The sequence below is a fragment of the Phascolarctos cinereus genome, unplaced genomic scaffold (genome assembly GCF_003287225.1).
Source record: "Phascolarctos cinereus isolate Bilbo 61053 unplaced genomic scaffold, phaCin_HiC Scaffold_2;HRSCAF=192, whole genome shotgun sequence".
NCBI lineage: Eukaryota > Metazoa > Chordata > Mammalia > Diprotodontia > Phascolarctidae > Phascolarctos > Phascolarctos cinereus.
In genome coordinates, this window is record NW_027555625.1 from 239546781 (window position 1) to 239618869 (window position 72089).

The window sequence follows — 72089 nt, forward strand, 5'->3', positions numbered from 1 at the left end:
AGGCCCTCAGTTTCCTCTTCTGTAAAATGAGGGCTTTGGACTGTATGACCTCTAAGATTCCTTCTAGCTCTGAATCTGTTATCTTGTGATCTCAAAGGTGCCTCCAGGCTCTAACATTCTATGATCCTTTGATTTGTGCAAAGAGATCTCTAGAAGCTCCGACATTCCTTGATCAAATAAGTCAAGTCCTGCCTATGTCACAATGTTGTTGTGAAGATCAGATGGGATAATGTGCTTTGTAGAACGTAAAGCATTATATACATGTCAGGTATTACCAATAAGTTTAAGGATTTATATCCAGAGCTCATAGAATTGTTGTGCTTACCTCTCTTGAGTGGAATGGTTTAAAAAAAAGAGCCAAGATTGGTCCGGTGACAATTCTACACTTTTTTCATTTCTGAAACTGGCAAGAGGGACTTAATCCAAATAAGGGCAGAGCCAGGAGGAAAAGGGTGTGTCTTCCTTTAAGAGACCTGTATAAAGAAATCCTATTCACTGCCTGAAAAGGCCAGTGTTTAAGGGAGCACAGACCTGCCAGGACAGGTCTGACATGTATGATGACCCCTTATGGTAGATTTTTGAACTTGTAATTTTCACCCCTGCCTTGTGGAGGAATCTTTCCAAAGCAAAGTCTGACTCATCAGTTGCAAGTTCTGCTTTGCTGCCCAGGAAGCTTGCCCCCTAACTGCTTTTTTATTCCTCAGAAGGGAACCATTCAGAGGTCAAATTGTCCACTCTGCTGCACCCAGCCAGGACATTGATAAATCGGCTCAAGAAGGAGATGCTGCATTGGGATCGTTATGAGTATCTATAGAAACATTCCTTTTCATTGAGACTTATCATCTTGTCAAGTGGTTTGTAATATTTGGTGATAATGCCAAGAATAAAAATGAAAAGAGGTTCAATGGGAAGACCGTCATGATTGCCCCTCTTTCCCTTCTGGTATGCAGATGCATCATTTAAGATTATGGGGTAGTTGAAGGACATGAAGAAGTTTTCAAAATAAGAACTGCTAGAATCATAGGAGGTCACTTAAAGTCACTAATAATAAGAGAAATGTGAATTAAGACAACTCTGAGATTTCATTTCACATCAGAAGAATGGTAAAGGTGACAAAAGCTGGAAGAAGTCAGTGTTAGAGGGGCTGTGGAGACAGGCACACTGGTGGTGGAGTAGTCAATCAATCCAACCATTCTGGAAAGTATTGTATGCTTTTTTTTTAAAAGGTGACAAATGTCCAAATCCTTTGAGATTGCTCAAATTTTATGGCTAGACACATGTCCTCCTTTGTGGGAGGGGAAGGTCAAAGACAGAGGGAAAGGCCCTATGAGTGCCCAAATATTTATAGCACTGTTTCTTGTAGCAGCAATGAACTGGAAACAAATTAGATGCTCATTAGTTGGAGAACAGCTAAACAAATTTCGGTACCTGAAAGTAATGATGGAATATTACTTTGTAGTTAGAAACAATAAAGATGAATTCAGAGAAACATGGGGAGACTCAACATAAACTGATACAAAGTGAAGAAAGCAGAACCAATGTAAGAATATACATCATTATCACCACGGAACACAATGGAAGGAACACTAAAATAAGCCTAAATACAAGGTAAAACAAGCAAACTCGGTCTGGGGGAAAACTGAAAAAAATGAACCTTTTTCCCTTTATTACCAAGGTGGATGACTGGACTGTATTTTTTCTTTAGTCTTTGTTGCCAGTGATGGCAGAGGAGTGGGAGGAATATATTTAGAAATGAATATGATTTTTTTTAAAGGGCATCAATAAAAGAAGAAAAGATTCTGGGGAATCTGTGTATAATGGAAAGAGTCCTGACCTGGGAGTCAGGAAATAGGGATTGTAATCCCAGTTCTTGCTCTGTTCACCTCCCAGGATTAAGAGAATCTAATGAGATAAAGATGTGAGGTTTTAAAAAGTTATTATTATCATTACTTTGGACAAGCCCCTATTAAGGCCTTAGTTTCTGTGATATCCCTCCCAAGAGTATTTGCATTTTAAAGAAGAATTTGGAGATAGTAATACAAGTCAAAAGACATTAACTGCTGGTGGTGATATGATGATTTGAGCTCCAGATCTACCAGGGGCACTCAGATCTTGTTACCCACCCTATCTTTTTTACCTATATATAAGACTGGCTCTGTCCCCACTCCCTGAAACAGATCTTCCTCGGTGCAGTTCTAAACATCATCTTGAGACTGCCCTAGGGAGGTGAGGCCAGAAGGCCCAGGGAAATAGGGAGGACTGAATGAATGATAGTTTTTAATCCTAATCCTCATGAAGCACACTAATGGGGAAAGGTATTGCCATCTATTGCCATCCCTCTGTCTAAGAAAAGTCGCCTCCAGCCCTTGATTTCTTAGCAACTGTTTGTTCTGGAAGCAAGAGCCCACAGGAATAGCTACCAATTAAAATAACAGAGTTTCAGGTGACAAAACTTGCAGACGCTGAAAACATTTATAATAAGGGACAGGTTTGGAATTGGGGGAGGGGCAGGGAGAAAACAGCCACCTTGTCTCTCTGAGAAGCAAGCAAATATAGGGTCTAGTTACTAAAAAAGGGAAAAATTACTGGCAGAATTTCAGGCACTTGCCTCTCACCCGTTGAAGTGTCTAGAGGCACTTTAAACACCTTTGAACACCCCACCCCCCACTCCCCACATCCTTCATTGCGGGAAGACTTCAGGACACTGTCTTTTACCAGGAGAGACTTGCACAGATATGCTCTGAACTGAGAGAGGTTTGAAATTGAGTACAAAGTTAGAAACGAGGAGAAAAAGACTGAACTCTTAAGGATTCTGACAACGTGAGAGGGAAATTGTTGTTTGTCCTTCACTTTTGAAGAGGACCAATGATAGCGCTGGGTGATGTCTTGGATTTAAATGAGGGTGAATTGGATTTAAGTGAGGCAGAGTTGCACAAAGTCATCATTCTCTCTCGTCCAGAGTCATCAAAGTCCTGTGGCAGGACAAAAGTCAGGATGACTGGCAAGGGCCAGGATGCAGTGGATGACTTTGGTGTCTTTGATGTCTGACCAAGTTCTGAGGGCTCTATAGTGCTTGCTTCAGTAACCTTCGTAGCCCTTGGAACAAATCCTTCTCATCTACCCATTCCAAAGGGGAAAGTCTTCACATCTTTGAGCCAGACATCCCCTAAACTCATCATGGGTTTGAGATCTGTTGGTTACCCTCAACCTGGTTTAGTGCTTAGGCTGAGAAGGTTCTACCTGGGTGTGGCTGCTGTGTATGCTACAGTTTCTGGGAGCCACAGGTAAGAGTGCTGTGGACTGGTAGGATGCCAAAGGCTGACGAGCAGCCCTTAAAGGGCTCAGCAAAGTGTCCCACCAGAGGTGCTAATCCTCCCTGAACACCCCATACACCCTGTGTGTTGCAGACAGAGTGCTGTTGGACTTGGTGTCTGGAAGACCTGGGTTTGAATCCTGCCTCAGACACTAGCTGTGTGACCCTGAACAAATCATAACCTCACTATGTTCTCTTCATCCCATAAAATGAAGGGGTTGGATTTGACAACCTCTAACATTCCTTTTAGTTTTAAATCTGTGACACAATGCTTCTCACTACATTAGGGAAAGCAGAAGGAGAAAGAGGAGATGAGAGGAAAGATACGTTTTGCATCTAATTTGTATCATTTAGTATTGAGAGCTCTGAATTCAGAGTCAGAAGACCTAGGCTGAAACACTGACACGGGTTTTTATTAACTGGCTGTGTGACTCTGGGAAAGTCTCAGTTAACTCAGTTTCCTCATTTGAAAAGTGGGGTTAATAATACAGAGTTATGATGAGACTAGAATGAGGTCATGTAAAGCATTTCCTAAATCTTAAAGCCCTATATAAATGTGAGCATGTAGAGGGTGCTTCAAATATATTTGTTGAATTAAATTTATTCCTAGGATCATATAATTTAGGGCTGGATGAGTTTATAGACATGATAGTGCAACCTTTTCCTTTTCCAAATGTGCAAACTGAGGCCTAAAGAGGTAAAATGATTAGCCATAGATCACAGGGAGTCAAATATTCTGTCTCTAGATCTGGCTCTCCCTCCCGTCCCACTGCTTCCCTCATCAATCAGTCAAAAAGCATTTATTAAGTGCCTCTATGTGTCAGGCACTGTGCTAAGTGCTGGGGATGCAAAAAAGGGCAAAAAGATGGTCCCTGACATCAATGATCTCACAATCCAGTGGAGCAGAATGAAAGTTAGCCAAAGAATACCTGGAGGGTGGTTTCATTCATTTATTTCAGGAACATTTATTCAGAGCCTACGTTGTATAAGCCACAATGTACTGGGAAAACAAAGGTAGATAGATATTACTCAGACCTTGCTCTCAAGGGGCTTACAATGTAATGATGGAAAGGCATAGAAACAAATGACTATGGTACAAAAGAGAGGGAGATAAGTGCAAAAGAGACATACAGGAAACTTGCTGGGGGAAATCTATAAAATGAAGATACTGGGCCAGATGACTGCTAAAGGCTCTTCCAGCTGCAATGGTCCATGTTTTGGGGGAGCAGCCCTACTGGGGTATCTTGGCCAGTTATTGTCATCAAAATGATGTAAGGCTTGTTGACATCCCAGAAATGACCACTACACAAAGATGGGCTGACCCAAGAAAACAGATTTTCCCAGGAGTCAAAGAAATTGCTTGGTTCTAAATCTCAGAGAGAGTCTATAGCTCACCTCATATACACCAATTAACAGGCACAGTGCCTGTAAACAGAAGGGTCAGGGGAGGAGGAGGGCCAGGGGCAGCCTGCTGGCAATAAACCCAGCACAACCATGGCCCAGCTATAGACCATGAGCCAGCAGGGAATGCAGATGAAAAGCCCTGAGTTCATGCCAAGCAGGCAGCCGGCCATGCCCCCAGATGTCTGGGCTGGCAGTTAAGACAGATTGGGTGGGGGCGAGGGCATGCTCTGACTTTTGGCATTATGGTCTCACAGCTGCCCAGGATTGGGAGCATCTTAAAGGGGAAAGGTCAAAAGGAAAAGTCATGAAATAGACAAAATATGGGGCATTTTTCTTGCTTCCTATGAGTAAATAAAGATCCAGGCCTGGCAGGGCAATTGTACATGTAGTGATTTCCTTTCCTGTCTGTTCAGGAGGCCTGGCTAGTCCCAGGATTTTTATCTTTGGTTTTTTCCTCTTTCAAAAATGCAGTGATTAGGAGTAGATGGTGAGAGGAGGTGATTGCTCTGGTGTAGATGCTGCATGTTTAGGATCCTCTCTTTCTGCAGAGGGCTTTGAGGGTGAAAGGTCAGGAATAATTCTTCTTTCCATTTATTGTTGCTTACTTACTTTTAGGAGCTTGAGAAACTCAGCACTATGCATTCCATACATGCGCCCAATGTACCTCTGAATGATGAGAGGACCTATCTGCTGAATAGGATGACCGTTTTCTCAAAGGAGATGGAACACTTACCTAGAAGTTTAGCCCACGGGTCAAGTTTGACCACTGGTCTTCCTCACCCACTTCTACCTTCCCAGATTTAAATTTAAAACGGACAAATTTCTGATTTGTGCTAGTCTTCTGTGGCTTATAGATTTAGAGCTATAGGGAACTTTAGAAATCTACCAGTTCAATCCTGTATTTTATTAATGTGGAGGCTAAGGTCCAGGCAGGGGTGGCAAGGCTGCAGGTTCCCCAACTCTAGGAAATCAAGCAACTTGGCCAAGCTCATACAACTAGTAAATAAGAGAAATGAACTTCAGATTCAAGTCCTCTGATTCAAAATCCAGAGCACTTTCTACCACATCATCCTGCCTGAATATGAGTCTGGCCTTGACCTGAATAGCTGGAAGGGACCTTAGGACCTAGAACAGGAATTGGAAAAGACCCTATAGAAGGGACCTTAGAAATCACTGAGTCTAACTCCCTCATCTTAAAAATAAGGAAACTGAGACCAAGAGGGGTAGAATGTGTTTTTTGGACTAAAACTCAAGTCTCCTGACTCCTGGTCTAATTTTTCTTTTACTATCCCGGAGACTGTGTTCCACACTTTTATCAATGACTTTGATAAGATTCCAGGTTTTCTTCATTTCCTTAGCTAGTACCTTCCTATTCTATTTTTGAAGGAAGCAGCCTAGTTTGCTCCCTTGGAGAAATGGAAATATATACTGCCCCTTTCTCTCCCAAGAGGCTCCCCCAAGGATGGTCATGGTGATGGTGGTGAAAGCAACTTCCTGGTCCCAGGTGCTGACTAAGCTCTGAGCTGGAGTAGGGGGTGGGGAGTCAAAGCTCTGGAATGAGTTGAATTGTGAAAACTCAGAAAAAGCTAACTGGGCTCCAGGACATGTTGCACAAGGCATTCACGCATTCAGATATGTTTCTAGCCTTTATGAATAAATTCTGTGGGCTAGCTGCTAGGGCCTTAGTCTTTCCCTGGTGATTGTTACAAAAGCCATGCAGACTCCAACCATTCTGAGGTAAGGGCTGGCCTTTCCCATCTCATGGCTTGGTGACTTCTTCATTCTGGCACAGTTCAGTCTTCTACTCTCACAGTTTTAATCTATCCTTCATGCAACTTGCAAAGTAATCTTCCTAAAGCATAGGTCTGACCTTGTCACTCTCCTTCAATGGAATCTTCAGCAGCTCCTTATTGTCTCTGGGATGAAATAGAAACTGTTTACCTTGGCATTCAAAATTCATAATAATTTGGTTCCCATGTACTTGCCAGGCTTATTTCATGGTACTCCCTTTCACACACTCTACCTTCTAAGCCAACCTGGCCTAGAAGTCATCAGAGTCATCCAGAGGAATAGCACTGGGCAGAGAACAGAGCTTTGGGCCATGTTTCTGGAGAACTGGCTTCTTATTCTAGTTCTAGTTCTAGCTTTTATAACAATCAGCTGTTTGATCTTGGTCAAGTTGCTTTTCCTCTCAATTTCCTCCTCTATGAAACTGCTGTTTGGATTAGATTACCTCTAAAATCCTTTTTTTTAGCCTTCAGATATTTAGATAACCACTCCATTCTTCCTGCCCCACCCCACTACCCACCTCCTACTTCCTAATAGTCACAGAAAAAAAGGAACTTGCAATCAGGATACCCAAGTTATGATGGGATCTCTGTTACTAGCTCACAAGGACAATCAACAAGCATTTAGTAAGAATTTGCTAGGTGCCAGGTGCTGTGCTAAGTAGTAAGAATACAAAAAGAAGCAGAAAGACAACTTTGACCTCAGAGGCCCCCATTTTAATGGTGAAGGCAACACATGAAAGGAAGTTGAAAATGGGTGTTTGGGAGGGGCAAGGATATGATGGAGAAGTCTGGAGTTTAGCCTAGTGGGAAATGAAGAGATGACTGGCCTGAGCATCATCCTTAAATGGAGGTTCTTGGGTTCATTTTATCATCACAGAATTCATGCCACCTCCCCGTGCCTCAGGTTTCCCCATCTGTAAAAAGAAAGGTTAGAGGCAGCAAGGTGGCTCAGGGGATAGAGCACCAGACCTGGCATCAGGAAGACCTCAGTTCAAATCTGACCTCAGACACTCACTAGCTGTGTGACCCTGGGCAAGACACTTAATCTTGTTCGCCTCAGTGTCCTCATCTGTAAAAATGAGCTAGAGAAGGAAGTGGCAAAACTACTCCAGTGTCTTTATCAAGAAAACCCCAAATGGCGTCATGAGGAGTCAGACAGTCAGACACAACTAAAACTACAGAAGAAGAAGAAGAAGGAGGAGGAGGAGGAGAAGAAGAAGAAGAAGAAGAAGAAGAAGAAGAAGAAGAAGAAGAAGAAGAGAAGAAGAAGAAGAAGAAGAAGAAGAAGAAGAAGAAGAAGACGAAGAAGAAGAAGAAGAAGAAGAAGAAGAAGAAGAAGAAGAAGAAGAAGAAGAAGAAGAAGCAGCAGCGCAGCATCACGATGTGTTAACAACCTGGAGTTGGAGGACCTGGCTTCTAAAACCATCTCTACACTTACCACCTGTGTGATTTCATTGCACATCTCTAAGTCTCAGTTTTATCAAATGTAAAATATCAGATATGAACTCAGTGGCCTCTCAGGTGCCTCTCCACTCTAAATCTATGATCTTCCCTGCCCATTTCACCTCTCTTATGCTAAAACAGTGCTTTATAATTCCCAGGATACATCTGATGATCACCCCTCACTGGATGGTTACAACAGTGCCATGAGGCAGAGGGATATTTTGCCCCTGTTTTACAGATGAAGAATCAAGGCTCAGGTGGATAAATGACTTGTCTTATGATCCACACTAAATACGTGAAACAAAACTAGATCTGTGTAACTGGACTCCTAGTTCTGAGTTGTTTCCACTACATCATGCTATCTCCCTAGGTTAGGTTAACTTTCACTAGTCTGGGCTACTAGAATCCTACAATGTCAGAGCTGGAGGAGGCCTTAGAGATTTTCTAGTTCAACTATCTCATGGTGGCTCTTAAAGGCACCATGGCATAGGGCGACATGTGAAGCATTTACAATCTGAAGAAAGCTGGGTTCAAATCTCACCTCTGATGTTTACCACTCAGGTGACTGAAGGGCAAATCACTCACTCTGAGCCTCAGTTTCCTCCTGTTTAAAAGGGCAGCAATGACCATAACATCACAGGGAGGTTGTAAAGGTCAAAAGAGATTGTGTTGATAAAGCACTTTGCCAGCAATAAAGAGCCATACAAATGTCAGTTATTATTATGGGTTGGGGCCTTATTTGCCAGGGCTCCTGCTCTGCTCTCACTGGGGACTTCTCTTGCTCTAGAGTCAGACTTCACTTTTATTGTTTTTCGGGGAACTAGGCTGTCCCCAGTCTTATTACATTGGGGATCCAGTATCCTCTTAACAAAACTCAGTCCCCCAAAGGCTTCAAATCCCAGCTAAAATTCCACCTTCGACAGGAAGACTTTCCCAACCCCTCTCAAGTCCCCTCCCACCCCCAACTGATTACTTCCCATTTATCCTGCATGTAGCTTATTTGAACATAGTTGCAAGTTCCTAGGGGGCAGGGACTGCCTTGCCTTACTTTGTTTCTCCAATATGTAGCACATAATGCCTGATACAATTAATAATTGGTTACTGACTAATCTGAGCATCTGACTGGTTATAGTATCATATATTTGGAGCTTGAATGGACCTTAGAGTACATTGAGTCCAACTCCCTCCATCTACAAATTAGGAAACTGAGGCACAGACAGGTTAAGCGACTTACTTGGAAAGACCCAGCTAGTAAGTGTCTGAGGCAGTATTTGAACCCATGTCTTCCCAACTCCAAGTCTAACATTCTGTCCCTGACTCCTCACAGCCTTGCTTAATGTTCTGACAAATGCTTCTAAAATCTAATTTCAATTTGTCTCTTCCCTTTTCACTGTTAGTGCTATTCCCTTTATTCACCAACATTTTATATCTCTCCTGTCATTTGGGCTGAAGCAGGTCTGATGAAAAAGCACCAGGCAATGTAATTGTTTTCTTTTTCAGCTAAGACTTTGACAGCCCTTAAGACAATCTGTTTTATTCTGCAACTGACATTCTAGGTCTGAAGACTGGACTTTTGAAGGCTTAAACAGAAATGTAGGACTCCAGAACACTTCCTCTCCCCTTTGAACTGGTCAGGCACTGTAGTTCTGGGTTTCTTCACTGCTAATTGTCTTGGCTAGTTCAGGGACTTTTGTCCTTGTGTAGTCACTGATGCTTAGTCAGAACATGAAGGAGAAAACACACTCCTGCCTCAACAGAGAAGAGGGGATTTTATTCAGCCTGCAAGGGGAGCTCAAATAACTCAAATAGCACTGAAATGCTCAAATAACATTGAAATCCTATGGTTTGTTTCTGCCATTGAATTTGGTGGAGACAGTTGAAAATCTTTGAAAGTTCACTTAGGGAGAACAGTAAGGCATTTCTGCTGTCAGCATCAGTTTCAGAAAGAAACGGGGATCATGCCATACAAAAATTTGAAGACTATGAGATCAGGTGCTTTTCATAACTATGGCTAAGAGCAGAGTTCTTAAGTAAAGAGAAGATCATAAAAGACAAATTGGCAATTTTGACTACATAGGGCTAAGGAGCTTTTTGTCCAATAAAATCAACCAGTAAAGATAGAATAGAAAAGATAGAGTAGGGAAAACATTTGCATCAAATATCACCAATAAAAAATTTGATATCCAAAATGTATGAGGATATGGCACAAATCTATAGCACAAAAATCCATTCCCTAATAACAAAGAATATAAAGTTTTCAGAAGAATTGCCTCTCATAAAGGACCATATAGAAACATACTCCAAATTATTCAAGGAATGCAAATTACAAAGTTTTATCTCATACCCAACAAATTGTCAAAGATGACCAAAACAATGGGAATAGTGAATGTTGGAAGTGCTATAGGAAGGTGGGCATAAAGATGCATTGTTGGTGGAGCAGTGAGTTGGACAGTCAGGCATTCTGCATATCAATTTGGAATTATGCCAGGAAAAAATCATTAAATGTCTACGCCCTTTGATCCAGCCACTGTACTACTGAACTTATTCTTCAAGGTAGTCAAAATGAAAACAAAAATTCAAGATATAACAAAATATTTGTAGTATCACTCTTGGTGGTGGCAAAAAAAAAATCTTGGTAGCAAAAAAAAAATGGAAATAAAATGAGTGTCTATTGATTTGGGAGATGGCTGAGGAAAAATGGTTTAAGAAAGTAATGGAATATTACTGTGTCAGAGGAAGTGATGAATATGGGGGATTCAGAGAAAATTGGGAAGGTTATTATGAACAGCTTCCCTGAAATAAGCAGAACCAAGAGAACAATAGACACAGTCACTTGTACCATGTAAATGAAAAGATCAGTAAAAGGCAATTAAACTCTGAGTAACTGAAAAGGCAACCACAGTTACAGAGAACAGACATTGAAATTTGTCCTCCCTCTTGGCAGAGAGATTGGGGTCTATCAGGACAGAATATATCCTCTGCAGTGTCAGATGTATTCGCTGTATTCATTGCTGGTTTTTGCTTACCTGCTTTTTTTTTTGGTCACAAATGAGGTTTCGATTTGGGGATGAAGGTGGGAAAAGCCTGTAATGTAAAGGAGGGTAAGAAAAAAGCATTTATTATGTGTCAGGCACTGTGCTAAGTGCTTTTACAAATATTATCACATTTGATCTTCACAATAGCCCTACAATATAGGCGCTGTTATGATCCTTATTTTACAGTTGAGGAAACTAAGGCAGACAGAGGTTAAGTGATTTGGCCAGGGTCATACAGCTAGTAAGCTTCTGAAGCCAGATTTGAACTTGGGAGATGAGTCTTCTTGACTCCAGGCCAGACACTCTATCTCCTGCACCACCTAGCTGCCCAGCGAATTTTGGTTAGTCACTTTAATCTCTCTGGGATTAAGTTTCCCCATATATAAAAAGAAATAGATTAGTTGATCTTCAGTTTGAAAATGATGGCACCATAGATTCAGAGCTGGAGGGGACCTTAGAGACCACTTTGAAAGGAATCTTTTAGAAAGAAAGTTACTACTTCAGATTTTGTACTGACTCAGAACTATAGAATTTAGAGCTCTGGTTCAATTGGTTCAATTGAACTGGTTCAATTCCAATGCTTTAGATGCAGACCCATAAAAGTGAAATGACTTGGCCATGATCACGCAACAAGTCAGAGGCAGGATTTGAAGTCAAGTTGTATAACTCCAAGGTTGATTTTGTTTTGTTTTGTTTTTTTCCCCTGTAGAATGCTGCCTTTCTCCTAGGATATTTATTTGACAAATATGGAATCCTATTATTCACCTATTGGTATGTTAGTAAATAAAGGGGAGGACTTAGGTGGCTTCCAGAGAGTATCCAGTTTTGCAAAGTGTTGCAGAGAATTAAGACTTCCTCGGGTTATTCGACCAGGATTGCTGGGTATGAATAGTTTTGCAACCTTTCTTTTGTGATTTCAAGTTGATTTGTTGAATGTGAGCTGAAACCACAAAGTTATCTTAGTTGGCAATTCTTTTAGTGATTTGGAGCATATTTTCATGTGGTCATTTATCATTCACAATTCTTCTCTTGAAAACTTCATATTCTTTGACTACTTATACATATACATACATACATGTATATACATACATACATATATATATGTGTGTGTGTGTATGTATATATATATATATATATATAATATATATATATATATATATATAATTATATATATATATATATATATATATATATATATATATATATATATATATATATATTATACTATTCTTATGGAGAAGCTAGAGAAATGGAGACTAGATGATAATATAATTAGAGGGATTCCAAACTGGTTGGATGGCTAGACTCAAAGAGTAGTTTTTTAGTGGTTCAGGGTCAACATGGCAGGAGATCTCTAGTGAATTACCCCAGGGATCTGTACTCAGCCCTGTGCTAGTTAACATTTTTAGCAATAACTTGGATCAAGATATAGTTGGCACGCTAATTAAATTTGTAGGTGACACAAAGCTGGGAGGGAGTCTCCCATAACACAGTGTATATGACAGAGTTAGGATCCAAAAGAAAGGTTAAAAAGGGTCCAGAATCTAAGCCCTGGTGCCAAATCCTGCCGGATTCCCTTATCCCCTTTTTTATACAGTCTGCTAAGAATGGTTTTAGTATTTTAAAATAAAGTTTTATTATCTCATGGCCCATACAAAAACAGGTAGGCTGGAGTTTGCTGAACCCTGAGGTAGAACTTTGGGCTGGATCTAATAAGATGAAAATTAATAGAGATAAATCTAAAGTCTTGCGCTTGAGTACTATAAAAATCAACTTTTAAGTACAACATGGGGAAGGCATAATTAGTAGTTATTCTAGAAAAGATTGGGGAGTTTTAGTGAATTGCTAGCTCATTATGAGTTAGCAGTGATGTGGCAGTCAAAAAAGCTAACATAATTTTGGATTTCATTATGAAAGGCATCATTTCTAGGAACAGGGTGGTTGTAGAATCACTGTACTCTGACCTCATCAGACCTCATGTGTTGTATTGTGTTCAGTTCTGGCCACCACAGTTTAAGAAGGGCACTGAGGAGTTGGTGAATGTGCAGAGGAGAGAAAACAGGGTAATGGTAATCTAAGAAACCTTGAATCCATGTCACATAAGCATTAGCTGAAGGAATTTGGCATGTTTAGCCTGGAGAAGAGAAAACTATGAGGGGAGGATGGGAAGATGATGGCTGTCTTCAAGTATCTGATGGGCTGTCATGCAGAGATAGGATTAGATTTGTTTTGTTTGACCCTAGAGAGTAGAACCAGAAGCAATGGGTGAAAATTGCGAAAAGCCTGGATGTCAAGAAAATTTTCTTAACAAATAGACCTGTCCAAAAGTAGAATGGGCTCCTTCAAGAGGTAGTAGGTTCCCTCTCCTTGAACTGGTCTTTCAAGCATGGAAGCACGAGCGTATGGAATGCTGAGTTTAGGGATTGGCAAGCAGGGCACTTCAGCTAGATTGTGGAAGGTAAGAAAGGCAGTAATAAGTCTGAAAAGACAGGCCAGAGACACATGTGAAGGTCTTTAAACACAAAAGTAAAGAATTTGTATTTTGTTTAGGAGGCAGAGAGCCTTTGAGGATTCTTGAGCTGGGCATTGGTGTGGGCAGATCCCTTACCCATTTTGTGCCTCACTTTCCTCATCTGAGGAAATGAGATAATTGTACTAGATGATGTCTGAAGTCTCTCCAAACTCTGAAAATCTGTGATTCTATTTTCTAAAGGTTTCTTGACTAACTGATCAATTGGCTATTGTCTTGCACCTGGAAACTCTATGTATTGGGGCCCTTGTAACATCACCTCCCTGGATTTCCTGTCCTTAGGTGACTTTATAACTTCCAGATCTCCTTGACTGTGGCCCATCCATGTCTTTGAATATGCCATTCATTTGGGATGTTTTCCTAAGATGTGCTTAGGACAAGATTTCCTCCTCATTAGCTAGCACATTGGTAAAGTGACTCAGCCAATTGTTGTTTTTCCTTCAAAGAGGACATTAAAATATTTGGAGACACCCTGTTTCCCAGAGCTAAGGCCCAGCAAGCAGGCTGTGCCCTTAGCTTGGCATAACAACAATCCTTTGCACTCTGGATGATCTCACCCACTGGCAAAGTATATTGCTTTGACCAGCACCAGGTGTTCACTGAAGGATTTATGATTTTTCAGCCTAAAGCCATCCATCAGGTCTCTTGACATGCTCACAATCCCTGTTTCTTATAACTGCTAAGTGAACCGAACCAGGAACTGCACTCTTGTTCCTGTCACACTAACTCTGGTTCTGTACTCCGCTAAATAATCACAAGGCTCAACAACTTTTAAGGCTTAAGACAATGAACTTAAGAGCTGTTCCCGTAGGACCTAGGAGCAGCTGCATTGTCCACGCATGAGCCTGCCGTGGGAACTGGTAAGAAGATTGTGTTATGGTCCAGCCCATTTGTGTTTTTTATGAATGTTAAGACCTACCTTTGCCCCAGCATGTTAAGCCCTCCTTCTCAGGAGAGGTGGGCTTCTGCTCCCAATCAGTTTCCTCACTTTGGAATTAATTAAACTTCTCTTTAATCCCTGTCACACCTGCCTCTGGCCTGCTGTGTTTGGCTCTGGCCAACCCCAGATTACAGGATGGTTCTGATACAATTGACAAGGACCAATGACATGTCTTGACTTGTTTGTGAACTGGATTTAAGTGAAGCAGAGTTGCACAAAATTGTCGGCCTCACTCTCTTTTCCTCAGTCATCAAAGTCCAGTGGCAAGACAAAAGTTAAGATGACTGGCAACAGCCTGGGATGTAGTAGATAGACTTGGTGTCTTAGATGTTTAAGGAAATTCTAAGCTCTCTGAAGTACCTGCTTCAACAGCTTTCATAGCCACTGGAATAAATTGTTCTCACCTACCCTTTTCACCAGGGGAAGTCTTCTCATGCTTGGGGTAGACATCCTCCTAACTCACCAATGGGTTTGAGGCTTGTCAGTTACCCTCAACCTGGTTTAGCCTATCTGCCTACTGGGGTGTGGCTGCTGCAAATGATAAAGCTTCTTGGAGTCACAGGTGAGGGTTGGATGAAAGATGGTCACCAAAGATGGATGAGCAGCCCTGAGAAGGGCACAGCAAGCCCTCACACCAGAGGTTGTAGTCCTCCCTGAATACTCCATACAAACTACTCAGGCAATTACAGAATTAGGATGATTTCCACTGGGTTTTTCCTGTTCATGCCAATTAGATAATCAAAGTGAATGGATGATGGAAAGAAGGAACTCCAGTAGGAGAAGCAGAGAAACTGGTAAAAGTGTATTCCAGAAGCTCTACAGAAACACTTGACTCATGTTGGGCTTGAGATCAGAAGCAAATGATTTAGTTTTTTTGTTTGTTTTTAATTTTTTAAATTATGAATTTAAATACCAAATAAAATAAGCATTTTCACATTTAAAATCAAATAGATAAAAAAGAGCGCATAAAGCTGTGAGTTTCTATTATATGAGGCATTTTTTCTTTTAAATATATGATAACTTTGACATATAATTTTCAAAACTGCCCTATTTTTCTGTTTCCTTCTGGCCTCTACTCTGTTCTTTTCTATAAATTAAAAAAATGCTTCGATGTCCATTTTTTTCTTTCTTTTTTTTTGGGGGGATCACCCTATCTTAAATCTCCCTTTGCCTTTCCACTTCCCTCTCCCATTTAAAAAAATTGTAACATATGCAGAGCCAAACAAAATGTATTCCCACACTGTTCATGTCCAAAAACATGTCTCATTCTCTACTTTGAGTTTATCATCTCTTTTTCAGAAGGTGGGCGGGATACTTCATCATCCATCTCCTAGAATTATGGTTGGTCATCGCATGGATCAAGGTTTTAAGTTCTTCAAAGTTATCTTCTTTTATACTGTTGTAGCACAATTTTTTCCCCCCAGTACTGTTCACTTCACTATGCAACAGTTTATACAAGTCTTCAAAGATTTCTCTGAACCCATTGCTTTTGCCATTTCTCATAGAACTCTAATACTATGACACCCATATGCAGCAACTTGTTTAGCCATTTCCTAATTGATAGGTACATCTTTAGTTTCCAGGTTTTTTTGGGGGGGGTTGGTTATTATAAAAAAAACTGCTATAAATGTTTTTGTGCATGTGAGACCTTTTCAATTTTGATCTCTTCTGAATATAAGCTTAGTAGCGGTATTACTGGGAAAAAAGTAATAGTTTGGTTTGATAGTTTGGTGACTTTAAGGGCATAGTTCCAAATTGCTTTCCAGAATTGCAGAACAAATTCACAGCTCTACCAGAAATGTATGCACATGCCTGTTTTCCTGTAAGCTTCTCAAACAATTGTCATTTTCCTATTTGGCGTAGTAGAGACAAATCATTTGTGACTCTGTAGTTTCTCCAGTTCTAGAAATATAGATTTTAGAGTTATAAGGGACCTTCAGTGTTATCCAGTCCAACTCCCTCAGTTTCTGAGAAATCTGAGGCAGTGAATCACCACAGATGTTTAAAAAGCACAGCTAAGATTTGAGTCCAGATTCCCTGACTCTAAATCTAGTGGTCTTTCCACTGTACCACAGTACCTTCTGTGGATCTCAGCTTCCTCTAGTACCGTGACTGCCTGGAGGTGAATGAGTTTTAGCACTGGGTATGACTTACTTCTCCATGTGGTGACTGTCTACATACCTGGTCTCCTTCACAATCCTCCAGCAGTGGGTATCGTGTCCACTCCCCACCTCTACTTCTGAGGTGCTATTGTAGTGATAATCCTATTCTGGGGACCTACCCTCCCTCAAACCCTCATAGAGCTGAGGGCTAGTCTCTCCCAAAGTTGGGTCACCTTCTCTCCTGAAGCAATGATACCCATGGTCATAGTGTACTTTGTACCACTTCCTTGCCCACCTCCCTATGACCCCCAAATGAATTTGCTGCAGGCTGGTTTTTTTAAGCTAACTAACCTCTGGCTTTCTCATCTATAATTTGGGGAAGTTGGGCATCCAACCCTTTCTAGCTCTGAATTTGTGGTAAAGGTTAGTTCATGAGGTCACTTGGATGACAAATGCTTCTTCTCTGGGTCCTCGTGATTTCAATTCAACAAATGCCCTAGGGATACACCAATTTAAAAAAGATAAAATTAAAATAAGTTGATCCATTTAATTTTTACAACCATCTTGAAATAGGGAAGGTAGGGATTATTAGCCCCATATTATAAATAAGGGAAAACAAGCTTGGTAGAGGTTTGTTCCGCTCTTCATCTGCTGCCCTGCCCGGATTTTTCAACTCCACTGAGCAAGATGCCCCTACCAGGTGAAACTCATCACCCCTTCTTTTATCACCATGCTGCTAACTCGGGTCTTGACTGACACCACCCCTCTTAGTCTTTGCTCCCTTCTGATTGGAGGGCTGGATGATAGAGAACCAAACTCCTCCCAATGCCTTCCTTTATAGGGGGCAGTAACTGGACTTTTGGATTTACTCCACTCTGTTGCTGCTGCCCTGCCTGGTTTTTCAACTCCATAAAATAAGGTGCTCCCCCTGGTGTCCCACCTCTCCTCTTTTGCTTCCTTTTGTGTGTTGTCTCCTCAGCTAGATTGTAAGCTCCTTGAGGGCAGGAAATGTTCTTTTAATTAATTATATCCCCAGGGCTTAGCAAAGTGCCTGGCACACAGTAGACACTTAATAAATGTTTAATATATTGAATTGGAAGTTAAGTGATTTGCCTGAGGTCACATAGCTAGCCAGTGTTAGTGTCAGAACTATGGCAGAATCCAAGAATTCTGATCTAAAACCAATGACACTCTTTCCATTGTACCTGGATTTCCTCTCATTTTTGCATGCAGTTTGTGATATTTATCACATTCTGCCTTACGTTGTTATTCATGTATTTATCTTATCTTTTCCTATTATAATGTTAGCTCTTTGAGGGAAGGGATTTTTTTTTCATTTTGGTCTTTATATATTAATTACCTCACACAGTGCCCTCAACACAGTTAATAAACATTTATTAAATTCTTACTATGTGCCAGGCATTGTGGCAAGCACTGGGGATACAAAGAAAGGTAAAAGACAGTCCTTGCTCTCAAGGAACTCACATTCTAATTAGGAAGACAACATGCAAACAACTATGTACATACAAGGTATGTACAGGATAAACTGGAAATCATCAATAGATTAAATAAGTGCCAGGCATTGTGCTTAGCTGGTTGGCTGATGTCCTTTGTGCTAGAAGAGGACCAAGATGACATCATTGTGTTGGAGTCAAGGTATAGTGCATTGGGTTGTGGCTGACCAGATAGAGTCTTCTGTGGAAGACTCTACCACAGATTGGGCACAAATAGTCCATATGAACACTTGGGTGGAAATGTCTCTAAGTTTGTTCGTGGAATGTTTCTTTTGAGCTACTGCAATTATGCTTTGTTTTTAGAGCACGGAACCTTCTCTGATGCTAAGTGGTCCTGTATCAGCATCTCCCATGTCTCACAATTGATTCCAAAATTCTTCAGAGAAACCTTGAGAGTGTCCTTGTATCACTTCTTCTGACCTCCATGTAAGCACTTGCCTTGTGTGAGTTCTCCATAAAATTGTCTATGGTAGGTGGAGTAGTGGATAGAACATTGGACTTGGAGTCTAGAAGACCTAAGTTCAAATCCTACCTCACACACTGACTGTGTGACATTTACTGACCCCTCTCAGCTGATGGTACTAAGCACTGAAGATACAAAGACACTGAAATGCATAGTCCCTGTCCTCAAGGAGCTCGCAATCTAATGGGTGAGACAACTATGTACATACAAGATGTATTGTAAATGTGAGATAATCTCAGAGGGAAGGCACTTTCAGTGGGGGAGGGAGGATCAAGTAAGGCTTCTTGCAGAAGGTAAGGTTTGAGCTAAGTCTTGAAGGAAGACAGGAAAAGGAAGTGAAGAGGGAAAGTTTAATAAATGCTTGTTGAATTGAGTTCTCTTATTTCCATCATTCCCCATTAGACTATAAATTCCTTGAGGCCAAGGACTGTGCATAGTACCCCATCACAGTCCTGCAAACAAAATAGATGCTCAATAAATGTTTGGGGAATGAATAAATAAATGAATGCCAAGGTAAATAATATTATCCTTTTAAATGTTTTCATTTACTTATTCATAAGCGTTTATTGAATGCCTATTCCAGTCAAGGCTCTGTCCTGGAACCTGGTGGAGAAATACAAAGGTGTGGTTCCTGCTTGTGTAGCTTACAACTTAGTATTCAAATAGAGAAGAGACTTGAATGGGGGTGGTGGACAGTAGGCCAGAGTGGAAATAGAGTGGTCTGGATTTTGCCCCAGATTTTTCTTTGCTTGCTCTACAAGCCTGGATCCATCATTAAACCTCCTTAGGTCTGTTATTTTATCTGGAAAATGGGTTAAATACTTTTCAGGTCATCTTATTTCCTACCTCAGAAAGGAACTAGAGAGAATGAATCAGAGCAAAGGGATTTATGACACTAGAAATGTTTTTACAAGAAAAAAGATTAAATGGATGGATTGTTGACATAATTTCTGCCTTTGACTGTCCTTGTGACAGAGCCTATTCATGAGTCACCTTCTGGCAAACTAGATGTTGGTCATAAAGAAATACAGGGGAGTGGGGGAAGGAGAGGGGGTTTGAAATGAAGGCATTTCCTACCATGGGATCAGTGATTCCAGCAGGTTTTTCTGCTCTCAAATATTCTGCCTTCTCAGGTACTATTGGAGATGCTAAGGCTATACTTTGGGCAATGAGCTTTGTCCATCAGGGGAAGGCCAATATAACACCACACTGCATTTGTTAAAATCTTATTTATTTGTTTATTTATTCACCCATTTATTTATTTATTTTTAGTTTTCAACATTCACGTTCGTAAGATTTTGAGTTCTAAATTTTCCTCTTCTCCCTTTCTGCCCCCCTTCCCAAGATGGTATGCAATCTGATACAGGCTATTATACATGTACAATCATATTAAACAAATTTCCATTTCGTATTGTGAAAGAAGAATAAGAACAAAAGGGAAAAACCAAGAAAAAGAAAAAAAAAGAGAAAATAGTGTGCTTCAATCTACATGCAGACTCCATAGTTCTTTTTCTGGATGTGGATAGCATTTTCCCTCATAAGACTATTGGAATTGGCTTAGATTATTGCGTTGCTGAGAAGAGATAAGTCTAACAAAGTTGGTCATTGCACAATGTTGCCGTTACTGTGTACTGTGTACTGTGATGTTCTGCTGGTTCTGCTCAGTTCACTTAGCATCAGTTTATGCAAGCCTTTCCAGGTTCTTCTGGAATCTCAGGATACATTTCCTTGTCCTTGCCAAGTTGGGTTCCAGACGAAATGGGCTTGAGTTGAAGGATGTTGCCTTGGATTAGAAATCAAGAACTTCCTGGCAATGAGTGTTTTAGAAACAGGAATGAGTTGCCAAGAAAGATCACAGAATCCCCTCCCCTGGGGTTGGGAGGTGATTGGCAGGGATAAAAATAAGGAAAAGCACCATAGTGATCACATCTTATGGCATTTTGGGATATCTGTGCAGTAAGTGTATAATCTTAGACTTGGAAGAGACTCTAGTTGCCTTATCTTGGATGATCTCTATGAATCAGAGAGTTTAAGAAAGTCGCCCAGGGTTAGACAGTGAGTTAAGTACCAATCCAGGACTAAAATCCAAATCTTTTGACTTTGAACACAGTGCTTCTTTAACTACGTCATGTGGCATTTAAATCAGTCACTCAAACAATGTGTAGAGTATTTAATAACTCTTCAAGGCAGAATTATTTATGAAGAGCAGTTGGAATAAATAAAATGATACATAGTTATGAGTTCTTAGAAATGGGGGAATCATTAGCATCTTTTGTCCAGTTGACATGATGTTTCTTCCTCCTGGGTTGGTCTAAGAAGACTGTAGTAATGACACTTTTTTAGTCTCTGAAATCTGTCCTTTGGTATGCAGGCCACTTTGATATCTTGACCCTTAATCATACTTGCTCTTCAATATTTTATGAAACCTATCATCTCATCCATGTGGGTTCTCTTTCCAGTGGTAGAGCCCTCCACCTGTCATTGCCTTTTCACCTTTTACAATTCTGGTCCATCCCCTTTTATAACATGTTCCCCCTCTTTCTTCTCCCCAAAGATCTGCCCATCACCTTGGAGACTGCTTAATTTCAGGGATATGGCACCCTTTTCAGTGTGCAAACACTTCCTCACATGAAAGGAAGTAAATTAAGTCCTTTACTGATAATGACCCATCTCATATTCAATCCAGCCAACAAACATTGATTGAACACCCACTGTGGCCAACACACTGGTGTCAAGGCAGTGGGAATAGAAGGGATAGATAGGGCAAGGACAGAACATTTTGAATAAAGTCAAAAGGTAATGAAATATGACTTAGATTGAGGAGAGCTAAGGAGAGCACCATGGGTTTGCATACCTGCTTATTAAATAAAGGTCTCAAGCAACAACAAAAAAACTTAATGAGAACCAACCAACTAGAATTCTCATTTCATTATTACCCTCCTTCTCATCTGATCCTCACAGTAAGTATGTAGGCAAGGTGATATTATTGGTCCCATGTGGTGATATTATGGGTCCATGATGGAGAGGTTGGGGCCCTAGAGGGTTGAATCAGTTACTCAGAGACATGTGGCTGGTTGGTGTAAGGACTTAGAGGGGAGCCCAGGTCTCAAGAACCAGATCGATATTCCTTTGTTCAGTGGCACGATGTAAGTATCTGGTTATCTACATACTCTATACCATTCAGAGAGGAACTAAGTGGTAAATAAGAGTGCCAATTACTTTTAAATGAATTCAAATCTTCAGGTACAGGTGAATTACACTCCTAGGCTGCTGATAAAGGGACTTTCTGATGCTATCTCAAAGGCACTGCTGAGAAGAAAAGAGGTCTAGATGAAAGACAGTCCAAAGTTGTGCAGAAAGGATTCCTATTCAAGGAAGGCTGAACAAGACAATTCTGAGATCCCCACTTACTTTAAGCTTCTGTGAGCTTATATTTTTATACAGTACTCTAAGGTTTACAATGTGCTTTCCTCAAAATAACCTATGGATAGATAGTGAGAGTATCATTTACCCCCTTTGAAAGGTAAGGAAACCGAGTCTCAGAGAGGTTAAGTGACTTGCTTAAAGTTATACTGCTAATAAGTGTTGAGGTCAAGATTTGTGCCCAGGACTCCAAGAGCAAAGCTTTGATGCTACCCTGAGTTGTTTGCTATGTGAATAGTCCTGGACAAGTCATTTAATCCTGTTTGCTGCAGTTTTCTCATGTGCAGAAGGAGCTGGAGAAGGAAATGGCAAACCATTCCAGTATCTAGGGTCACAAAGAATCAGAAAGACTGAAATGACTCAACACCAACAACAATCCTGTGCAAGTGATGGGTACAAGGTATAAGATGCAGGTTTGCCTTCAGAAAGCTCATAGTCTATTCTATCCAGGGAGGTACAACATAAAATAGAATAACGCAGGAGAGTAGATAAACAAGTTGCAGTGTGATGTAGTAGAAAGAGCACTAGCTTTGGCATCAGAGTCACTGGCTTCCAACCCTGGCTCTGCTATGTACTGTGAGTACTATTAAGCAAGTGGGGACCCCTGGGGGAGGCCATTTCCTTATCTGCAAAATTCAGAAATTGGACTCCAACTTACCTTTCCACACTTATTTTATATTATTCACCTTCATGAACTCTATATTCCAGGCAAGTGGTTCCTGGAAGTTGGCATTCCATTTCCTGTCTCCATGAATTAGCATTGGTAGCCAGTGTCTGGAACACATGCCCTCTTCACTTCCACTTTTCAGAATCCCTGTTCTTTTTTCAAATGAATGGTGAGCTTTTTTCAAAGCTCAACTCATGGGCCACTTCATCTGAGAAACCTTCTATTATCTCCCCTAGTCATTAATATTCTCCCACTCATCAAATTATGTTGTATTTATTGATTCGTATAGTTATTATATATCCTCAATAGCATATAAGCTCCTTGAGGGAATGGAGCTGTTTTATCTGTGCATATATTTGTTCTTCTAGCCCCTGGCAAAGCTGTCTACACATGTTAAGCATTTATTAAGAGTTTGTTGAATTGAGTGGAATTATTTTGGGTTGGAAGATCTCTGAAGTCTCTTCTAAATATAAGTCCTGCAATCCATGGCAAGTCATTGAAGGCCTAGGATATTCTTAAAAGTTTTCCTAAGAGTATTTGTTTGATATTTAAAGGTGCTTCACAACCCAGCCCCTTCCCACCTTTCCTATCTTCTTACATTTTACTTCCTTGCAGTCTATGATCCACTGATACAGGTCTGCTTCCCATGACTTGAAGAAGATAACTCCTTCTTCCTCTCCCATCTTTGTGCCTTTGCATTGGCCATTTCCTTATGCCTGAAATGCTCTGCCTTTTGATGTCTCTAGCTCAAATATTGACTCGCTTTAAATGTTGTCTTCTGTAGGAGACTTTCCTTTGTCCAACCAATCACTTGAGCCTTTCTTTCTAAAATTATGTTCCTTTTACTTGCTCTCTCTGTCTGTCATGTATGTATGTGTGAATATATGTATACATATGTATATATATAAATGAAATATATGTATATACATGCATATGTATATATACAAATATATGTGAATGTATACACATACATATACAAAGATATGTAAATCTATATCTATATGTATATGAGTATGTAGGAAAAAATTGATATCTTCTTATTTACCTATTTATTTACATGTTATCTCTCCTATTAGAATACACTTTCTTTGAGAGTAGGGACTATTTTTTTTTCTTTCATTGTATCCCCAGTACTCAGCCCAGGGCTTAGCACCTAGCAGGTCTTAACAAATATTTGTTCATTGATTGAGCCTTAAATGATGGGCGGATTTCAACAGGTAGAGAGGAATGGGCAGGGTATTCAGGGTAGGAACAGGATAAAGAAAGGAATAGATATGATGAACCTCATGTGTACAGAGGATCAATAATAAGGTTAGACTGGTGTGGAGCTTCCACAATGAAGAGGAGGAAGGCAGTAAATTAAGTTAAAGTCACATTCAATAAACATTTGCTAGGAATCTCTTATCTTCTACTCCTATGGTTGCGGCTGTTATCCTTAGTTCTCTAAGAGGCCCAAAATGACATCACTATTTCAGAGTCAAGTTACAGTGCGTCTGACTGTGAATGATCAGACCAATGTGAGCTTGGAATGCTCTACCACAGGTTGGGAACAAATAGTCCATGTGAATATTTGGAGTGGATTCTTTAAATCTGCACATCTCATGTTTCATTTGAGCTACTTCAATTCTGCTTTGCTCAAAGAGCACAGCACCTTCTGTGATGAGGGCACACCATGCTGGGCAGTCCTATGGCAGTGTCTCCCAGGTCATACAATCAATTCCAAAGTTCTTAAGAGAGACCTTGAGAGTGTCCTTGTATTGCTTCTTCTGACCACTCTGAGCACTTGCCCTGTGTAACTTCTCCATAAAACAGTCTTTTAGGCAAGCATACATTTGGCATTCGAACAATGTAGCCAGTCCATCATAGCTGAGCTCTCTGAAGCAGAGTTTGAATGCTTGGCAGTTTAGTTTGAGAAAGGACCTCAGTGTCTGGTATCTTATCCTGCCAGGTGATCTTCAGAGTCTTCCCAAGACAATTCAAATGGAAATGATTCAGTTTCCTGCCATGGTGCTGGTATACTGTCCAGGTTTCACAGGCATGCAACAAGGTCAGTACAATGACTCTGTAGACTTTCAGTTTGGTACTCAGTCTAATACCCCTTCTCTCCCATACTTTCCCTTGGATCCTCCCAAACACTGAGCTAGCTCTGGCAATGCGTGTGTCAACCTCATTATCAATGTGTACACCCATTGAAAGCAGACTGCCAAGGCAAGTGAACTTATCCACAGCATTTAAAATTCCATTTGCTGTAACCAGTGGTTCCACATGTGGGTGGTGTGGTGCTAGTTGATGCAGCACCATCATGGAGTTGATGGAACTAGTTAATGGTGTTTTCTTGGTGTTAATTGTTAGACCAAAATTAGCACAAGCGACAAAGAAGCAATCCATACTTTGTTGCATCTCATCTTCAGAGGCTGCATTGAGAGTACAATCTTCTGCAAACAGCAAATCATGTACCAACACTCTCTCCACTTTGGTCTTGGCTTATAGCCTTTTCAAATTGAAGAATTTACTATCAATGAGGTAGCTGAGCTATACTCAAATCTAGAGATAGAAAAATTAAGAACAATTAAAAAATATTATGCACAAGCCAGGGTCAGTTATGAATATTTATCAAAGTACTGTGAGGGCCATTGGGTTGGTGTGTTAGCTAGATAATCCATTTGTCATATTTAAGCAATTAGAGCTACCCCAAAATAGAATGAGTTTGCTTCTGGGAATGGAGTTGGGTTAGTGAATTTTCTAATAGTAGAGATATTTAACCAGAATCTAGCTGACTATTTGTTAGGGGTATTATAAAGGGGATTTATATTTCAAGTAAGGATTGAATTAGATGCTCTAAGATTATTTTATGTCTCATTTACCTGGATGTTAATCCCATTCATGCAAGTCTCTGCTTCTTTTAGGAACATATTTTTGATATTCTGAAGTATACTTGCCTCATCTTTTTCATTTACAAAATGGACATAACAGGGGTGCAGAGCAGTCACCACCAACAGAATAGAAAGGGGGATTGGAATCGATAGATGTAATCTATGTTGTTTATCTTTTAAACACCATTAACCACAAATTAGCTGATGCTTTTGTGGCTGCAAATTAATTGATTCCATTAGAGAACAGTCAATTAGAATATGATTACTTCTTCCCACTCTGCGTTAGCTGTCTGGCTAGGATTGGGCCTTTCCTCTCCTGCATCTTTTTTTTTTTCCATTCTTGGCTCATTGGTCTGGATCAGTAGAGCAGGCTGACTCCTAGGTTAAATGTGGGGAGGCTTGTCAAGTGCTGGTGACAAAGCAAAATGAACATACACTGAAAAACGGGCTCTTTTTTTGCAAGAAAAAAATAAGAAAACAAAATCTAGAAAATTTCCAAATTTCCCAAGAGTAGAAGAGATGCTGTCTGCCTTCTCTAGAGTCTCCACAGATCTGGAGTGGCAGTGGCCAACATCTAGGTACAATTCTCAGGGCCATTAGTCACTACCTATACCTATCCTGGGACCCTGAAGGAGCAAAGTGAGGTAAGGATGAATTGTAGAACCCGTTTCCTTCCCTTGCTCCTCCCCCAGTCCAGACTGCTCAAGGTGCCAAGGCTTCCACAGCTTCAGGTTTGAATCCTACTGAACATTTTCTGCAGGACCTTCTATCTTACCCTATCCCTCCTCCCTCCTTTCCCTCTGCTCAATAACCAGGCAAGGTGATCTGGTGAGAAAAGCTCTGGATTCAGAATTAGAGGATCTGAGATCAATTCCCAGCCCTGTTGCTTACTAGATTTGGGATAGAGGGCAAGTAACTTTCTCTCTCTGGACCTCAATAAAATCAGGAAATTGGATGGATGATCTCTAAAGTTCTTTTCCAGTGTTGATGAAACCTATGAAATAGGAAGCATGATCATGACCTCTTTCAAGGGAAGGGGCCATAATGGGATCATTTACAAATAAAAATATCATCAAACATGGAAAGAGACAGGGTCTGGGCTCTAAGCAATTTGACGGAACCTTGATAAGCATCCAGGAGTTATCAGGTCAGTGGTGTGTTGGTAAATGTTTAACAACCAGAAAAAAAGAAATACCCTCATGATACATGTTTAAGTTTTTTTGTTGTTGTCAATTGTTTTGGGTCATGTCCAACTCTTCATGACACCATTTGGGGTTTTCTTGGCAAAGATCTTGGAGTGGTTTGTCATTTCCTTCTCCACCTCATTTTACTGATGAGGATACTGAGGCAACGGGGTTCAGTGACTTGCCTAGGGTCACACAGCTAGTAAGTTTCCAAGGCTGAAATTGAACTCAAATCCTCCTAACTTCAGGTCTAGCACTCTGTCCACTACACCACCTTGCTGCCCACTTTCAGATTTAATCTGCATCATTCATGTTTTTCCCATTACTTTCTTAAGTCTAGATGATTAAAAAAAATGGATCATGATTGTAGCATTTGCTGATTTTGGAGGTGTAAATCTTCAAAGTGAAAATTTAACAATTCTATCTCATCAGTGGCTGGCTTTAGCAAACCCCTTGATCAGGCCCATTCACAACTCCTTTTAATCATAGATTGACAGAGAATGCAGAGGACCATATAGGATCATAGATGTAGAGCTGAAAAGTCCTTCAGAGGCTATCTAGTTCGACCTTTGCATTTTGCAGATGAGAAAACTGAGGACCAAGAGAGTTAAGTGGCCTGTCTAAAGCCATGCAGGTAGTAAGCATCAGAAGTGAGATTCAAAGACAGATCTTTTGACTCCAGAATTAGGGATCTTTCTACTGTGCCATACTGCTTAGAAAGCCAACTGGATAACCAATTATCAATGGGAAATCATTCTTTCCAGAAAACTGGAAAACTAAATTCATCATCATCATCATCATCATCATTATTATTATTATTATTATTATTATTTATTTTGGTATTCCTACTCTGTGTCAGGTACTGTTCTTGATGCAAAGATACAAATTCCTCTCTTTAAGTGGCATAAAACTTACTTGTGGAGACAGACCATAGAACCAGAACTATAGACTCTGAGAGCTGGAAGTACCTTAGAACATAGTACACAAATGTTAGAGGTAGAAGAGACCTTAAAATGTAGACTGTGGGATGTCAGAGCTTCAAGGAACCATAGACTATACAATGTCAAATGTCAGAACTGGAAGAGGCCTTACACCATGGGCCAAGTGATCTCCAAAGTGAAATGTACCATAGAATGTTAGAAATCAAGGGCATTTAGAACATAAATATAGAATGACAGAACTGGAAGAATCTTAAAAGATCATCTAAATCCAGCCTGCTCCCTTTAAAAATGAGGAAATTGAAGCCCAGAGAAGGTAGTTGATGACAGAACCAGGATACTTGATTGATTAACAAAAAAAATTGAAAAGTCTTCCCCTTGCTCCTCTAATTATAATTTTCTGGGAGAGAGGAAAGAATAGGATGTTGTTTCAGCTAAAGAAGTTAACCTTTTCAAGTAGAAAACCACTGGGAAGAGCATTCAGAATGCAAAGCAGGTTCTAGGATAGCAGGAGGTGACTTGGACAGACAAAATTTTCTCTTTTGTTGTTGTTAATGTTGAATTGTTTTAGTTGTATTGGACTCTTCAGGGCCCCATTTAGGGTTCTCTTGGCAAAGATACTGAAATGATTTGCCATTTCCTTCTCCAGCTCTTTTTATAGGTGAGGAAAGTGAGGCAAACAGGGGTAAGTGACTTGCACAGGGTCACACAGCTAGTAAGTCTCTTAGGCCATATTTTAATTTAGGAAAATGAACCTTCCTGACTCCAGGGCCAACACTCTATCCCCTGTACCACCTAGTTGCCCCTACCTTTCCTCTCCCCTCTTTTAATTTTAGGCAGTGGCCAAACAATCTTCCCCATTTCCTCACTGGAGGCTCTCTATCAACATTTTGAATTTCTTGTATTTTCACTCTCCCTTAAAGAGATCCCACCCTTGCCAGCAAAGGGACCTTTTAGACAGAAGGATGAAATGAGATGTTCTGTGATATTTTCCTGGGAACTTTAACTAAACATTGAAGGAAATGGGAGCTGGAGATTTTTACAGTGTGATTAGAAACACCATGGGGAGCATAAGCATAAACCTTTTTTTAATTCTCTCCTTTTCCAGCATTTAATAGCTTGACAGTAGCCTCTCCATAGCAGTTGCTCAGACCCAGTGTGCATGCTTCTCTAGTAAGACACAGCTCTCTGGAACTGGACTGTAAGATAGGTACTTGCTTTCCTATAGGTGATTAACTTTGTAAGGGGAGGAAGGCGGAATGAAGAATCATGTCCAAGATGCTGCGCTTTGCAATAAACCTGTCCCTGTTTCTGTTCCTGGTCCTTGGTAGGATCTCAGGCTCAAAGGGTCCCGGCTCTTATGTAGCCAAGGACTTAGGGAATAGCTGGGAAAATTGTGGCGTATCCATGTGATAGAATATTTTTGCTGTTGTTCAGTCATTTTCCATCATGTCTGACTCTTCATGACCCCCTGGGTTTTTGGGTTCTGTTTTCATTTTTTTGGCAAAGATACTGGAATGGTTTTGCCATTTCCTTCTTCAGCTTATTTTACAGATGAGAAAACTGAGGCAAATAAAGTTAAGTGACTTGCCCAGGGTCACACAGCTAGTAAGTATCTGAGGCCAGATTTGAATTCAGAAATGAGTTTTCCCGATTCTAGGCTCTGTCACTCTATCCATTGCACCAGTAAGCTACCCATTATTTAGTTAAATTCATATAATAAACATGTGTATGCTTTCAGCAAACTATTTCTTGTTTAATGTTTATGGTCTTATCTATGGCTTTATTGTCAATTTTGTTGATTTCAATGCTTATGTAAAGATCACTGAAGTTATCATTGAATTTTCAAAATTAAGAAACAATCTGTGATTCCATGGGAGACCTCCAACTAACTTGGATGATGACTTAGTAGATAAATACTAGGGAGCTCCCTGATGCACATAGAGGTACAGTGACTTGCTTAAGGTCAAAGAGCTAATAAGACTCAGATTTGGGAGTTGACCTGGGGCCAGCACTCTGTCCACCAATGACTCTATTATACATAAATATGCAGGGTGTCTCAAACATCTTAGTGCATACTAAGTGCATACTAAGATGTTTGAGACATCCTGTTTATACCTACATATATTTACATATATCTATTCTAGAATATATTTATAGAAACATATATCTTAAAAGAACCTGGTCTCCTTCTTTCCTCTACAGCTCTCCCCATCCACTTGTGTGTTTAGCATGTATTTAATAGTGGACATTTCAGATGCCACAGAAGATGAGGGCTTGTTAAATTACCACCCACAAGGAGTCACCCTTTCAATCCCCCATGCTTTGTGCCATTGGATAATTAATCCTTCCTTTGGAGTAAAGTAGTGTTTAAAGACTTTTTTTTAATGCAAAAAAGATTACATGAGAGAAATAAAATACACCAGTCCATCGGCACCCTCTAATACATGGATTTGTTTACCTGATAGCCTGGGACTGGAAGAATGGGACACAGGTCTGGTAAGATAAAATGAGATAATATTTGTAAAGCACTCAGCACAGTGCCTGGTGCTGTATAAATGCTTGTCCCTTTCTCCTCTCCCTTCCCTCTACCCCTCCTCCCAAGAAGACCCAAAACTCTGGATTACTAAAAGAGGAGACACCTAGGGCTATTGGGGATTCCATTGCCTAATCAGGGCAACCAAATATAGTGCAAAGAACATTGTACAGGGGGGAATCAAGATGCTTGAATCCCAGCTTTGCTACTCACTACCCTTGTGGCCTTGGGTGAATCTTTTTGGGGTCCTTACTCTCTGGCTCTATAACATGTGGGGATTAGGCTAGCTGCCCTCTAGATCCCTTCCAGTTCTGAAATTTTAGGATTCTCTTAGATTCTAAAAGTGAATGCTTTCCGATTTCCTTTTGGAGGTCCTATAATGACTCAACTTCCTTTATCCCTACTCATCTTAAACCCCAGGATCATAGGCTCCTAGGACCATTGAAGTCAGAACTAGAAGTGAAACCAGAGATCACCTAAACCAGTGGTGTCAAACTCAAAAAGAAACAGATCCCAGCTGGATACTGATGCATACTGATTTAGAAAACCACAAATTAACATCATCTATGTTTTACTGTATTTTTATTTTGTTTAAATTTTCCCAATTACATTTTAATCTGGCTCAAGTCTGCACTTTGGGAGCATGTTTGACACCCTTGATCTAGAACAAGGGAGGGGAACCTGCGGCCTAGAGGCCACAGGTTCTGCATCCCTGATTCTAGAATAACGTCATTTTATAGAAGAAATTAACCTTACTTCCTTAATATTCCAACTGGAATGCTACGCTAAATGAATCGTACAATCTCAGAGTTGGAAAAGACTTTGGCCATCATCCAGTCCAGTCCCAGCATTCTAAAGATGTGGAAACTGAGACCTAGTAGGGCTAAACTGCTCTTTCAAGATCATAGAGGCAGTAAGGCCAGAAACAGAATTCAAACCCAGGTCCTGTGACTAATAACCTAGAATTCTCGCTGCTGCATTAAGCTGAAGGGCACAGTTTCAAGTAGCTTCTCTATCCAGGTTACCTTATTTGCTCCTTGCCAACATCCCTTCCAAAATATGGATCCCAGAGCTGAAGACAATACTAACCAGAGCCAACAATGGCAAGGCTATCATCTTTTCATTTTGTGACCCTTTTTTTTCTTCCAAAAATGACAACCAAGAGTGAATCCATTCCCTTGTTAGGTCCTGGCAACAATCCTATGACAGAGGCAGGGAAGGCATTATTCCCATTTGACAAGCAAGCTGATTGAGGCTCAGCAAAGTAAAGTGATTTGCCCTTATTTCCAAGACTATTAAAAGTAGAGTCCAGGCTTGAGTTCAGGTCTGACTCACTACCCAGCGCTTTTTCTGCTTGGCACCTCTGGTTCAGTTGATAGGATTTTAGGATTATAACATCATAGTACTAGAGCTTGAAAGCCCCTCAGAGGTGATCTAGTCCTAGCCACTCATTTTGTGGATAAGAAACAGATTCAAAGAGGAGAGGTCATTTGGTCCATCAGAAATGGTTCGAACATTGGTCTAGGGCACCAGCTAAATACTGGCTAAGAGATGACACCCAATCAATTTCTTACAGAAACCAGTCCTGATCACTCAGGTCAACAGCATTTCTCAGGGGTAGTAGGTGGGGATATGCAGGATTTGCCCAGCTAAAATATTATCTCTCCTTTTTTTTTTGTCCTCATTTAATGTCCTCTCACAGTGAATGCAGAAAAAACCAACATTTGCTTTCCCCACTGATTTTCTGCTCAGCTGCCTTTTGTGGAATTTTAATAATGCCAAATGTTTTGCTGACCTTTTATGGAGAAGCATGGAAAATTTCCGTTTGGCTGTCAAGGTTTAGTGAACTGAAAACTGGCCCATGGAAATGCCCCTAAAGAAATCTCTTCTGCCCAGGGCTGGAAGCTTCAGAGTTGAATCATGTAGTCTGGTGACTAATACCTGCATGCATATTTCATTGTTTGATCATTTTGTCCTGCAAATGATTGCCCACTGGAACAGGGACATCCTTTCCTGATAGTTTTGCTCCTCAGCCTGATGCTAGTGAGAGGGAGAAAAGATGTTTCCACTCACCTTTTCAGCAGCAACCATCTTTCATTTCTTCAGAAAGAAATGAAAACATATATTGTCATGTAATAATATTTACCAAAAAAAAAAAATCTGGAGCTAAAACTAACAGACAACCTGAATAACACTAATCATTCAGCAGCTCTCCCAACTAACTAGACTCTATAATCCCTGCTATGAAGGAGTCTTTCTTTTTTAGTTCACTGGCATTTTATTTGTTTTACCTTCCAAAAGTGCACGAGATGGGGAGAGGAATTTTGATAGTAATGCAGGGTGAACGGCATGAAGACATTTTCTGAATAACACATCAGAGCATCCATCAGTAGGAGGGTTTTTTCCCTTCTGCCTTTAGTAACAACGATGAATCAAGCATTTAAATGTGATTTTTAGACTGAAATGTACACTGGGGATTTGTTTGACAAGAAAGGAAGCTCTGCCCAAATAGATAATAGAAATGGACCCTCCTTTGGGATTTCTTTCTTTCTTTCTTTCTTTCTTTCTTTCTTTCTTTCTTTCTTTCTTTCTTTCTTTCTTTCTTTCTTTCTTTCTTTCTTTCTTTCTTCTTTCTTCTTTCTATGGCATACAGAGGAGGGGGAATTAATTGAGTGGTAACATATCTTACTCTCAAACTGAGATTCTATGATACCGTAAATTTGGGTGAGAGAGTTCAGAGATGACTGACCTCAGAAGTCATTTAGTCCAGACTCCTACCCAATGTAGGAAGGCCCAGGACTACATCCTTGAAAGATGGTCATCTGGCTTTTTCATGAATACTTCTAGGGATAAAGAACTCACTACCTATTGAGACTGCCATTTTCAGATAACGAGGTTGTTTTCATGGGATTTAGAAATGGGAGAACCTTAAAAAGCACCTAGTTCAACCTTCTTCATTTTACTAATGAGGAAATTGGAGCCTAGAGAGGCTGAATGACTGGCCCGAGGTTTCATGGATGCTAAATAATGGAGCCAGGATTTAAAACTAAGTTTCCTAATTGCAAACCAATGCTCTTTCAACTGTACTTCACTGGGAAGTTCTTCCATATATCAACATGAAATCCACCTCCTTGTAACTCCCACCCATTGGTCCTCTGGTCACCCTTTGGCCCTGCCTCCTAACTTTGATGTCCACTTGCCAGTTCCATTTGTATTCACAGAATCCTCCCATCCCTCACCCCACGCCTCCCCACTCCTGCTTGGGAGTTCAGCCTAGACTACCTGTCCCTTTGCTCTGACAACACCTGACTTGAAGCTGATGATCTTTTGGGCAGCTTTTCTAGTTGAGCACTGACAAGTCCTATCTGCCAATGAGGGAGAAAAAAATCAAAAGCTATTCATCTACCTGTTCAGTGAAGTGAGAAACTCTACTGTCACAGCCTTCAAACCATGTTAGTGTTTCAGCACAGTAGAAGGGAATGGATGCCTAACCCAAGGAGACAATTTAGCCTGTTGGTTTTTGGGGGGGTAGTAACTGGACAGGAGAAAAGAAATAGAATACAAGGGAGTTTGATAAAGTTATGTAATTGGATTAATGGAAGACTAGAAAGAACACTTTATCAAAGCATCCTTTTATCATCCTAGTGTCTGTCAAGACTCGTGTTACTTTATCTAGGAAGCCATTTTAAATCTCCTTCCTTGCCCCCCCATCCCAAATTATCTTGTGTCCCTTTTGTGCATTTAATGTCACACACATATTTACATATGAATATATCTTGCTTTTTTGCATAATCTTGTATATACCTATGAAGATACATTATTTCCCCCAATAGAATGTAAATTTCTTAAGGGCAGGGACTGTTTCACTTTTTTATTTGTATTTTTAATGCCTGGGATATAGTAATTACTTAGTACTTGCTTGTTGATTGTCATGATAAACTAATTCCTGATGTACAATGAGCTAGCAAAGCTCAGCTCAGAATCTTAAGTAGAAATTCTGGTGACTGGTTAATCATGAAACACAACTTCAAATCATTTTTAAAAGAAATGCAATTGGATGAAGGAAAACCTCAGGACTTCTTTGTCAGAGACCCTAAGTGGAGGAAAGGTGATTTGTTTAAGGAGACACTCACCTGGGGTCTGGGCAAGGAGGTTGGAAGATGAATGCCATGTGATTGTTTCCTATCTTAGATAATTTTTCTTGATGATCAAATGCTATTAATGCTCTTTAAATTTTAGTGTCCAGATGCTTCTTCCCTAGTTACTTACAGCTCAGGCCTACCCAGTTATGGAAACTTGAGGATTGTCTACCCCCTCCATAGCATCTTTCTTCAAACCAAGGTCATTAGTGTCTGTGGGGGTTTTTTTCCCCTTCACTAAAAATCTCCCTTTGATTCATCATCATAGCATGAAGATGGCCCCTGTATTCTCAAAGGCTATGGAATGGCTTGTCATATAAATCCAGTGATAGATGCTGTCAGTTAACAAAACATTCAGTAAATTCTTACTACCTGTCCACCACTATGCTGTCTGGAGATACAAAAAAAAGCAAAAAACATGGCCCTTGCCTTCAAGCAGCTCCCATCATAATGGAGGAGACCACATACAAAAAATTGTATATGCAAGATATAGTTAGTGTAAATGGAAGGTAATCTCAGAGGGAAGTCATTCCCAGTTGGGTAGGGGAAAGGAAATAAGCATTATATAGTAAGTAGCTCCTATGTGCCAGGCACTTTGCTAAGCACTTAACAAATATTTTCTCTTTTGATCCTCACAACAACCTTGAGGGTTAGGTGCTGTAGTATCCCCATTTTATAGTTGAGGAAACGGAGGCAGACAGGGTTAAATGACTTACCCAAAGTTACACAGCTAATAGACATCTGAGGCTGGGTTTGAACTCAGGTCTTCCTGACTCCTGTCCTAGCGCTTTACTCATTGTGCCACCTAGCTGCCCCCTAGTGGTGAGGACTGCTTCCTGCAGAAGGCGGGATTTGAACTGTTAGAAAGCAAGGCAGGTAAGCCAGGAAGTGAAAGGTAAGGAGGGAGAGAATTCCAGGCTTGGGTGATATCCAGTGGAAAAAAAATATGAAATTGAGAGATGTGGGGCAGGTAGGTGAGATATAGCATGGTTGATAGAGCAGTGGCCCTGGAGTCAGGAGGACCTGAGTTCAAAAGCAGCCTCAGGCACTTCCTATGTGAGCCTGGACAAGTCACTTAATCCAGATTGTGTCTTCACAGCCCCCTCCTCCCTGCACCACCAAAAAAAGAAGAAAGAAAGAGAGAGAGAAAGAGATGGAATGTTATATATGAAGAACAGCAACTAGGCCAGTATCCTTGGATTGTAGAGTATGTGGACAGAAGTAAAAAGTAGGGAGAAAGAAGATCACAGAGATAGGAGGGCACTAGGTTCTGAAGGGCTTAAAAGCCAAACAGAAAATTTTATATTTTATGTTGGAGGTAATAAGAAGTCACTGGAGTTTATTGAATAGGAGGGTGATGTGGTCAGACCCACACTTGCTATGACTGTTGTCTCAAGAAAAGTCTAGTTAAGAAACTTCTCTGTAGAAAGTTGGCCAGCAAGAGGATGAATATTTTTGGCCACAGCATTTTATCCCCTAAGAGAGGGAGAGATAATGCTTTGTCAGTATTGTCCTGAACAAGGTGTTTTAGATTCCCCTGCACTGAAGAAATCACAGAAGAAAGTGGGTGCAAGATATTGTTATGCAAGTCATAGAATCTCAGAGATAGAAAGGATCTTAGAGAGTATTTACTGACTCCACAATTTGGGTGAGCCTCTTTAACATTTATTTTTGGAAGGGAATAGAAGCTCACATTTGGTAGTTCTTTAAGATTAAAAAAGAAAATCACTTGCTTTATTATTTCCTTTGAGCCTCACAACCACTCTGAGATGGGCAGCATAGATATAATTAACTCCAACATATAGATGAGGAAACTGAAGATCAGAGCAGTTAAGCCTAAGGTCAGACAACTAGTAAGTGCAGAAGCTAAGACTCAAGTCTAGATGTTCTGTTTGCCACTTCATTTGTCCATCCACTATGCCATTCTGTCAACCTACAGACAGCCCCAAAGTCATTGAATTTGGTTCAGGAATCCATTCTATATTCATCATACTTTAGGTGATAGTAGCAGTAGTAGTAACAGAATGAAGTACACACTGCAGCTGCTAGAGTTGTATGTGCATAGTAAGTCCATAGAAGAAAATATTATATTCTAATACTTTTATTTAGCTACAAAAATTGATTATTTTATCCACTCGTACAATGGTCTGTAAAAAAAAAAATATAAAAGAATAGTAGTCTTGTCCCAGGATCATTACTACCTGAACCTCACAGGAAAAGATGAGAAATTTATGAGAAAAAATTAGATAATGATAATGACATGAAGTGTCTAAAAGCACCCAAGAGTGGAATTAAAAAGCCTTTCATTGGCAATGTCCCCATGAACTCACCCAAGTCTATGCCAATTAATCAATATTTATTAAATACCTACAATGTGTAAGGCACTGTGCTAGTCCTGGGGATACAAAATGAGGCTCAAGGGGCTTACAATTTTATTTGGGAGAGACAATATGCAAACAAAAATGAACACATATGTCAACAAAGAGTCATTGAAAAATGGTTGAATCATGCAGATTTGTTTATAAAAAAATACTTTATGACAGTCTTTCAAGATCAGGTCTGCTTAGTCCCACATTCTGTCATTTCTGCAGATTATAAAGACTTCAAATATAGAGACCGAGATAAACAAACAAAAACAACCAAATCATGAAAGAAAAAGATCAGATACATATTATCCCATATTCTGTCTACTAAAAGAATTGTCCCAAAGATAATTTTGGTGAGTTTATAGAAAACAAGCTTCTATCCCAATACTTTTATTCAGTTACAAAAAGTAGTTATAGTTTATCTACCTATGCAAGTCTGTAGAGCAGTAAATATAAAAGAATGACAGCAGTATCACAAGTTTCCACAGGATCATTTCTATCAAAAAGATACTCCATCAAAAAAGAAAAAAAAAGAATGAGAGAAATAGATAAGAACAATAGCTATGCACCTTCCCCAAGGCCAAGGCAGTGTTTTACATACAGTGGGCACTAAATAAGTGTTTCTCTCTTTTCACAGTTAAGGAATAAAATCACATCTCTAGACCAAGAAAAAAAAATCCTGTAGTAACTATCTCACAAAACTGTTAGGTTCAAATGAGATAAACAATGTAAGTTAATTTTCAAACATTAAAATGTTACATAAAGTCAGTCATTGTCCTTACCTATTCATCTTGTTCTTATTTATTTTGGTGGAGCCTTTAGCTGCCTTCATGGCCCTTAGAACGAACTATTCTCATCTGCCCATTCAACCAGGGGAAGTCATTACATTCTTGGGGTAGACATCCTCCTACCTCACCAATGGGTTTGAGGCCTGTGGTTACCCTCAACCTGGTTCAGCCATCTGGTGAGATCGTTTTTTTCCAAGCTATGCACATGCTACAGCTTCTTGGAGCTACAGGTGACAGTTAGGTGACAGGCGGACATCAAAGGTGGATGAGTAGCCCAGAAAAGGGCTTGGCAAGCCCTCATTCCAGAGGTGCTAGTCCTTTCTGAACATTCCGCACACTCCAGGCAAGTAAGTACTGATGAAGATGGGAGCTAAATCCCAAAAAGGAAAAACCCTGGACTTTCCCATATGGCCAAATCTCTGGCATTTGCCTGAGGCTATAATCCTATCAACTGGCCTTTATTTTCGGCTACTCCCAATCAGGTTACCCTTAATTTAGCCTAGCTCTCCCTATAGCCCCAGGCCATTTCCCACACCCTAGCTAGGCTCCATTGTCCAGGTGCCAGAAGTCCCGTTCACCCCAGTTTACTGGCCACTCCCATTCAGATCTTCCTTAGAGCGCTCCTCCAGTCACCCTAAAAGACTTGGCCACTTCTAGATCCCTCCCAAAGTCTTTCAGTATATAAGGTCCATCTTGTCTCCATTAAGGTTCTCTGATACTTATAATCTAGCCACTGCTCAGATTCTTAGAATCTAGCCAATACTTGCAGACTCCTAGATTCCTCAAGAGCCTGGCAATATGGCCGACCTTTAATAGACCTTGTCTTTGTCTGAAAGAAGGCTTGGGTTGAATTCTTTGGGGCAAGATCTGCATATTGTGATCTTGGGGTTCCAGCACCCCTAACCTCTAGAGCTCATCAGTTCAATACACAAATGACTAGAATAATTGGAAACGAATATTTATACAGAAAACACAGTAGGTATTGATGAAAATGTGTCAATTGATCAATTTCTTTAGGACCCTACACTTTCATTCCATGGGAGCATGGCAGGAGTTGATGTATATGGAAAAGAATGCTGGTCTTGGAGTTAGGAAGATCTAAGCTAGAACTCTACCTCTGACATTTGATAGGTTGGGAGTAAAATTTTTAAAATAACCACATCTATGCTTGTATTTCCAGCAGAAATGGATATACTTATGTAATACACTTATGATACACTTTTACCTGGTGTCCCATCAAAAACTTTACCAGGCTTCCTTCCCATTATTCTACTGGAGTTTTGTTCTTTCCCTAAAGCAAATGGAGTGGGTAGGACATATAGCTCAGTCTTTCCTCCTCAAGGCATCATTGCTTACTTAGAGGCATGGGTTTAATTTAGACCTTGAAGGGACCTTAGCAGGTGACTTATTCTGTCACTTTCATTTTCCAAATGAGAGAACCAAGAAATAAAGTAATGCATCAAAGTTACATAGCAGATATGTAGTTGAGCCTGCAAGCCCACATCATTTGACTTCAAATCCAGTCTTCTTTCCCCGTATCACACTGCATATGTGGTCTGTTGATCAGTTGGATGGGGCCATAGAACAATTCAAAGACAGCAAAGAGTCCTGGAAAGGACCCTAAACTCAGTGTAGAAACCTGGTTTAAACCCATTGTTTCTGTACTTCCCAGTTGTGTTACCGTGGGCAAGTCATTTAATCTCTCTCAGCCTCAGTTTCTTCATCTGTAAAACTGGATAATATTTGCAGCACCTATATGACAACATTGCTATGAGGAACAAATGGCAGATGCATGTCAACTGCTATATGAATATCACCCATTAATTATGGGGAACAAAATAGGTGCAATGGAAAGAACCAGTGATTTGAATTCAGAGGACCCAGGTTTCAATCCCAGCACTCCTATTGTGGTCACAACCAAGCTGCTTTGTTTCCTCTGTTAAAATAAAGGGGTTGGACCAGATGATTTCTAGGGTCCTTTTGAACTTTCAGATCATAATAGATATTGCCTGCAATCATTGAATATGCAGACAAGAACAAAAAAAAAAGAGAGAAGGAAAAAGTGGGAGAAAGGAGGGGAGAGAGAGGGGAAAAAAAAGGACTCAGCTTGTGGATTCTTTAAGAAATCTAAACAATATCATGTTTCTCTCTTACCAGGTTCCAGTGAAGACTCATTTACCTAGGCATTTCAAATGGTCAAATATGGATGAATTAATTAATAACAATGTAAAAACCAACCACCCCAAGAATCACCTTTCTGCATAGCTGGCTATCAACTCAACTCCAAGGTAACCAGCAGTCAAATCCATATGTAAAAATGTAAACTGGGCACTTGAAATGAATGCAGCTAAAGCCAAGCCCCCCACCCCCCATTCTTCTTTAGAATTTAAAATTCCTGAAGGTCTACACTTCTCAGCCTCACAAAGGATTGTTTTCCTATCCTCCCTTTGGGGTAACAATTGTACCTTTCACTCTGCAGCCAGGTAGCAGTGGGAGAACAGGTCCATTCACACACCCATACACACTGAGCAAATGCAGAAAGGTGAACATTTGTATGCTTTGGAACCATTTAAGGTCAAAGTGGAGCTTAATGGTGGAGCTGATTACTGAGTGAGGGGTGGGGGAAGTTTTGAGTTTTGGAAAATGGTTGGTAGACAGAAATCCCTTTCTAAATGTCTTGTCAGGTTTGCTGCTTCTGAGCAGCAGGCAGATGGTGGTGAAAGAAATAGATCATAAAATGGGAAATTTTGAGTTGGGAAGGTCCTTGAAGGGACTCTGACTCCAAATTCAGTACTCTTTCCACTTTATTTTGCTTTTCAGGCTTTTGTTGGATAAGAGTAGAGTATGATAGTTCACATTTCCAGCACCCACATACCACTACCCTCCCCCAGACAATGTATATAGAGATTCCATCCTTTCAGACTTAATGGAGACTTAATAGAGTAAGGTGTATGAGGCAACTAGTGTAGATAGAGCACTGGGTGTGGAATCAGGAAGACCTGAGTTCAAATCTGGCCTCAGACACTTACTGGCTATGTGACCTTGGGCAAGTTACTTAACCCTGTTTGTCTCAGTTTCCTCATCTGTATATTGAGATAGAGAAGGAAATGGCAAGCTACTCCAGTATCTTTGCCAAGAAAACCCTAAATATGGTCACAAAGAGTTGGATGACCCAGCAACAATAAGAGATTAAGGTTTGCTCTCTCTTTTTTCTGTCTGAAATACCACCCCACCACCTCCATTCCTACCTGCTGACATCTTATCCATCCCACAAGACCCAGCTCAGAAATCATTTCCTCTATGACTCCTCAGCTAGAAGCAATTTTTGCCTTATCTGATCTCAAAAAGAAATCAAGTAGAATATGACATAAGAAATGCATGAGGTTCTATAAATTAATCCCTTCTCTTTCCTATTAGACTATAAACTCCTTGGAGGTAAGAATAACTCTTTCAAACTCTCTCAGAACTGAAACAGAACATTGTATAAGACTTAAATGATTGTTGATGATCTGAATGAAAGCACATAAAGATAGAATGAGAGAACAGTCTCTCTACCATGACCACCACCATCACCATCACCACCACTGACCACAACCACCACCATCACTTCTCCATAAACTCCAGTGGTTCCTTATTGTCCAGAAAAGCAATCATTCAATCCATCAACAACTGTTAAGTGCTTACTGTGTGCCAGGCATTGTGCTATGCCCTGAGGATACAAATACAAAGAATGAAAAAAATTCCTACTTGCAAGGGACTAACATTTGAATGGGGGAGAGTACAAGTATTTATAAAAAAAAAAATTGACATTATGAATATCGAGTTAATAAATATGCATAAATATTCACATATATAAAGTAGTTAAATAAAGGCAGTATGGGAAGGAGAGCACTAGTAGTTGGAGGGATCAGGAAAGAATTCTTGTAGAAGATGATGCCTGTGCTATATTTTAATGGAAGAGAGGAGCTCTATGAGGCAGACATAAGAAAGTGTATTCTACCCATAGTGGATGGCAGGCATGGGACATCAGCCAATGCAAAGGCTTGGAGATAGGACATATAGTGTCCTGGATGAAGAACAGAGAGAAGGTCAGTTTGGCTGGATCATAGCATGTGGGAGTATGACCAATGAGGCTGGAAAGATAGGTTGGGCCACATTGCCAAGGAATTTAAAAGGGTTTTAAAATATAAACTCTTGTTTGGAATTTGAATTTTGTCACAATCTATATCCTTCTTACCTTTCATACTTCTTACATATTACTGTTTTCTACATAATTGATGGTTCTGCCATGATGGTCTACTTTCTGGTCATCCTACTTTTACACCAGACTGTCACTTATGCCTGGAATTCTTCCTCTCCTTATCTTTGCATTGTAGAATCCTAAGCTTTTTTCCAAACTCATATCTTCTGTAGTTGGTCTTTCCCAGTCCCCCTCAGCTGTCTTCCATCTATTTGCGTATGTTGTCTTTTATATACTTATGTATGTACATGTTGTCTCTCCTATTAGAATGTAAGTTTCTTGAAGGAAGAAACTAATTTTTTTTTTATCTTTTTTTGTTTTTTTTAATTCTTGTATTTCTAGTGCTTAGTAAAGTGCCTGAAGGGCTTAATAAATGCTTGTTGGTTAATTCAGCCCTTGTCCAGGCTTATAAAAGAATGAGTGGGGGTCAAGTAACCTTTGGAAGGACTACCAGTAGTTCTAGGGTTTTGCCTCTTTACTCTTTAGGCCCGGAATCAAGCTAAAGGATTAGGTGTTACTTCTTTATCCCCATCCCCAGGTGTTTCTATTCCCGCTTCTTGACAGACTGCATCTTTCCTCCCTCAGAGTAGATTCTGTCCCTAGATAACCTGAGTTGAGTCTGTGAATGAAGATTCCTCTTCCTGGAACCACCTCCCTTCCCCCATTTTAAGGTTTCAGCCTTGAGCGATTACTTCCTAGCTTGTTTTGGGGTGACTAAATATCCCCAGGGACTAGCATTTTCTCAGAGGGTTATACAGTGATTTTTCTGATTAAAGAAATGAGAAAACATGTGGCCCTGTACTTAAAGGAGGCTTTAATTGTTAAAAGATTCTCTGCTCTACTTTGATCTGAATATGAAAGATAAGAAAAGCCATCCTCTTCTTGGGGTTGTTGATTAACAGTGAAATATAGGTTGTGTAGACTTGCTCCCCATTGAAAAAATCTATTTTGTTAGCTCCTTTAACAGTTTCTCTCATGTACTCTATGTGCCAGCCAAACTGATCAACTTACTTTTCCCTCCATATACATCTCCCACCACCATATGTTTGCCCAGGCTGTCCCTCATGCTTGAAATTTGCTTCTTCTTCCCTCCTTATCTCTTCCTCCTAGAATCTTCAGCCCTCTTTAAAGTTCAGCTCATATGTTGTTCAGTCGTGTCTGACTCTTCTTAACCCTATCTGGGGTTTTCTTGGCAAAGATACTGAAGTTGTTTGCCATTTCCTTCCCAGATCATTTTACAGATGAGGAAACTGAGGCCAATAGGGTTAAGTGACTTGCCCAATGTCATGTAGCTGGTGTTTGAGGCCAGATTTGAATTAGGAAGAAGTGCTCTATCCACTGTGTCACCTATCTGCCCCCTTCTCTGGTATATATTAGACACTTAACAAATGAATGGATGAATTGCATGAATGATCTCACTCAAAGTTCAAGTCTCTTCCCATCATACCAATACTTCCCTAACAGATGGTATCCCAATGGACCAGCAAACATCATGAACAGATTAGAATGTGAATAAGAATGGATATGAATACCTGCTGCCCTCACAGAGTTGTTTTGAGAATGAAATAAGATCATTCTAAAGTATAACAGTCTTACAAATGTCATAGATTATTTGCTGTGACCACAGAAACTCACTAAAGGCACTGAATTTGTAGTCACCAGACTGCAATCCATTTTCTAGCTCAGTTACTTCTTATCTGTGCAATTTAGGACTCATTTCCTTATCTGTAAAATGAGAGATTGGACCAGATGACCTCCAAGGTTCTTTCCAAGTTTAAATTTCTGATTCCATCACTTTCACTTTTTGGATTCCATGGAAATTATATATTGAGATCAGCAAACTGGATCTGTGCATAGGGAAGAGAGTGTCTAAAATTTGTCATAACTGTGCCTCAAATCTAGAATCAGCAAGGCCTGGGTTGGAATCTGATTTCTGACACTTAACTGTGTGATTTGACCCTAGACTTCAGAGCTAAGAACAATGGAAGGTGTAAAAGAGACAAATGTAAGCTCCATATATCAAGGAACTATTTAACAGAGCTATCTGAAACTATAATGGGTTCAAGCAGTAATGGGTTCTCCCTCATTGGAAGTCTAACAGCCACAGATGATGGGAATTGGGATGGCCAGCTTGCAGAGTTTTCTAATCAGGTAAACTAAGTTAGAGGCAGTATGGCTTAATGGCTAAACTACTCAGCTTGGACTGAGGAAACCTCAGTTGGAATCCTACCTCCAAAACTTGCTCTCTGGGCAAGTCCCTTAATCTTTCTGAGTCTCAGTTTCCTCATCTGTAAAATGAAGGGCTTGGATTTGATAATCTTTAAGGTTTCTTCTAACTTCTGGTCTATGATCCTATGATAAATGACCTAGCCATTAAGAAAAAGAGTACAGGATTTTGTGGACTCATAAAATTCCACTACAGTTTTGGTGAAACAAACTGACAAACTAAAATAGTATTAAAGTAATACATCAAAGATGAGCATCAGCAAAGGCAGCATGGAATAGCAGAAAGAATCTTGGATTTGGAGTCAAAGGACCTGAGTTCAAATCCTTCTTCTACCACTTACTACCCTTGTGTCTTTGCTCAATTGACCTTGCTTCTCTGAAGCTCATATTGCTCATCTTTTTAAGGGAAAAACATTAGTTTTATTAGAATTTGAACAGGTTACATACATAATAAAACCAAATTTTAACATGGAGAGAGCTGGACTTCAGCTCTAATGGTGACGGAATCTCCCTTATTGGAAGTCTAACTACAGAGGCAAAATGGGCAATGGGATTCTGTGATATGTGTAGGCTGCTCAGCCACACCATGAGCCTAGCCTAGGGAGGTGGTATCTAGTTTACCAAATACGTCTTAAGTGTACTTTCAGTGTGAGAATCTTGTAGCGATACATCTTTTTTCTTATCGGTGGAACTTAGCAAAGGATTTCATATGATCATTTGACAGAGGCTACTTTTGGGTAAGTGCGGTGTGACTACCAGCCTGATAGGGAGAACAGTCTTGAGCATCTACAGATCTGTGTCAAAGGTAAGGAGAATTAGCTGGTTGGATGGCTTTAGCTTTCTTAATCAGTCTTCAACTACTCGCCAAGGTATTCACCTTCACTGTGAAAACAATTTGTCACGTGATGCCCCATAGGGTTTTATCCAAAGTTCCTTGAAATCAGGCCATCATTGTTCCAAAATGGGCTAATTCCCTAACCCAGTCTCCTTCTGGGGTTGGAGGGTGTTGGGAGAGAGGTGGTATGCAGATGGATTTCTGAAGATACTGTGGCCCAGCTGTTTTTTTCAGCACCTAGGACTATGGCTTCCATCCTGGCCCTTCAGGAGTAAGTGTGTACTTGTGTGGGGGAGTGGGAGTGGTATGTGTGCCATCGAGGGTTAATGTCTTCTCTTTTCCTCCCTTTCTCCCTCCTCCAGCTCTTTTCTTCCTTTCTTTCCTCTCCCTTCCTGCTACCATTTTCCCTCCTCCTCCTCCTCTTCCTTTTTTTCACCACTGGCTCCTACCACTACTCCTTCCTCTTTTTACCTCCCTCCCTCTCTCCCTTTTCCTTTCCCTATTCTCCTTCCTTCCTTCCTTCCCTCTCCTGCTTCTCAGTTTTCTTCCTCCTCTTCTTCCCTCTTCCACCTCTCTCCTTCCCTTCCCGTTGTTCCTCTCTCCCTGCTTTTCTTCTCCTTCTTTTCCTCCTTTCCTCTCTCCCTTACCTTTCCTTGCCTGTCTCTCTTCTCCATTTTCCTCCCTCCCTTGTCTCTCTCTCTCGATCACCAGTCCCTGATTTCCACTCCTTTTTGTCCTCCCTTCACTTCTCCCTTCCCACTTCCCCCCTCTCCATCCATCCATCCATCATCTCTCTTAACTACTTTCCCACTTCCTTTTGTCCTCCTCCCCTCCCCTGCCCCTTCTCACTCCCTCACTACTATTCTCTCCCCCGCTTTTACCTTCGTATCCTGGGGAGTTTCCTGAATGAGTGTCTGTCTTGGAATCTGCACCTTCATTCAATTGGAGAAGGAAAGGGGGGAGGGGATTAAGTTCTCATAAGAGTAAGATTAACATTTGTTTATTCCTTGAAGATAGTTATCTTCTTATTTCACAAACTCTTGCCTCTGGAATAACTTGTTTGGTGTTTATTGCTGGTAGGTGTCACTCTAGTGTGTTGTTCAAGATGAAAAAAAAATTCCTTATTCTTCTAATACTACCAACTTAGCCTTGAGTACTGTGTCTTTGTGCCATCCATCTCCTTCACCCATTTAGCCCTCTCTCCACCTCTGAAAAGAAATGTGTCCGAGAAGGAGAGCTGTTGGGGCACAGTGACTGAGGTCAAGAAGTACACGGGACTAATAAGGCAGGATGCGTTCCCACTTACTTGTGGATAGCATCACAGAGTGTGAAGTGTGATCACCATTCGGCAGTGTGCCATTGTCCCAAGCCTTTCCTGCTGGGGATAGCTGAGAACTGGACAGCCCCTTGGACAATAGGTAAAGCCTTCTGTTTCTCCATATCTCCATTTGGAGTTATCACCCCTCTAGGACAAGGGAGTCTTCATTCTGATAAGTGATGAAAGATCTGTTTCTTCTTGTCTCTCTTCTGTTTCCCTCCTGATTCTTCATTCCTCTGGGGCCACTGCAGAATTTCAGAATGGGTTTGCACGGAAGGAAATGAGCATTTATGAAGCACCTACTATGTGCCATACACTGTGCTCAGTGCTTTAAAATATTGTTTCATTTGATCTTTACAACAACAGTATTGGGGGTGGGGGTGGGCAGCATTGTCCTATTATTCCCATTTTCCACACTGCTAGTATATGAGGATAGATCTGAACTCAGGTCTTCCTGACTTCAGGCTCAGTGCTCAATCTACTTTGCCTTCTAGTTGTCTTGGGGTGAGAATAGAAAAAAGAAGAGCAAGAAGAGGGTGGGATTTCTCTTCATTTGTAGGGATCTTGAACTAATTCAGTTCTGTGAATAAAACATTTATTAAGAGCCTACTATGTGAAAGAACCTGAGTTTGGGGAAACAAAGATAGATATCACACAAAGGCTACTCTCAAGTAGTTTACAGTATGATGGGGGTGGTGTAGAGGGAGCCTCTTATACAAATACCAATGGGATAAGTGCAGATGGATAAATAGTCTCTCATGAGGTGCTGATCCTTTTCTTAGGAGTGGGATGGAGAGGGGGAAAGCATAGGGAAGATGTCATTGACCTAGAAGGGAGAAGACTTCACCAAGTAGGGGTGTGGGGGAAGCGGAATGCAAGGCAGAGTGCTTTAAAGGCATGGGGAATAATGTCAGTCAGTCAACTAATATTTATTATGTACCAAGTACTGGGGATACAAAGAAAAGCAAAAGGCAGTTCCTGTCCTCAAGGAGCTCTCAGTCTAATGGGGGGGACAACATACAAATAACTGCATACAAACAAGATATATACATGATAAATGTATAATTGCATTTACAGGATAATCAACAGAGGGTAGTCACTAGCATTAAGGGGTATCTGGGAAGGCATCTTGTAGAAGACAGAATTTTAGCTGGGACTTGAAGCCAGGGAGATTAAGGGATGGAAATGAGGAAGGATGCTATTCCAGGAATGGGGAATAGCCATCAAAAATGCCCAGAGTCTGGAGATGGAATGTTTTCTTTGGAGACCAGTATCACTGGATCAAGTGCTATGTGGGGGGAGGGAGGGTATAAGGTGTGAGAAGACTGTGAAGGTAGGAGGAGGCTAGGTTGTGATGAACTTTGAAAGCCAAACAGAAGATTGTCTATTTGATTCTAGAGGTGATAAGGAATCACTGGAGTTTATTGAATAGGGGGACAACCTGGTCAGATTTGTACTTTAGGAAGATGAATTTGACCCGTGAGTAGAAGATGCTGGTCTAAAGTGAAGAAAGGCTTGAGGTAGCAAGACTGGGCTATTTCATTAGTCCAGGAATGAGTTAATGAGAGGTTTCACCAGGGCAGTAACAGTATCAGAAGAGAGAAAGAGGTATGTGTGAGAGATAATATGAAAGTAAAATAGACAGGACTTGACAGCATTTGAATATGGGAGTGAAATTGATGAGTTGAGTATGGTGCCTAAATTTTAAACCTGGTTTCAAGGGTAACTGGGAGGATGGGGGTACCCTTGACAATAATAGGAAAGTTAAGAAGAGCGGAGAGTTTGGGGGAAAAGATAACAACTTCAGTTTTTGTTATAATATGTCTTTGTGGCATCCAGTTTGAGCTATCTAAGAGGCAATTGAAGATTTGAAGCTGATAGTCTGGAGGGGTTACGGCTGAACAAGTAGATCTGAAAGTCATCTGCATAGGGATATTATCAACGTAATGGGAACTGAAGAGATCAGCAAGTGAAATAGTATAAAAGGAGGAAAAGGACCTAGGATAGAACCTTGGAGGACTCCCATGTTAGTAAGGGTCGCCTTACTAGATGAAGATCTAGTAAATGAGACAGAGAAAGAGTAGTCATAGAAACTTATATAAAGGACAAAATTAGGGAAAAGAGGGTGATCAACAATGTCAAAGACTATAGAGAAGTTTAAAAAGGATAAGAATTGAGAAAAGGCCGTTAGATTTGGCAAATAAGAGATCATCAGTAACTTTAGAAAGAGCAGTTTGGGTTGGATGACGAAATTAGAAGCCAGATTGTAGAGTCAGTAAGAGAGTGAGAGGAAAGGAAATGTAAAACTCTCAAGGACTTTAGCCACAAAAGGGAGGAGAGCTCTCCTTCTCTCATCTAATAAGAGGAGAGCTATCAAGGAATAGGTGGATCAAGTAAGAGTTTTTTGAGAATGGAAGAAACAGGCATGTTCGTAGGCAGTAAGGAAGCAACCAGTACAGAGGGAACAACTGAAGGTTAGTGAGAGTAAGGATGTTAGAGGGAACAATCTACTGGAAAAATTGAAATAGAATGGAACCACTTGTGCTTGTAGAGGGGGTTTATTTTGGCAAAGAAAAAAACCATCTTTTCACGTGAAGCAGGATTGAAGGAGGAGATAATAGCAGAAGGCATCTAAGTGATGTGAGATGGGAGGGAGGGAAGTCTCTATGAATGGCATCAAATTTTTCAGTGAAATATGAGGTAAGGTTCTTAGGTGAGAGGATGAGGGCAAGGGGAGCTGTGGTGGCTTTGAGGAGGGATGAAGAAGTTTGGAAAAGCCATTATGGTGAGTGGGATAGTACATTGTTTGGAGAGATGCAAAAGGATTGCCTTGCCACAGTGAGAACCCAGTTGAGATTATGTAACTTGTACTTGTAGTGGACCCAACAGCATGTTTTTTTGTGATTTTCTTCAACTTTGGTCAGTAGCAAATGAGTAGGAGCAAAAGTAGCGACTGGTGGGAGTAATCTGAGGCTGCAGTTTGGCATGACAAGATCTCCAACAGGATAAAAGATTAAGGGACTCAAAAGAAGAGGACAGAGTAGAAGTGAACAGGTTCACCAAGGGGTCAAGATAGGGAAAGGAGAAGAGTATAGTCATGGCCTGATAAATAAGTAAGGAGTAGAAGGATTGAAGGTCGAAGTGAAGATACAAAACAAGGCTTTGGAGTAGCAAGGCAGAAAGAGGTGGAATGATATGGAGACTTCCAGGAGCAAGCCCACTTGGAGTTAGTTGTAGGTGGCCCTACAAGGTGCCTGGACAGAACTGAAAACATAGTAGGTCTTTAACATATGCCTACAGATGAGTAAGAAGTACGTAGAATGATCTGGGAAACTCCTATAATCTGGCAGGACTGGTGGCCCCTGGGCCATATATGGCAAGTTAGGGGCTTTTCTAGGATTGACAGTATTGATTCTAATCAGCTCTAAGTGCTTAATCTCTTTTGGGGAACCATGAAATTTGGGGCTCATGTGAGTAAATTCTATTTCTTTTGAGCTAGCCAAATTGTCTTATTATTTGGTTAGTTCAGACTTCCATTTGGAATGCCCTATATTTTTGTAGGAATGGGGTGTCAAATGTGTTTTTGGTACCCCTGGAGAGATTTCTTCTGTGCTCCAATTTGGATTGCCCTATATGTTTGACAAGATCTACTGGGAAAAGGCATGGGTTGTTCCACGTGCTAAAGGAGCTCATTGGAAGATTTTCACTTGGGGTTGTTCTCAGCTGAAGGTGAAGGGGAGATGTTCTGTCAACCCCTGGCTGCCCATCCCAGTTGAGAGAACCTCATATCATTTGGTAGTTCATTTGAGACTAGAATTTCCTTCTGAGAATGAAAACTCATTTATTCATTTCCCACTCTTCATTATTATTAATTTTTTCATTAACCACTGTTTGTTTTATTTTGATTGTTAAATTTCATTCTTCCCTAATTGTTTTAGGTTGAGATGGGCTGAAGACAGGCTGTTTTAAGTCCAGCTGGTGGTAGTCTATGAGGACTTTGCTAAATGTTATTTGCTTGTTGGATTTGTAAAAATTTTGTATTTGGATATGATTATAATCTCCAGGCTGCTGGCTAGAGTACTTCTGAACCCTTCCTAAAGTTTGCTAATTTAGGTTTTGTCTTTAAGAACTGTGTGGAATAGACTGCTTGGGACCTTTTAGGGTAAGGTACTGGGGGAAACACTAGAAAGGACCATGCTTGAGCCTTCTGAGGACCCCAGGGAATCATTCAGAATTGGGGAAGTGGATACATGCCCAAAGCACCCCAGCTGATTTCCCGCATACAGCAAATATTTAATGAGGAGAGTATAACAGAGTTAATCAGGGGAACTTCCTAATTTACTGGACTTTCCCCCCTCCTCCCATCTGAGGGTAGCTCTGAGGGCAGAGGATATGAGTTTTAACCTTAGCTCTGCCATTCATTACCTGTGTAACCTTGGTCAAGTCACTCAATTTCCCTGAGATGCTATTTCAAATTTATCAAATTTATTTATTGAAAATTTATCAAATGAGGAGATTATACCAGATGGCCTTTGAGACTCCTTCTGGCTCTAAATCTATGATCTATCGTATTTATTATCTTACAAAAATGGAAAGTTAGACCCAAGATGCTTGGTAGTAAAAGGAAGAAAGGTAGAAAACAGTAAGAGAAGGAGACCAAAAGGGTAGAGGAAAGGAAGTGGCCAAAGAGTCTTGGGAGAAGAAAACACCATGGTAGGAAGGGCAGAAATGAAGGCTATTCTGGGGAAATGTTTGATGGAGATGAGAGATGACAGGGTCTTGGCAGACAAGTGTGTTGGGTGCCAATGAGATGTGATGGCAGCCTGTGTAGCTCAGCTCTGTACGGGTTAGGTTATTCACCCATCCAAACTGGGCCAACTGCAGACTGAGTGCAGGAGGAGGCCTATCCTGGGAACCGTGCCCCTCCATTTTACCCCTGTGAAGAGCCTGGTCTCAGCAGTATATGGGGAGAGGAAGACCACTGAAAGACAGGGACAATTGGGGTGCCAGTATTGAAGGGTGCCCATATATTGTAACCCATCCTTGCTTTTTCATCCTCAGCAGTTCTCATCCAGGACTTTTCATAGATCTCAACCCTAGAGAATTTACCCAACGAGCTGAAGGTCCTTCTTGTTTCTTTTGCTATTTCCTCAATAACTCTGCAGCTTTTGAACTGTCCTTCTGACTGCATGATGGGCCCTTCTCCTTTTCTGCTCATACATGTATTAGGTGATGTCTTTTATCCCCCCTTCTTAAACTTAATCGTTACTGATAATAAACTTCAACTTGGAATACCCTTCCTCACTTCTATAAGCAAGCCAAAGTCTATTCATTCTTCTTGGCCTCAGCTTAAGACTCACTTTCTCATTGAAGCCTGGACCATCTTGGGTCTTTCCATTACTCTCTGGGTTAATCTGCAAGTGTGCTTCTTTTGAGATTTTGGTGTTCCATGATTTGATCTCTATAGCATTATCAGGAGAATGTTTGTATTAAAAAGATGGGCTTTTGTGACCATGAGCAGTTTGGGAACATCTAAAACTTTGTGTATGGTTTGGGTGATACCACACCTGAAGATGCCAAGTATGGTAACTAGAACGAGTTTGACAGGTTTATATATGATGTATACATAGGATGACATGTGAATGCATGTATGGTAGATGGAGAGGGGAATAACAATAAAAAATAATGATAACTCACACTTATATAATGCTTAAGGTTTACAAAAATCTTCTTGTGCGGTAGGTAGTGCAAGTATTTTTATTCCTACTTTACAGATGAGAAACCAAGACTCAGTGGAGAAAAAGGAACTTGCCTAAGAGTCACAGAGTTTATGTGTAATGAGATAGGTTTTTTTTAAATGGTCCAAGTCTGTAGTAATTCTGCCTTTGAAAGTGGGGGATGGGAGAAGGAAGGAAAAAAAAGAAAAGAAAGTTATATAATTTTATTATATATTTAAAAGAAATAGCCAGTTGCATAAAAGATTTGCAGTTTAATGTGTAATCATCCTTTTAAAAAATTCTACTGTTATGGAATGCTTGTTTTATTTCATAAATTAAAAATAAAATAAATATAATTTTAAAAAGAAAGTATAGTTATGAAATGATTCTTGATTATGCTCCCAGTTAAAAAGTAGACATTCTCTAACAATGGGCTGGGGGAGGTTAACCTATCCCTGTGCTTGGAAAGGTCACTTTTCTGAGTTGTCCTGTGTCCTCGTGGCCTGAAGAAAGTGACACTAGGAAATATAAGGACAGTGTCAATCACAGATGTTTATGAGAAGATTAGACTCACCAGATGAAATCTTTAACAGACTATTAGAAATTATTAGAAATTCCTACCCATCTGAAGTAAGACAAAAGGGGCAGAAGTAAAGACTGCTGGTTTCTCTTGTCTTTTTTTTCTTAGCACCCCAGATACCTGAGTGAACATGAAGATAAAAACAAAACAAAAATAAACAACCCCCCCCACAGTCTTCTATGTTTCCACTTGTCCATTTACAGATCATTACTCTTTATCTTCTAAGAAGGCTTAGATTAGAAGGAAGGAGCTACAGATGTCACTACTCCTAGTACCACAGTAGCACTGCTGTCCCATGTGTTAGTAGGATGCCCCACCATCTCTCTGTTCTCCAATTCTTCTCTCCTCTGGAGAGATCTTCAAACCTCCCATTGTATGGGGGGGAAACCCTGTCCTCCAGTCTTGATCTTGCATCAGCTTTTTCTTTTCCCAAGCTGGGAAGAAATATAACTTCCAGGGTCTTTGTGGCCAGCCCAACCAACCCTTCCTACTGGGCTGTTACTGTAGTATGTTGACTCCTGGGCTCCTCCTGGTTGGTGTTCATAATACCAATTGTAAACTAACAAAATCAGTGCATTACTTAACCTATTTATAATTAAACTTCAATTAACTGGAATGAATGCCCAAAGATTGAGGTGTTCTAGTTCATTGATACTTCTGATCAATCCTCAATGCCTTTTTTGTTTGAGTCCAGGCTGTTGAATGCTCGTGTAGAATGTATTCATTCCAGAATGCCTTAGTAGGTACAGTGAGTTTGACAACTGCTGACCTTGTGCCTGGAAGGGACCTCAGAGTCCTTGTTCTGAGTAATCATTATGTAAAAATGGTAACTGACATTTAGCTAATGTGTTAAAGTTTTTAAAATGCTTTCCATGGATTATCTCATTCTAGCCTCACAGCAGTGCTGTGAGATAAGCACTGCCAATACCACCACCCTGGGGATGGAGCCAAGATGGTGGAGTAAAAGCAGTGACTTGCTTAATCTCTCCCCCAAACCCCTCCAAATACCTGTAAAAAAATGGCTCTAAATAAATTCTAAGGCAGCAGAATCTACAAAAAGACAGAGTGAGAAAAATTTCCAGCCCAAGACAACCTGGATGGTTGATTAGAAAGGTCTGTTGAGCCAGGCTGGGAGAGAAACACAGTTCAGCGCGGGCATGCAGGCAAAACAGGGCTCAGAGAACCTGGAGTAGGCCTCAGAGGCCTGAATCATGGGCAGCTGTGGCTGTTTCCAGGCTTCTCAACCCATGGACACCAAAGACAACTTAGAAGGTCAGTAGGAAAAGTCAGTGAGAGAGGTAGCCCCAGTCCCTGTGGCCCTGGGGTGACAGCTGCTTTGGGAGCTTCCAGCCCCAGACTGAAGGGTCATTGAGTGGCTGATCAGAGTGGGATTGCAGGTGCAGGATTCTCTTGTTTTGTCCGTGCTTGGATGTGGGTCACAGTTCTGGGTGGTGGTCCTGGGGCAAGGAACAGTGCTGGTGTAGTGGAGCTTGTAGTGGTGGTGCAGAGGAAATTCTCCTCACAGTTCCAAGGAAGCAAAGAGTGCTTATGGTCACTTGTAGACCACAGCACAGGCCAGAAAAGGAGTAAACGCCTTGCCCCTTATCATACCACCTTGGAAGAACTGAAAATTTACAGGTTCCTAGAAGTATCTCTAAAAACAGCTGCACAAAACTCCAAAGCTTGGGACAGTACATTCTCCACACTGGAAGCAGACCCCTACCTTAACAAAGAGTTTATAACTCAAGTAATTGGCTAGGATCATGAGCAAACTGAGCAAAAAAAAAGAAAAAAAGTCAGACCATAGAATATTTCTTTGGTGACAAAGAAGATTGAAACATACAACCAGAATAAGACAACAAAGTCAAAGTTCCTACATCCAAAGCCTCCAAGAAAAATATGAATAGGTCCCAGGCCTTGGAAGAGCTCAAAAAGGATTTTGAGAAGCAATTAAGAGAAGTAGAGGAAAAACTGTGAAGAGAAATGAGAATGATGCAAGAAAATCATGAAAAACAAGTCAACATCTTGCTAAGGGAGACTCAAAAAAATACTCAAGAAAATAACACTTTAAAAAATAGCCTAACCTAAATGGTAAAAGAGGTGCAAAAAGCTAATGAGGAGAAAAATGCCCTAAAAAGCAAAATTGGCCAAATGGAAAAGGAAATCCAAAAGCTTGCTGAAGAAAATACTTCCTTAAAAACTAGAATGGAGCAATTGGAAGCTAGAGACTTTATGAGAAATCAAGACACTGTGAAACAAAACCAAAAGAATGGAAAAATAGGAAACAATGTGAAATATCTCACTGGAAAAACAGCTGACCTGGAAAATAGATCCAGGAGAGATAATTTAAAAATTATTGGATTACCTGAAAGCTATGATCAAAAAAAAGAGCCTAAACATCATCTTTCAACAAAATATCAAGGAAAATTGCTCTAATATATTAGAACCAGAGGACAAAATAGAAATTGAAAGAATCTACTGATCACCTCCTGAAAGAGACCTCTAGAGGAAAACTCCCAGGAATATTGTAGTCAAATTCCAGAGTTCCCAGGTCAAAAAGAAAATATTGCAATATCACCATCCTTAATTTTTTGATGAGGAGACTGAGGGTCAGAGAAGTTGAATAACTTTGCAAATGATAACATAGCTAAAAGTGTCAGAGGCAGGGTTTTAACCCTGGCTCTTTCTGACTATAAGTTTAACATTCTATCTGAAACAGAGTACATATTCACTGTGACTGTCCCCATACCTTCCTTCTCTACCCTTAGTGGTGAAAAACTGATGCTAGAACATGCAGTCACGTTAGGGGTGTGTATGTGTGTGTATGCGTTTAAAGGAGAAAGGGGTAAAGGTATTATTTTTAAACAGACTAAGAAAAGGATATAAACCATTTCCGTTGAGATTTTTAGTTGGTTGGATCCTGGCTAATTGAGGTTTTATTGCATTTTTATTAAGGTCTATTGGTTATAACTCCTTCACAAAGAGGTGCTAATTTGTGAACTGGAACACCTAATTGCAAATGAGCAGTTGTATATTTTCGGTGCACCTCCTGGGAACTGACCACTTGAACTGATTAGACCAACTCCTGCCCAGTAATTATTTCATTCCTCTTAAATCTTCATACTGATTGCTATAGCTCTTAGTACTTCTCTCCTGTACTATTGTAAAATAACCTCCCAGCTGATTTTCCTACATCTTTTCTTCCTTTAATCCCCCCATTCACAGCACTATCACAGTAATCTCCTAATGCATGGTTCTGATAAGGTCACTCCTGTCCTCAAAAACATTCCATGACTCCCTATTGCTGTGGCTCCCCAAATAAAATACATACTCCTGAGTCCAGCATTCAAAAATTCCCTACCCTCCATAGTTTGGCTACAATCTTTCTGCTTCTTATAATAATTCCTCTATTTTATCCTCTAGCCATCTTAAATTATTCTTTCTTCTCAAATCTTACCCTGCTTTATCATGCCTCTGTGTATTTATACATAGAGGAACATGGAATCACATAGAGTTGGAAGGGATCTTCAGGGCCAAACCCTTTGTTATACAGTTGAGGAATAGTTACATCACTTGCCCAGGGTGACACAACTAGTGAGCATTTGAGGTGGCACATGAACTCAGGTCCTCCTGGATCCCAATCTAATGCTTTATCTCTTACCCTCTATTGCCTCTCAGTGTGCATTATCTCCTAGGCTTAGACTGGTGTCTTCCATTGATCTCCAAGTATGGAAATCCTTTTCTACCTTGGAGGCCCAATTCAACCTTTAAGGTGCAGTTCCTTGTGATTTTTGTTGTTTTGTTGTTTCAGACTCTTTATGACCCCATTTGGGGATTTTCTTCACAAAGATTCTGGAGCAATTTGCCATTTCCTTCTCCAGCTCATTTTACAGATGAGGAAACTGAGGCAAATAGTGTTAAGGAACTTGCCCAGGGTCACACAGCTAGTAAGTGTCTGAGGCTGGATTTGAATTCAGGTCCTCCTGACTCCAGGTCCAGCACTCGATCCCTTGTGCCACCTCCCTCTACCAGGTTCTTTATGATACCTTTCCTTATTCCCAACCCACTCCCTTACCAGGAAGAACTGGTACATATTTTCCTTTTTAAATTTCTCAGTCCTATATCTCTCCTTATATGTTCTTCACAGAATCACAGACTTGCCTAGTTGGAAGGAATTTCATTGCCATCTAGTCCAGCCCATTCCTGAAAAAGAATTCTCTCTACGACACATCAGATGCGTGGTTATTCAGCCTTTATTTGAAGACCTCCATGATGGGAACCTACTACCTCCCAAAGTAACTCCTTCCACTTTTGCATAGTTCTGATGGTTAGAATTTTTTTTTCTTGTATCCAGCCTAAATTTCCTTCTTTATAATCTCTATCCATTATGCCTTGTTTTGCATTCTGAAGCCAAGCAAAATAAGTCTGATCCCTATTCCAAATGATGGCAAATACTAATAGAGCTTTCATAGTCCTTCTTCCTCTTCTTCCCTTCAAATCTTCTTCTTTAAACTAAATATCTCCAGTTCCATCAAAGGCTTTCATATAGTTGAACATGAGATCCTTCATCATCCTGGTTGCTTACAATACAAATTAGTAAATTGTGATTTATGCATATCTTGTCCTCCTGCTTGACTGAAGGTAGACTATCAGATTTTCATCTTTTCATTCTCAGTGCATAATAGTACATTCAATTCAATTTAATTTAAGAAGCAATTAATAAGTACTTACTCTATGTCAGACATTGTGCTAAGGTAATCCAGATTCAGAGACCCAAAATAAACACAAAATTTGAAACAATCTCTGACCTCAAGGAGTTTACATTTTACTGGTCATAGAAAGAATGTAATAAATATTTGTTGAATGGAATGGATTGGAATGGAATCTTGCCCAACCTTCTCATTTGAAAATCTAGGAAATCGAGGCCTGGAGTAGAGAAGAGATTTATTCAAGGTCCTGGACTGATCAGAAAGATCTAGCCCAGAACAAAAAAGTACTGACAAGTATGGAAATACAGATAATATGGAAACAGAGCTCCAGTCTCTGTCAGTACAACAGAATTCTCTCAAATGGAATTCCTGCTTAAAAAAATTAGGCAATGCCCTGCAACTGTCAGATGGAAAACTGACCAAAGCACAAGATACCTTGGAAGCACAGAGGTTTAATCTGCTGCCATTAACTGTTACAGTAGCTATTAAGGCTGGGTTAGAAAACCCAGCCTCATGTCTTGCTATTTCCACCCATTTTCAACTATCTCTCTGCTTAGAAGACAAAAAGAATCTTACAGGACATCAGAGTCAAGCTGCTTTCCTTCCTCCCCACCCCAACACAAGCCCCATTTTCCGTTATTGTTTTCATTCCCTGCTCCCAGCAAGAGAAACTCACTTTAAAAAAAAAAAAAGAAAAAGAAAGGGCAGCTGCTCACAAAGGAAATTTAGTTGTCAAAATGAAGGCTGGGGTGTTTCACAGTGCTTACTGGAACTAACTAGAAATGCTCAACTTTGTTTTGTCTTCCCAGAGCATATCCTCTTTTATGAATCTGGAGACTCTGAGGGTGGTGAAAGAACTTTGAGCATGAAATTGTGTGACTGGAAATGATTTGTTGCTTTTGTGTTCCCGTGCCAGGGCCTTTACGGTGATGGGCTTTGTGACAGGGATGGCTGGCTGGTGTCTAGGGGAGGGTTTTCTTGTGCCTGGAGCCTGCTCCTGTGCCACTGAGGCAAGTGTGAGTGGTGAGCAGGGCTCAGAGAAGGAAAGCCACTTCAGAGACAGTGGAGGGTGGAGTTCCCAGAGCAAAGACTCCCAGAGGACTTTGGAGGTGGCCAATGTTGCAAGCGACCAGAGAGTTGTGACTGCTGGTGGCTGTCGGATGAAAGCTTGCAGTAAGTTTGGGGGTGTGGGGGGAATGGGGTGGCAGATGTTTTTTTTTCTTTTTATTTAGAATGCCTTCGGGAGAGCTGAGTTCTCACAGGCCTTGGGTGTGAGAGAATGAGACATTTGGGCCCAAGTGCAGAAGATGTATGTGTTGACTTGATCCTGTGAGAGTCAAGTTTGTGGTTCTCTTTTATCTGCATGTCAGGGCTAATTGTTTTAGTTAGATTACGGGGTCTATGGCTATATCTTTTCTACAGGGACTATTAGTATCTAGCATCTTCATTCCTATAGCATTGTTCACTGGAAAGCACCCTAGATTTAGAGTCAGAGTCCTTGGTTAAAATTTCCTTCTTTGTCATTTATTTCCTGTGTGGCTTTGGGCAAATCACTAGCCTTCTGTCACAAAGGGTATGCAGGAGCCAGCTCCTCAAGGAAATCTTAAATGTTCAGTGTGGCATTTACAGCTAGGAAATCAGCAAATGCTACAGACCAAGGATTGATTTATTGTTCTATTGATCGATTAGACTTAAGAAAGAGATGGAGAAAATGTTAATAATGTAAATTAAATTGACAAGTCTAGTGTGGACACAGGCCTTCTAACCCCCACCCACCCACCTCAGCCTGTTGTTAAATATTTGCCAGCACACCACTGTTGATGGCCCTGTGGAATGTTGGGACTGAATTAGATGATCTCTAGCCTCTCTTTCAGCTGTAAATCCATGATCCTATGTGCCCAGAACTATGTTATTGGAGATACAAAGAGACAGTCCAATAGGGCATAAAGAGTGGTAGATAGGGAGTTGAGAGACTGGGTTGTAGTCCAAGCTTTTCCATCATCACTACTGTGTAGATGTGGACAAGTCACTTCATTTTCCTGGGTCCGAGTTTTCTTGTTTTCAAAATGAGAGGGTTGAATTAGTTCATTTTTGTGGTCCCTTCCAGTCTAATTGTCTATGATTCCAAGTGTTGCTTCAGGGCTAGAGAGACAGTTTCCACTGAGGTCAGTGAGAATTTTTGTAGATTGCCTTTTACTAAAGGGCAAGAAGGAGATAAGGCTTCTTATCATTTCTATGAACAACATTTTTCTTGGATGGAAGATGAATATCCAGGAACTGGGTTCTCTAGCAGTAACAAAGTTGAATCCAGAAGGAAATAATTCTTTGTCTCAAGTTGGGGTCCACATTTCATTTGGGGTTATGCCTCGTATGTGGCAGAGCTGATCAATACTGTGCCTGCTGGCTGAACTGGGCCTTGACATGGAGATGAGCTGTAAAGTCTTGAGCTCCTCATACTTCAGGGCCCCTATGTGAAGGGGAAATAACCCGAAGTACTTCAGCATACACATGACACAAATCCGTGGACTTTTGCTTTGGGTGCTTTTTGATCTCAAATAAGTTGCTCTGTCAATAAAGTGTTAATAAGCTGGATATTGAGGCTGAAGATAGTTTTGTGGGAAAAGCCTCCCTGGAATATGCCAAGAAGATCTATCCATCCAGGAAACATATCCTATGTCATACATAGTATGGAGAAGGTTGATGATGTTTAACGAGCACCTGGGTACCAGTGACACTGTCACTGCGCACTCAACAGGTTTCACTCAGGGTCTCTTAGCACTTCTTCCATGAAGCCTTTGATGATGCCCTGCCTCTCTCCCCATACTCTTCTTTGTTTTATACTGTTGGAGTCTAGTAATGAAAACATAGATTTAGAGCTGGAAAGATTTGTAGCTATCTACAATGAGTGTATCAACACTCATTTTATGCATGAGGAAACTGAGACCCAGAAGGGTCAAGTGACTGGCCCACAGTCACACAGTAAGCAGCATAGGTAGGCTTAAACCCAAGTCCTCTGATTCCAAATGCAATTCCCACTTCCCACTGCCTTAGGGTTGATGTGGAGGCTTGATATGAGAGAGGGAGGTGTGGAAGAAGCGTCATGATTGGTCCATTTGGAGAGCACGCAGCAGCCTTCAGCTCAACTTCGCCATTTGCCCAACACATCTTTGGCAAACTGGAAGCCTTAGCGACCATGGCTGAAACTTTAAGAAAAAGTCCCCATTTTGAAATTTGGGGAAAGACCTAGGGATAAGTTGTGGCACTTCTGATATTTTCAAGGACTGGTCATGAACTTTTAAAAGTTAGAATAACACTTTTCAGCCAATAATCCCAAATGTGGTCTAATCATACTGTTACTTATTTAGATGAAAGCATTATTCTGGCTGCCAGACAAGAGTGAGCATGTGTATTTAGTAATATACGGTGTAACCATCTAGACAAGGAACCCAACTAAACACTGACACTAGCTGTATTCCGGTCTCTAGGCTAAATTGATATTGATCAATCCGACTTTGTACTCATCTCTTCAATTTTTGCCTAATATTCGACTCCAAACCAGACCTTTGAATTCTACCAAGTCAGGTTAGGGAACTTGGAGATGGGCTTTTGGAATAATTGGGTTCTTAAATTTGTGCACCCTCCCTAAAGGCAGGAAAGAAGATGGGTGTAACCTTTTGGGGCTGGCACTTGGATCTCCTGGACTCTTAAGAAAAGCAGAATAAAATTCAGAAAGATTGGCTGTCGTGTTGCTTTTTCAAGATTGATGCACATTAGCCAACAAGTGATGGAAGCAGGCGGTTCCTGCACAGTCCAGAGTAAAATGTGGTCAGTGTCCATTGGTAGCAATCAACCCAAGGCCCAGATGACTCACTTAACTCCTCCATCTGACTTCCCTTTCCTCTCCTGTTCATATTGTTTGAGTCCCAGTCAACTGAGAGGCAGCAGGTGTTTATTTTAGGCCAGCTCGACCTCAATTCAGTTTTTGGCCAAATGGAATGATCTCCAAATGCCTCTGCTGAACACCCATGTCTTAATACAGTGGGATCTTTGTTGCACAGTATCCATTTTGTTTTCTGGCTTCACCTCATTTCTGTTATAAAATTATTCAGCCTCTTGGTAGAAAAATTCTCTTCCACTTGCTACTGGCTGTGCAGTGCCTTTTGGAGTGGTTCAGATCATTTGTGTTGAGATTAATTAACTAATTGCTGATGTCTTGGGGCTAAATTGCGTGTTTGCATGTCAGGATGCTATACATAATTAACAAGCCTACTCAATAAGGGAACTGGCATTATGAACATGGGTTATGACAGTTGGGGCAAATGTGAATTGGAGGGACTACTTTCATTAAATTATTCATAGGTCATTTGTCTTTGCTGTGTCAGTTATTGTCTTTAGGAGAGCACATGAATAAGAGAAACTTTGGGAACAGACTAGTAAGGAACTCCTCACGCCGAGGCCTGAGCCCCACTTGAAGCATTGAAACCAGGGCACCTAAAAGTACTTGGCATAAAATGTTACATTCAGATAAATGACTTCACAAAACGCAAAGCCAACACGATCCCTAAGTACAATTGGCTACATAATACAGCTATAGCATCCCCAGGATGGCAATTAGGACATGAAGGAAGACATTTGGGTAAGATGCCCGTGTTACTCATGATGTTGATTCTCTTAAGAATTCACAAAATCCTTGGCCTCAGGTTAGTCTTATGAGTCTCTCTACGGAAGAAACTATGGGTTAACAAAATGGCCAGGAAAGAGTATTTATGACCATCAACATTCTCCTTATACTGAGGGTCAGTGTGGTATAATGGGAAAAATAACATTGGCTCTGTCCTTTATATATTTGCATCTTCAGCTTGTTGGACAAATTTAGAAAGAAAGAAAAAAGAAAAAGAAAGAAAGAAATGTAGAAAGGAAAGAAGGAAGGAAGAGAGAGAGAGGAAGGAAGGAAAGAAGAAAATACTGTGGGAAGGAATATTTATCATTAAACAAAACAGAAAGCTATAGGCTCACAGATTTAGAGATGCAAAGGATCATGGAAGCCATCTAATCTAATTCTGCCATTTTGGAGATGAAGAAACTAAAGCCCATAGAGGTTAATTTACTTTCCCAAGGTCATCCAAGTGGAAAGTGGCAAAGCTGGGATCAGACTCCAGCTTCTTCGACTCCAGATCGAATGCTCTTTTCACTGAACCACTTTATCCCCTACTGGGGAAAAATGTGAAAACAGAACGAATTTTAGACTACAGGGTTAAGTCACACTTGAACTCCCTTAACCTCCTTGGGCCTTATTTTCCTCCTTTGTAAAATAAGAGGGTTGGACCAGAAAACTTCTGAGGTGCCTTCTAGCTCTAGACCTATAATCAGTCCTGTAATCCCAGTGCTACTCACGACTTCTCTGGTGACGTTGGAAAAATCACCTATCCTCTTCGGACCTCAGTTTCCCCCTCTGAAATATGAGGGACCTGGGCTAGAGAGCCTCTGAGGTCCCTTACAGTTCTAGATTTATGAACCTATGGATAAGAGCGGACCACACCACGCTCATCATGGTCAGAAGCTTCTGGCCCCTCCCAGTGTCTATAATTCAGTTCACATCCATTTATTATTAATGCAGGTCACTTTCAGATCCCCAGTGTGCAGGCCTGCCACCTGCATTGAGCTCAGCCATTCCTTAAGAGCTGGGGGCTATTTCCTGGGGGTAAATGTGGAATAAAACAAGAAACTTTAGATGGGTCTGTTATTACATCAGAGTGGATCTGTCCACCAGCAGCTCTCAGCCCCTCAAATTTATCTCATCCTATGCAAGTCACAAAAGTTCTGTTCTGAGGCCTGTTATGACTCATGGACCTCAAAGCCCATCCCAAACACAGTTCAGACTCTCACAGTCATGTCAGACATAAAGGACTTCAGTTACTGGCTGAGTATACAGGTCCACGTATCTATTCATCACAAGAAGCTTGGCCACTAGGGGATAGTATATTTGGCTGTGGCCATCTGTGAGGACACATATGCAAACCACTAGGAAGTTAGATGGTACAGTGGGCAAGGGTGATGGACTTGGAGTCAGGAAGACCTGAGTTCAAATCCTGCCTCAGACACTGGCTAGCTCTGTGACCCTGGGCCAGTTCCTCAACTTCTTTTAGCCTCAGTTTTCTCATCTTTAAAACAGAAATAATAATGGCACCCCCCCAGACTGTTATACGGATCAAATGACATAATATGTATAACAAGCATTTTAAATCTTAAAGTAAATGCTTTTGTTATTGTTATTCAGTCCTTTCAGTCACATCTGATTCTTTATGACCCATGTGGGGGTTTTCTTGGCAAAGATACTAGAATGGTTTGCCATTTCCTTCTCCACCTCATTTTATAGTTGAGGAAACCAAGGAAAACAAAGTTAAGTGATTTGCCCATGGTCACACAGCTAGTAAGTGTCTGAGGCTGGATTTGAACCCAAGTTCTCATGACTCCAGGCCTGGTACTATATCTACCATATCACCTAGCTGGCACACCTATAAATGCTGTGATTATGATGATGATGATGATGATGAAAGTTGTAATATAAGTGCACAGGAGAATTTAAAAGGGAGTGTTATAAAAGGTTGAAGGAGGAAGGAGTCATTTTTAGTTGGGGAAGAGTCAGGGAAGGCTTTATGGAGAAGGTGGCATCTGAGCTAGAACTCTAAGAAAAAGCAGAGATTGGAGGAGGGAGATTGGAGATCATTCCAGGCATGGGGGATGGGATACACAAGGGTTCAGAGATGAGAACAGGCAAGGCAAAATTGAGGAATCATAAATAGTCCAGTTTGGATAGGAATGCTAGGTCTGTTCTCTGTCTGCATTGGGGATGGAAAGCCTACTAGATGAATGCCCCAGGGCAAAGTCACCAAGGATAGAAGTACTAAGGGTACATAGCTCCATTCTGTGTGGATGCTTTGCTCTTCCCTTGATGAGCGTATGTCTGGAATTGGACAAGGCAGATGAGTCTAATGGGAGGTAACATAAGAAGCAAATCAACTTCAATGAGAAATGGTAGAATTATTTTTTCAGCTGCATGTCTAGGTACTACTCAAAGGGAAAGATGTGTATTGAGAAATAGAGTCACAGGGTTATTTGGTCTCTGTGCCTCTGGAGTTGTGTGCTGTAGCTGTTGGCTAGCTGTCTGGCAGATATAAACATTTAAAAGCGGATATAGTTTGGCACATATTCATTATGTAAATAACTGTCAACTCTTTCATTTTGAAAAGGGCTGCTTCCTGTGTGCTTTGTATAAGTTTAGAAAATGAATGCTGGCCATGCACATGGAAGACCTTGTCAACCCAGATCATTAGAGCTTGGCGGTCAAAAAGACCTCTCAGATTTGAATGTTTAGTCCTGGAAGAGGTTTCAAAGCTGTGACTGAAAGTGAGTGAATGAGGATGAAGGAACTAAAGTCAAATGTGCCTGTCATCCATCTCACTCAGAGTAAGTACCTTTTAAAAGAAGGAACTAATGAGGTGGAAGCTTGGCACGGTACATAGCAAAGTGGCTTTGGAGTCAGGTAAAACTGGGATTCAAATCCTTGCTCTGACCTATGCAGGCTCTGTGTCTGTAGGTAAATCACTTAATGTCTTGATGCCACATGTAAGACTTTAAGTTGCAGAATAGGTATTAACCTTCATTGGTAGAAGAAGTTTCCTATACTAGGAATTTCCTTCTGTCAACTCATTTGCAGGAAAGGCCCTGCTTCCTCTCCTACTATAAAAAAGGAGAAACTTTAATAAGTAGATATACTTTAGGTGCATTCATTCACGAAATATTTTTCAATGCATATTGTGTGTGTGTAGAAGGGCAGCTAGGTGGCACGATGGATAGAGTGCAGGGCCTGGATGGGAAGACCTGAGTTCAAATCCAGCCTCAGGCATTTCCGAGCTCTGTGATTCTAAGCAAGACACTTAACCCTGTTTATCTCAGTTTCCTCATCTGTTAAAATGAGCTGAAGAAGGAAATGGCAAACCACTCCAGTATCTTTGCCAAGAAAACACCAAATAGGGTCACAAAGATTTGAACACAACTGAAACAACTGAACAGCAAAAGTCTGTGTGGAGTACTCATACTAGGCGTTGGGGATGCAAAGTTGAGCTCATAAGATTGTTGATTTAGAGCTAGAAGGACATCTTGGAGAATATCTGGACCAACTCCCTCATTCAATACTTCAGGAAACATAAGTCTAGGGAAATTAAATAATTTGATCAAGGTCATACACGTAGTAAATATGATGCCTCCTCTGATGTGGCTTATAGTCCAGTAGAGCAGTAAGACCACCAGCAGAGATAACTATGATCCATATTAAAAATGACAAGTACATTTGTTAGGGAGGAGCAAAGCAAAGTGCTTTCTGAGGTCCAAAGGGAAAGACTGTTTCTGACAAGGAAGACAGGAGCTGGCCCTTGAGTTAAGCTTTAAAAGTCAGGTAAGAATTCAGCAGGGGAAGAAAGGCAGGGAAGAAAGGTCATGAAAAGGCCCTAAGCCTTTTGCATAACTTACAAGTACAAAGATAATGGAAGTAGGAGGCAGCCATATATCTTCAGGAGATCAGCAAAAGTCTAGTTTGGTTGTATTACAGAGAGGAGTAATATGAACATAGAGGGAATTAATGAAAGACGAGATTAGAAAGGTAGACAGCTATTTGTTTATGAAGGGCCTTGAATGCCAGACAAACTTTAGCCAAATGAATTTTTTTAAGTCAAAAGTAAAGCATCTCTATCACCTCCTAAAGAGATCTTCATCATCCTATCCCTTTCTCCTTCAACCTAAGTTTTAGCAATAATTTGTTAACATACAACATTAAAGCAGATGATTTAGATGCTTGTTCTAAGGTAGATTTGGCTAAACCTGTTCTATTCTTGATTTGGTCAACTATACTCTTGTTAAACCAATGTTGTATGTAATTTTGTTAAGTAACACTGAAAACAAACAAACTAGTATTCTCTCCAGAGCTAAAAAACTAGTGTTCTCTCCAGATCTATGGAGAGGAAAAAACATGCCATCATTTACTACAATGTCTGCATCTGATTGTCAGTGCTGGAATTATCTCACACCATCATATAGTATTAAAACCCTAGAACTCCAGAATGTTAGAATCATAGGTCTCTTCTAGATCTAAAAAGTCATCTCATCAAGCTTTTCTCAGATGAATTTAGCCATAGAAAACCTTAGGATTTGAAATATATTGATGAGAACTCATAAATGTTGGCCTGGGAGTAGGTAGGGGTAAATGTTAAAGAGAAACAGAGGTGATCATATCTGCTTTGATACAAAAATAAAAAGCCAAACAAATAATTTCAATTCAGTTTCCACATTCAATATTTTTGAAAGGAAAACATTACCAGAATTTAAACATTTTCATGGAAGCCCTTTTCATATCATGTAGAATGTAATGCAACACAATTTAGAGTGGATTAGGCTAAATGGGCTGCAAGGTCTCATCCAATGCTGACGTTCTGTATTTATTCTATGTTTCATGTTTCCTATCAGCTCCAACATTGTGCATTCTAGAGTCCTCAACTGTGACATTTTATATTCTAATGTTCCCTACCAGCTTTGATCAGGTCTAACTTCCTTGTTTGTTATAGTAATCTAGAAGTTCATGTTTCTGTAGCCTGTAGAGGTTTATAAAGCATTTTCTTCACAACAGCTCTGTGTGGCGAGTAGCAGAAATATGATTATCATCCCCATTTTACAGATTAGGAAACCGAGGCTTAAAAGGTGAAATGACTTAGCTGTATTCCTGCAGCTAGTCAAGTCTTAAGAGCGAGATTCAAATATGAGTCCAAAGTTAGCATTCTTTCCACTTTAATGGAGGAACTTCTTTAGGCACGGAGAACTCCCATTTTGGACAGAAAAACAGCAAGCTGTTCATCTGTGATGCTTTCAATACACCAGCTTCACCAACATACACAGGTCCTGTTTAACAATATGGTTTAAATGAGGTTGAATCCCAACTGGCATTGTTTACATTTCTGGCAGAATATTTTGGTCACATAACCAGGTGCACATGGAATCTTGGTAACAATCACAAATTCTAAGTGGGCATGAAAACCCAACATATGGTTGGCTGAGGTTGGCCAGCCTTTAAGGTATACATTAGTCATCAGTGTTTACATTCTATTTTTTATTGAAATTTCACCAAAATAAAAACCAAACCAGTTGCCCCCAAATCCTCTCTGATTTGTGAGATGTTCATTAAATCTTACTTAGTGTTGGAAAGGCTATGAAATAGTGAAACTGAGTTTTTTAGCCAGAGTGAAGAATCAGTGTTCAGGGCTGTCCGGTGCAGGCAAAATCAATATCCCCCATCGGCAAGGAAGGAGTTAGGTAGGAATCCAAACCCTCAATGTAACCCAGAGGCCTCTTTGAAGTAATGTAGTTTGACTCATGCTAATTCGTGAGACCAAGTAATGAACTCATAGTCGGCTGGTAAATATGGTTTAAAATATGGCTTTTCAAAACAGCTTTCCTTTAGACAGACACAAATGCTGTATTAACTCTCTCTTGACAATAAATGTAAGTGGTACAGGCACTATGATTTCCAAAGAAATGAATTTTTAGCTTCTGTAATATTGCTGCTAATTCTCTGCCTAGAAATTGTGCCCACCAAAAAAGCAGTATAAAATTAAATGATGGTTTATCATGAAATTAAGTGGCAATTCTTTTTGTGTCTTTCGGGTCACTGGTCTTTTCTGGACTCCACCAGTAACACAAGAGGATTAGATTGGATGGCCCTGAAAATCCATCAAAGGCTGTTGTTGTTGTTGAGGAGTTTTAGTCACATCTGATAATTTGTGACCCCAGTTTGGGTTTTCTTGGCAAAGATATTGGAGTGATTTGCCATTTACTTCTTCAGCTCATTTTACAGATAAGGAAACTGAGGCAAACATGGTTCAGTGACTTGCCCAGGTTCACACAGCTGGTGTCTGAGGCTGAATTTGAACTCAGGTCTCCCTGACTCCAGGCAGGTGCTCTAGCCACTGAGCAACCTGCTGCTCTTATATTTATGGTCTGGGGTCCCTCTTAACACTGATATTCTATGTTCTACAGAACCTTCTAATTCAAACATTCTGTGATTCTATAGTTCTCTCTTGGGGACTCGTTAATGCTTATGTCACTATTCAGCAGAGGCTCTAAGAATATAGAATAAGTCTGATGGGGAAACTGTGTTCAACAGGAGTCTTTTCAGTTGGTGACACTCCAGTGAATTGATTGGGAATAGATGGGGCAGAGTTTGGGAAGAGGAAGGTTTTTTCTCCTGACCTTCTCATTGGTCCAATTAAATTTATTCCCAATCCCCACCCTCTCTACCCCCACCCAATAAACACTAGCTGTCTTCCCATCGTCTCTTCACCAACATCTCGATCATCTCCAATATTCTGCTGGATATGAATAGGTAAAGAGGGATAAGGAAATTGAGTGTGCTGGGAATGCCTAGACATCTTCAGTGACATGATGCTTCAGTATACACCATCCCACAGGAAAGAGAAAAGCATTGTTTGGGTTCATTCCTCCTCAGACCTGGCATGTTGTTTATAAGTTACAGAATCTCCACATGAAATATGTTATTCCACAATTTTCCTTAGGTGAATTAGACTCAAATATTACATTTGTCTGCACTGGGGGTCGATTTAATGCTTAGGATAGACAGTTTTGCTTGTACTAGAAGACTTCTTATTGTTAGTTGGGTTTAAAATGTCTTGTATTTCTGACCTGAAGAATGGGAAGCCGTGCCTTTGGCTGCTAAGTAGTTAAATGTACTTACATAGGAGGCCAGGACCTTCAATGACTGACTCTGAGAAAGGTCTTAATTCTCACTCTGTGTGTGTGTGTGTGTGTGTGTGTGTGTGTGTGTTCTCAGTGCATGTGTGTATATATGTATATGTATACTATATATGTATATATTCATATATATATTTATACATGTATATGGTCCCCCATTTTTATTGTTGAACTTCATCTGGTGCAAAGGTTTCAACTAGAGAGGTAATTTAGAGTATTGTGGCATTTCCTTTCTTAATTAATCCCAACTGTTGCCTTCGTAGGACAGAAAGCATCCGTATTTGATGAGGACATTATGGCTTCATCACTGCGGCGATGGGCTCTTCCTGCCGAGTCTGTAAACACCAGACAAGCCGCAGAGTTGCAGAGTTCAGGAAGGCTTCGAGTTCTGGTTTGAATTAGGCCCCAGACTCGGGGAGCACCCAGCTGTGCCTTCCTGTAACGTCTGTCAGTCTTCCAAAGCTTGTTAACATGCTAATATAAAAGGAAATAGGACGGACTTCAAGGAATTTACAACTGGTCTTAAACTTCAAAGACGAAAGCTACATCTATTCAATACAGACACAAAATCAATCCGTGTCCTCCCCTCTTCTTCCCCCCCCATCAAAAAAAAATCTAATAAAAGTACTGTTAGCATACCAGGGATAGATCTGCATGTTTTGAACATTATAGCCATAATCCATGATGTCACATACCCAGTTGCAACACCAAGCTTTTGTGCATTGTGAAATAGGGTGCAAAATCAGTCTGACTGATGGAAGACAAGATAAATATTTCTCCAGACCTTGAGAGTAAACCATTGACCCTGACTTTTTTTTTAAGAAGAGCAAAGCTATCCTTTAAGCTTCTTTTTTAGAGGTGGACTAGGTAGGATGGGTGGACCTGAGTACCTTTGCCTGTCCCGTTGCCCTGCCAACATGACATCCTGCTTCTTCAAACAAGGTGGAACACATTCGATTGATTCTGCTGAAGGGGGATTGCAGCAAAGGCAAATGGGAGAGGCTGGGACACGAATGGGTGATTCATTTTCTGAGTCGGTCTCTTGGTGATTTTCACAACAAATATAAAATTGTATCTCTCTCTTTTTTTTAAAGGTATAATCAGGGAGGGAGAATATCAACTAAAACCATCTTTATCTCAGCTGGATTGGGTGTGGATACCAAAGCCCAGTTAAAAGGCTCTCATTAACCTCCTATTAACATTCTCAAGTTGGAATGTGAATAATTCAAAGGAAGGAAAATGAAAGTCCCATTCATAATGTGTTTAATAGTTTTTGCCCTGGACTCATTCATTCAAAGAGCTTTAATGAATGCAGACTCTGGCTCCCCTGTAGGAACACTTGCTTTCACTTGATCTCTGGTTGTTTTGCATGTGTACATGAAGGAACAGGTTTCCTCTGTTGGCATAGCAAAGGGTTGATTCTTCAGTGGCAGGGGCTGTATCATTTTATTTAATACCTACTGTGTGACTAACAAAGCTTTCATTCATTCATTCATTCATTCATTCATTCATTCATTCATTCACATTCATCTATGCAAGCGTTGACTTTGGTGAAACCACTCTGGAGCAGATTGGCCTCAAAAATATTTTCCCTTATGTTTCCCTCTTATCTTCCTAAAACGATTGTAAGGTACAGTGCATATACATATGTCAAAATGACATGGTATGGTGGAAAAAACAAGTGATCTCTTGTCTGGACTCTGATCCTTGACAGGATAAAGCTACTCTTCCTCTCAGTTTCCTCCTCTACAAAAAGAGGAGATTGAATTAGTTGATCAATCTTTCTAAGATCCTATCCAGCTCAGACATTCTATGTTCTAAGGTCCTTTCTGGTTTTGACAGGTTATGTCAACCCACCTGTTGCTCTTTCTCTCTTTCTCCCAAACCCTATCTTGTACAGGAAGCCTTCCCTAACCCCTATTAATCCCAGTGCTTCCCCTCTTTTAATTATTTCCTATTTGTCCTGTATATAGTTTGCTTTGTATATATGTGTTTGCATGCTGTCTCCCTAGTTAGAGTGTAAGCTTCTTGAGGGCAGGGACTGCCTTTTGCCTCTTTTTGTATCCCCAATGGTTAGCACTGTGCCTGGCATATAGTAGGTGCTTAATACATGTTGATTGATTGATTGATGATGTGCTCCATGTTGTGAGGTCCTGTTTAGTTCTGACATCCTATGTTCTCTGATTCCTTTCAGTTCTGACATCATGTTGTCTAAAATTCTTTCCAAGTCTGACATTCTGTGTTCTCTATTCTAAAACTCTATCCAGTTCCAATATTCTGTTTTCTAGCTTTGGCATTCTGCATTACAGATTTCTGTCTGGCTCTAACATTTTACATTCTAAGGCTCTACCCAACACTGGCTTTCTTTCATTCTATCAATTAATTAAGAATAAGCAGGAAAAGCTAGTCTGGGGGATCAAGTGATGAAAACTCCGGCTTGTCCTTTTTGTCTTTAAAGAAGGCTGCCCTTGACTCGTGGAAGAGCCAAGCAGCGTCCCTCCCCGCTGCTGTGGAGTGACTCAGGTGCTCAGCGATCTGCATCCAGAGCCATGCCAGTGGCAGCATGGAACATCTTGGTCCCCTGGGCCAGCCAGGGCTTGTTTCTGAGGCCAAAGTGTGGAACAGGGATCCAGAAGCAGTCATCTTGCCATTTGTTCCCTTCGGTGTGTTGGCCCGTAGCCCATTCTCCTGGAGTCACATCAACAGGGCCTTGTATCAGTCTGTGTATGTGTGTGTGTGTGTGTGTGTGTGTATGTGTTTCATTCTAAATGGAAAAATGACAAAGCCTCTTATAAACTGAGCTGTTATTCACACCGTTCTTTCTCTGACAGGCTGTTAGAGAAGTTGGGAGAATAGGTGCTACTGTTATACTTTTGTTATTCGGTGCTAATTAGAACAAACCTAAGCAACAGAATTAGAAATAGTTTCCAAAGAGGATTTGTTGATTTAATGGGAATTAAACAAACTCGTAATCTAATCCCAATGAAAGGACCCTAGAATTGAAGGTGAGACATTGCAAGTCAGATTTGACATTGAGTTTTCTAAAAAGGTGAATGCAATTTCCTTATGAAACCACTGGTATACCTACCTTAAAAAGTGGAAGAAAAGAGAAGCCAAAGTCCGCGGGGATTTTTGGTTGTTATTATTTTTGTCTATCAAAGGTCTGGGAAGTAAATACCTTTTCTGTGGTCATAAGGTTGTA